We start from the raw sequence: 72,089 nt of genomic DNA, 5'->3' as shown, positions 1-72,089 counted from the left end.
CTCAAGCTTGGAATCTACTATACTAAGAACCCCTCTTAGTTGATCATTCTATAAATCATTAATAATAGCATCATTTTCATCAAAGAAGTCAGAAAGATCTTATAAACTTTGAAGCAATAACCAAATAAACCCATTATTGCACAGACCTATAACATTTTATAAATTAAATTAAAATCCATCAAAGATTCAAAGTGAAAGAAAATTAAAGGTAGTTGAGGTGAAGTTATCAACATGCCTCATGTTGATGGCAGATGTAACTGTATAAGCAATCCCTGTCCCATACAAGCTCACTTGTTGGAACACTCCACACACCCATACACTCTTCTTCCCTGTACTCACCACTCACAAACATTGCACCAATAATTATAAGAGAGAAAAATACCTAGAACTGGAGACCCCAAATATAATAAAATTAGTGATAAGTTTATGGATCATCTACGTTCCTTGGTAAACCATCTCGAGTACTAACAAAAAAAATTATTTGTAGAAATTGGCATTACTTGAAGTTTGCAGGAGAAAAGAATCCATGACATACCTTCTCCCTCCTCCTTTATCCGGGCTTGGGACCAGCTATGTAAAACGTTAATTTTACATTGGCGGAGTTAAAAAGGTTTTACCTAATACATGCAGAGTTAAAAATGTTTTACTTAATACATGCAGAGTTAAAAAAGGTTTTACTTAATATATGCAGAGTTATCTAATATAGTCTAAGCATTGTACGAAGATAATACAAAAAAAGTTAAATGTCATAGGAAAGACAAACAAGCATATAGAAAAAAGTCTCATAATCCCTGGTTAGGAGGATGGCTGTCTGGAAATATGGTGCGGAAATACTGCGCTATTTTCTCTTACACCTGACTCTGGATTTGACTTTGCATTTGATTCTGCATCTCAACAAACCTCTCCTCATGTTCTCTTTTATTTTCCTTTAACGTTTGTTGTAGATTGGTCAACTGAGATTGCATCTCGGCATGACTAGGACAAGATGAATGAGAAGAGGAGCCAAAAACTGATTTCGGTGTCAGGCCTAGACCATAAGTACGTACTCGACCATGCCCATCTGGTCCAAACGCGTTAGTGAATATCTTCTCGCCTATAGGCGTAGAATCTGATCCACCACTTTTTTCAAGATCCATTTTCATTTTAGCCTATACAACAAAAATGAACTAATTAGTATGAACTCATTCAAATTTATTTATTTGGCATTATATTAAAATTTATTTAAGATCGCATACCATAAGCTCAGCCGACTTAGGATCAGATGGTGCCCATTTTTTCTAGTATGGGTTTTCCTAAAGACTTCAGCTCGAGTAGGTAAATTACCCGGTTATCTACCCTCACCCTTTAGTAACACAAACATAATCATATTAAATATATGTCATAAATCACATTGAATATTAGAAGATAGTGATATAATCAAAATGACCGATATTAGATACGCACCAATTCATGATGATATTGAGCACAACTTTTTGTCCCCCAAACATGTTCGATTACTTGATTTTTCCTATTCACATTGTTCCTCTTGGATACAACCTACACAAATTTCATAAAATTATTATAATTTCATTCATTTTAAAGGGTTGTTAATTAACAAATTCTTAATAATTTATACCTGAGCGTCAGGAGTACTCCAATAGTGGATGAGCCAGGTCCAATCGACTTCTGAGACGTCGTTAGGACTATTGAGCAATCTTTCCTCATCCGTATCGAATTGTCAGTAGTTCTGTTTTAATTTGTTCTTCCAAGCTTTATATTTCATTGACATGGATAGTATTACCCAATCTCTTTTATCATCATCAATCTCGACAAATCTCTAAAAAATAAACATTACAAGAAAAATAATAAGCATATATCATATTGTTAAGGCAAATGTGAAACAATACCTAAAATATAAAGTAATCTACATTTACCTGAACCTCTCGCCACAAGGAATCTTTTGCATGCTCTGGAACCTCAGTCCATGACTTGAATTGCAATGGGGCATGACCAGAGTGCCTCACAACATATCCTAGGAAATGTGTAAAATGGCTAAAATTCTTTCCTATTGGTTAACAATAAGCATTCCATTCTACTAACATCTTCTGCCCTACTTTTTGTCCAAAGTTTCCTACGCCTCGCGTAGGCCCTCTCCTCCTAGTGCTGGTAGAAGCTGTTTAAAGAGTTAAAAAAATATAACAAAACAAAAAATATGTCAATGAAAACTTATTTAGACAAACATTACACTAATAACTTAATAAAACATATCATACCTGTATTACTACTCCCATTTCCACCTCTCCTAGATGGTCTAGCTATACTAGATGATGCATCTGAGACTGAATTTGAGGGGTTATTTCTCCCCTCTGTCTATTGGACCACCTGTTTGGATGATTTTCTACGCAACATATCTAACCAACAATTTCTCAAATAATTAAAATCAATATATTCATCAAATGACAGAGTAATTTCATTTTATTAAAACGAACTATTATTATAAAAAAAAAATAACAATTTACACAATCAATCATATACTAGATGTAATCGTCATCATCATCATTAATGAAACCTTGATCATCACCGACATATCCTTCGACAAGTACTCCTTGGATATCGTTCCTATTCCAAGTGATAACATCATCATTTGTATCAATTGCATTTTGATGCAACCCTGGCTCATTATCTTCGAAAGGTTATGCTACTACATCATCTTCCGACTCCATATTGTATAAGTCTCGTGGTTGTGTATATATTACAACACGCCAATCACAATGGATGTTGTCTTTTATATAAAAAACTTATTGTGCTTGATTTGCAAGAATGTATGGTTCATTGGTGGCTAAGGTTCGTGTAACATTCACACACTTGAAATCATATTCATCTTGCTTGAATCCCCTATGGTTTATGACATCCCACCAATGACATTTGAATAGTATGACTTGATTCCCACCTGGATACTTCAACTCTAAAACATCATTTAAGATGACATAGTATCCTACATTACCTGTCACCGAATTAGTATCTTTAGCGCTTGTCAAACTATGTGTTTCTACAAAGACAAATACTCTACTATTTTAAGTTTTTTTTTCGGCTATCTCGTTCTTTGGTGTGAAATCTAAAGCCATTTACAATGAAACCCTTAAAACAAATCACATTATGAGCAGGGCCGAGAGCTAACTGATAGATTTGTTCATTTACGTCTTCACCATTTAATCGCATTTGTGAAACCTATTAAGATCAAAGAATGAAATTAATACATTTAAAACTATATTTAAGTGGGTTAATTTTGATGATATTTATCACATACATGATGTTTAAAACATTCAGCGAACTCCTTCACATGTTTTCGCTCCACATCCCTAACACTCATGTGATTATGAGTATCTTTAATAATCTATTTGTGTTGTCTATATAATAAATTATTTCATTAATTAGGGACTATTATTAATTATGAATATAAATAAAAATGATTTGAAATGATTTATCTTACCGAACAAATGGAGCAATTTCATCACAGTTGTTTAGCACGTATAGACGAGCTTGTTCCCACTCACTCCGTTCCAACATTTGTGAGACTGCATTTCTTATAACACGGCCATTTTCTTTGAAAATTGACAAATTTTTACTTGAATCATCATCAACAACATCGTTATTACGCACTGGTCGATTAAACCTCGTTTCAATCCCATGCAAGTATCTCAAGCAAAATATCAACGATTCTTCACAAAGATACCCTTCAGCAATAGAACCCTCTTGATGATTTTTACTACGCACATATGACTTTAGCCTGTGCAAATACCTTTCTATTGGATACATCCACCTATATTGTACTGGTCCGGCCAACTTGGCCTCATCGGCTAAATGAATAAGCAAATGCACCATAATAGCAAAGAAAGCCAGCGAAAATATCATCTCCATTTTGTAAAGTATTAACGCAAGCTAAGATTCAAGGCGTTCTAACTCCTCTATCCTTAAAACCTTACAACATAATTGTCTGAAGAATGTGGACAACTCAATCAAAACCAAACACACATTCCTAGGCAAGTTTCCTCTTAGCGCAAGTGGAATAAATTGTTACATTAAAACATGACAATCGTGACTCTTGAGCCCTGATATCTTGCATTGTTTGACTTGAACACACCTTGAAAAATTAGACGAATAACTATCTAGTACTTTTATATCCTTCAAGCATTCACAAAACTTCTTTTTCTCAACTAAAGACATTGTGTAACATGCAGTTGGTAGTAACAACTTTCCCCCATTCGATATCAAGTGAAGTTCTTTTCTTATACCCATTAATTGCAAATCAAGACGAGTATTCAAATTGTCTTTTGTTGAACCCTCAATGTTCAATAATGTTTCGATCACATTCTCACACACATTCTTTTCAATGTACATAACATCCAAACTATGACGCAACAAAAGATTTTTCCAATACGGTAAATCGAAAAAAATACTCTTCTTCTTCCAATTCTTCGATAATTTGCAATCATCCCTTTTTCTTTTCCTCCCATCCTTATCTTTATTTGCCTTACTAAATATGATTTGCTCGTAGTCACGTAATTGATCAAACACATTTCGCCTGTCAACGATTTTGGCGCAGTTCCCAACTCATTTCTGCCATTAAAGAACATTTTATTATGTCAAAATTTATGATCAAGTGGTAAGAATCGACGATGTCCTAAGTAACATTCTTTATTTCCTTTTTACAATCATATTGAACAAGTATCCTTGTGGCAGGATGGACAAGCAAGTTTTCCTTTAGTGCTCCATCCTGACGAGTTAGTATATGTAGGAAAATCACTGATAGTCCATAAAACCGCTGCATGCATCCGAAAATTTTATTTTGTTGATGCATCATATGTTTTAACTCCTTCTATCCACAATTCATCCACTAATGGTTATAGGTAAACATCGATGTTATTCACGGGAGCCTTAGGATCAAGAATAAGCAACGACATTATAAAAGAGGTTTGCTTTATACACATCTATGGTGAGAGGTTATATGAAATCAGAATAACGGGCCATGTACTGTGAGGAGTACTCATGTAACTAAAAGGAGTGAAGCCATCAGTGACTAATCCAATTCTAACATTCCGAGGTTTAGAACCAAATGATGGGTATTTATTATCTAAAGCTTCCCATGCCATAGAGTCCACTGGATATCTCATTACCCCATCTTTTATACGACATTTGGCGTGTCATTTCATATGTTCAGCTATTTTTGAAAACATAAACAACCTCTTAAACCTAGGAATCAATGGAAAATGACGCAAAATCTTTGTAGGTATTTGCTTCTCCTTTGAAAACGAATTGGAAGGATTTTCAAATGATTGGCATTTAACAGTTTTCCACCTAGACTCACCATATACTACGCATTCATTTGCATTCTCATGTTCTTTCCAGAATAACATGCAATCATTTGGGCACGCATCTATCTTATTGTAATATAAACCAAGTCCTCGCAAAATCTTCTTCGATTCATAGTAATTCTTTGGCAACTTTTCTCTAACAGGAAATGCATCTTTTAACAACTCAAGTAACATATCGAATGATTTATTACTCCATCAGTTAAGACATTTCAGGTGTAACAACTTTACAATGAAAGATAGTTTTGAAAATTTAGTGCAACCCGGATATAACTCAGTCTCAACATCCTTTAACATTTCATAAAACTTGTTTGCATCATTGTTTGGCTCATCCGAACCATCATCATTTAACTCATTAACTTCTTCATCATCAAAATTAGGGATTCCGAATGCATCTTGTAACATCCCTTGCATATCATCACCCTTTTTAGACTCATCACTATTATCTTCATCTTCAAATTTCTCTCCATAGTAAGTCCAACGAGTATAATGTTTATTCATCCCATACCATAATAAGTCACCATGCATGTTATCTCGATCCTTTAAAATCGCATTGAGACATCTGACACGTGGGCACTTAATCATGTTACCAAACCTTAAACGAGAAAATGCAAAATCTAAGAACTTAATAACTCCTTCATCATACTCAAGGGTACTTCTAGGCAACTGAATCCAACTTTTATCTATTGGCATGTCCATTTTACGACGACGCCACCTTTAAACCAATAACACAAGGTCACACACACAAAAGAACATATCACAAGAATGTTAATTTGAAACGAAACAAAAAATCCTTAGTAGTATATGGGATAAGAAAAATGTTGAAAATCCATATAGTACATCTTCTATATGAAAATGTAAGTATAAGCTAACAACTAGCATTATAACAATTCTCAATTCCAAAGGTGGTATCATCATTATTAGGAAATGATTAATTAATAAATGTAACAGAATATAAATTATACGTTGGTTACTAAAACAATTATTAAATAATAGAATCATTAATCATTAAGTTATAAAATATTAATTATAAAGTGGCTTATAAGTGGAAGTCAATTCTAAAAGATCATTTAATGAAGTCTTGTTAAAGCCAAGACTTCCCATATCATATGGAGACAAGTTAGAGAAGAGGCTAGTACTTGCTTGAAACAACGAAAAAGTTAAGAAAATAGAGGAAACTAAGACTAATAGACTAGAGTTGTCATTGGATCCCATATGGATCGATGGATTTGGAACCAACCCAAATAAGAGTCAGAATAGATCCAGTTTTATTGGATTGAATCTTTACATTTAGATTTAAATTTGATCTGATGCAATTTGATTCAATTAACTATAATTCAATAATGGAAACATACAATCAAAACTACATCCAATCATCCAAATTAAAAAAAAATAAATAAATTATTCCATTTTTACGATTAATAATTAAAATATTTCAGCTACATAAGCTCAAACAGAAAATAATAACAAAAAATACCCAACCTCTTATGTTGTACAGCTTATATTTATTGTCCCACCTAATTTCAAACAGAATTATTCGTTGAACCGAATCAAGTCAAACATAATTAAGTCAATTTTGGTTCAGTTGGATTCTATGAATTGCAAATATCCTATGAACTTGCTTGAAAACAACATATATTATAATAAAAAATAAAGAAATATCCTCAACTTTCTTTCATGATTCAATCCTTAATAAATTTATATTTTATAAGAGTACAATTCTCGGATTGGTTCGATTCTATGCAAGTCTTGAATCGAGGATTGAACTAAATTGATTGACCTACATTTTCTTAATTTAGAATCAAACTGCAACTTATTCTAAACAGAACCACACCAGTCCCAACAATTGGTCTGATTCAATTCTCGATTTGAACCATGGTGTTGTGGATCTACACAGTGTATGAGTGAAACTATTGGACATTATGGTGGCCGACCCTAATTTCTATTCGGACGAAGTCGATGGCTAACATCTCATAGATCTAAGCATGTTGTACAATTTGAAACATCATAAACAAATAATCTAGCAAATGTGGAAGCCATATAGTAATGCTCAAATACGAAAAGGTAGAAAGTTAATCGATTAGGTTTTGCGGAATTAACTTGGAAAATAAAATAAAACACAGATCGATTTACCTTGGTTTGATCGATGAGAAACCCTAGACCTCTAGTCGAAAATCTGAAATTGTTGAACGAATCGATTACAAATTTTGTTGAACGAATCGATCTCTTCATCCCTAATCAGCTCGATCTCTTCGTCCCTAATCATGTCTCTCCTCAGATCTAATCTTCATCCCTGATCAGCTCGATCGCCTCAAGATTCAACTCGATCTCTTCGGATCAAAAACAAAGATTTCATTTGATTTCAGATGTCGAAATCGAGAGATTCAATTTGGTTCAAGGGAAATAGAAACGAAGGAAATCAGAGAGCTCGTTCGATTGGGAAAACAGAGAAAGTAAGTGTTTCATTTACTTAAGGAGAGGGAAAAAAAATCGGGAAAATTAACTCTTTATCGACGAAATCTTTTTTATCCGTCGCTAAAAGTCCTCTACATCGACGGATACAATTTGCCGTCGCTAAATCCCATCGCTATATATCAATTTTCCTGTAGTAAAAGTGAGATTAACAATATTCTAAAAAATGCTTCTCAACTTATTCAAGTGTTCTAAACGTTTTATGACGAGAATCTCTATATCCATCTATCTATGAAAATCCACCCATATCATGTTAATCCCTGATCTACTATCCACAAAAAACAACATAAAACTTTGGCATCCTAAATGCTTGTAAAAATAGAATACGTCAGATAAATGATTAATCAAATAAATAAAACTCAACAAGGAAGAAATTATTGCTTTATTCTCAATATTTTCCCCACCACATGAAATCTAAGGTTTTTGTCAAACAAATATAGTTTTGGGGACAACTGATTTAAACTTAAGAATTGATCAAATCGAATTCATTATAGTATTGAATTAATCATCTAAAAAATCAAATTATAAATTAGATAAAAAATAATAATTCATAATTTTGTAGCACTAAGTTTGAAATATACCTAGAGCTATAGTCATTCAAGTATTATTGGGGAAGGTCATAATTTTTTCGTAAAAGAAAAGAAATTTGTATCGTGTTACCAAGTATAGGGGTGAAGTGGCAAATAGTGTAGTGTACAAACCTGCAAGTCATAAGGACTTGGCTCCGAATCTTATCAAATTTAATAGAATGTTAAACATACATTTATGCAAATTTAATTAGCTTACCTCTGAAAGAAAATTAATACACATTTTCAATAGAGCTCATTGTATCTTACAATCCATTTCACCTTCTGTGAAGTACAATTATTGCATCCCTATACAACTCTATTAAACTATATATATAATCATAGCATCCAATCATGGCTACCAATACAAAATATGTCAACCTCATGAAGATCGAAGCTAATAAACCAAAAAAAAAAAAAAAATCTAAAAAAAATGAAATTGAAAGATTTAGAGTTGAGAGAGAAAGAGTGAGGGTTGGGGTTTACACAGAGAGGGAGAGAGAGTGAGAGAGAGAGAGAGTTACGGTCCACAATTCTTCAACTTGTAAACTAAGCTAGAAGTTTTGAAATGGGCTGATTTTTGGTGAGGATGATCTCCTCATCATAGAGATCATCCTCAGAAAAAATCAGCGAATTCTGAAATTTCTAACCCATACATTGAAAAATGTTTGGCTCACTTTAGGGCCTCCAAACGCCACCCATATGTATATATGGACCATTACCTCTAGTACTCACACTTCATCTACTGCCAAGAGAGTGCCAAATTGAGACAAAATAACACCACAGTCCTCTGGTGTTAAATTGGTAATGGCCTAGAACTGATTTAATAAATAAAATCTTCTTTTACTTGATCGAAGACTTTGAAAGTGCACGATTGTTGAACCTCTAATTTTTTAACGGTGTGTGTCCATTGTCTTGTTAAAGTGGCACCATCCTAACCATCAAAAAATGCTACAATAAAGGATCCACTCCCAAAACGATGGACTTTGAAAATGATAAATTCCCATTTTTTAAATAAAATGTATGTAGGGGAAAAGAATTTACTGTTTTATAAAATAGAACTTTTAATTATTTATTATTATTTTGTAAAACAATAAATTCTTTCCACTTACATTAAATATTTTGCTTCAAGAAATGGTAACTTACCATTTTCAGAATTAAAATGAATTGTTTACTGTTTTGGGAACTTTTCAATTTTCAGTGCATTTTTGGGTAAATCAGCCTAAGGAGGAATGTCAAGTAAAAAGTCGATGGTCAAGAAAGTGATCACTGTTGTTATTTGGTTCTATTATATACATAAGGATAGAGGGAATATTGAATAAAATTTTGCCTATATTTTTCTTAAACAAGGAAAAGATTAAATAAATAATAAAGAGTTGATTACATGGAATCACAGGCATAACCTCCAATTAAAATATATATATATAAGATAATAATATGATCAACTATGCTTTATAGAGGTGAATGTTGGGTGGTTAAGAAGTATCATGTTAACAAATTGGGTGTTGTAGCTAAAAAAAAGATATTAAGACAAATTAGTGGAAAAAATAGAATAGATAAAATTATAAATTAATGCATTTGAAAAAATGTAGGAGGAGCTCAAATGAGTACTTGCATGGGAAAGTGATTTTCCTGTAAAGATGTAATATTTTCAGGTGCATACCAGGCTAATCATTTTCACGAGATTGGCTTTCCATGTGAAAATGACTTTCCCTTCTGGTTGGGAAAATATTACTAGAGTACTCGTGGCACCCCAAGAAAATTGTAACGTTATTCTCTCACAATTACCCCCTCTCCAAAATTTTTAATTTTTTTTCTCTTTTATCTTGATGCAACAAATTGCAGTGGGCCATTTTATTATAAGGGAGTCTCATAAATTTGGGGGTCCAACTCAAAGCCAATTAACAATGAGCGGAGAGGCCCAAGAGCTTAAAAAGAGATAGACAAGACAATGAGTGTCCAATGTGGACTAAACTCAATCCCCCCCCCCCCGAACTAGGTGACACGGGAGGAGAGAAAGGCCCGCTTTGATACCATGATAAATTTGTGTGTCCAACTCAAAATCAATTGGCAACGAGTGGAGAGGCATAAGAACTTATAAGGAGAGAGACAAAGCAGTGAGTGTCTGATGTGGACTAAACTCAATAGAATCAAGCTGGAGTGACCTCAAGATTGGACCTCATATTGCACATCTTGACATGAAAGTGGATAGGAACCATAGATACTTTTTCACTTATATCTCGAAAAAAGCATCTATGGTTCCCATACACTTTCATGTCACAAGGACCCTTAAAGCACAAAATCATGAATTATTTTATATCATATAGAATAATTTGTCAAATCCCACCTACTACAAAATAACAATTCATGAGTTCTCACAATGACCATTTTCTTCCTCTATGCCAAGATAGGGAGAGCAACATATCATAATCTTTGTTCAACTCACTTAAATATAAACTCAAATCTCTTCTTCCCTCTTTTTTCTCTCCTTGGATAATTTTGTAATTAGTTTTTCAACACTAGAAATTCATTTAGTGGTCAGAGTTAAATCCAACCTATCACAAAATCAATCAACTACTAGAAGAATTTATTTATGTTGTTGAAAAGCATTATTGCGAAAAATTAAATTAGGAGTGCACCAATTTTTTTTCAACAACCTTAATTACATAGTTATTAATCACATAATTAAACTTTACAAATAAATATTCATTCTATAAGAATCAGAGTATAGTATAAGACCTCTGAGACTATTATTACTTATTCATTCAAACAACACTTCATACATATTATTTATTTCAAAGCAACATATGTTAATATTCCAATTTCTGGGTCATATCTTAGTTTTCGCCACTATGACCTTTCTTCTGAATAGCATAATTTGCAATAGCTTTGGCCATGCCCCATAATGAGTCAGCAGTAATCAGAGATGCATTTGCCTCGAACTTTTCTTCAACATCATAGGCAACAGTGGATTGAATGATGCACGAATTAGCGTCTTTCTCTATTACTTTAAAAACGTCTTGGTACAATGTAAATCCAATATCCAGAAATCCTCCATTAATCTGTCGAGCCACTTTTGTACGTGTTTTATGGTTGATCTCCACAAACTTTTCTTCCCAAGCACGGGGTCCTCCATTCCCTACTTCAACCAAGAAAGCTAATGATCTCATAATCAATAATTTAAAACTTGGGAATTTTAATCATTTTGATACATTAATTCCCCATTAACTTATATGAATTTCTTCCCAATGTAATATTTTTTTCGTGCATGATTCTGGGTAGATCTAAATACATATTAAAAACATGCATACCTGGAGCAAGAACGATATGTATAACAGTGCCTTCCCCTCCATCGCCTTCTACGATATCTAGCTTCTCAAAAACACCTGGTTCAAGATACGTGATCATCCTGGGAAGATCAGGTGAACCATACACGGCCCACACATCATCAGCCGGCAATGGTACGTCTAATTCGTTAGTCACGTGTCCTCGCATGTTCTTCTTCCTGTATTATAGACACAGCAAAACTTAATTTTCTTTAGTTGGAGGCTTTCAATGCAAAGCAAAAGAGATTCTATAAGAGTGGGATGAAGGTCTTTAGTTGGATCTCTGCCCTTTTTATAGAGCACGAAGGAGCGTTTCGTATAAAATTAAGATTAAGGAACTTCTTATCAAATGCAATTGAAGTCGGGCTAAAATTAATTTGCATCCAATTTTGATTAAATCCAAAAGTATTTAAATAATTGGTTGACCAAAATATATCAATAATTAGAAACCCATGCAATAAGTATTTACATAAGAGTCGTGATAATATGACTCGCTAGGAAGCAATTGAAGTTGTGCTAAAATTAATTTGCATGCAATTTTGACTAAATCCAAAATTATTTAAATAATTATCAATAATTAGAAACCCATGCAATAATAAGCATTTAAATAAGAGTCGTGATAATATGACTCACAAAGAAGCATACTCACATGACTCCATGACGTGACAAGTTCGGGAAACATAAATCTTATAATGCCTCGAGATCATTATTGCATTTTCCCATTTTTTTATAAAAGTGTATCTCAAGGAAACGATGTATCCTGATGCTTACAGATCTACGGTCCCGAAGTTATCCATTGTCATGGAGTTACTTGATTATGCCCCTGGCTAGTCACATTATCAGGACTCTTTAAATAATTGATTGATTGAAAAGATGAGATCATTATCAAATACCCAATTGATTCAAATGTATGAGCATGCACATGTGAAAGCAAACATGACTCGGGTACATTCTGAACTTGGAGGCAATTGGGCAAGATAGTCTGTTCGACTCGTCCACCATGTTGATTCATCTAAGATTAAAGGATGATTAGGTGGATATTTTAAAAATATTGACTGAGTCAACTAGGTTTTAAATTTTTTTCCTAAAAAATAATTATTTTATTTTAATAATTTAGACATTTTTATCAATATCCAACAATATACATCATACCTTCTCGAGACAATTAATTAGTCCCAATCGTTTGTTAGATTAATTCCGTGTTCACACTATCGGAATTCCATGCTTCTTGGGCCACTTTAATGAGTCTACGGATTGCAACTGTATAGAAATACAATTATGTAAGGTAGCATTTTCTAATCACTCTTAAAAAAAATATTATTTTAAACTGAATTAAATATTTTGTCTTGTTCCAAATCAATACCAAATTCAAAATCATGAAAATCAATGTGAAAATTATTGACTTTGATAGAGCAAATCATTGGTTTGAATATAGGATTGAATTAGTTTCGTTTTCGAGTCTAACTAGTTTGTGCGGTAAGGTCAAATAGATTCAAATAAAATTGGATGGTTTTAGAATCAATAGTTTGGTTTGATCGACAACAGATTCACCTCGTTTATATAATGATCTATTTCATGAAAATTTAAAATACCTTGATTTATCAACGAGAGTTTTTATTAACTCACCAACTTTACTTATATCAGACCAAAATATAGGTAAACAATCATTTAATTTCAGAAGGATTGGTGTGTTGTTAGTAAAAATTGGTGTGCCAATAGATTATATTTTTCTATCAATATATGTTCTATTGGCTGTGATTAGAAGTCCTGCATAGAAAAAAGAAAAAAATTAGGTATCTTCCCAAGAACTTGGGAAAAATTGGGGATACTCAACATACCTGGCTTAGTGTGATTGGTCTATCCAGCATTAATTCTATGAATTTCTGCATTTACTATTTTATTATTTCTCAATTACAAAACATAAGAAGATATCGCATGTCTGACGTCCTTTTGGAATACTTTTGGGCTACCAATCCTTAGGTGGATCCTTGTGATAATCGTAATTACACGTGTTCAATGCCTGTTTATTTTCAAATCGTTTTGCGTGTGAAATAGAGTTAGCTTATTCAGGCTTCACGGGCAACATATGCTGTGCACATTAGCGTGTCCAATGCAATTATGGTTTATATCATATATCGAAAAAAAAAAAAAAAACCTAAATAGAAGTTGGAGAGAGCCTGGTGAAATATTAATTAACCATGCCTTCTTAAGTTGAAAGCAGTAATTAAGCGGGCACAATCAGGCTTGCTTGGTATAGTAAGCCCCTTTCCCAATTGATCTTTATGGGCAGACCTGAACGGTTGGGTAAGCCCTCGACTAAAAAGAAGGGAAGCACGGGGAAGGCAAGGCAGATCTCCCTATGGACTGATAGGATGAGAAGGAGTCGGGCATCTCCAGAAATGGGCATTGTTGCAGGTACTGTTTTGCTTATCTAGAAGGTTGTTAGTAATATGTGAGTGGAAAGCTTGCCATAGACAACCAAATTAGATTCAAATAAAATTGGACGGTTTTGGAATCAATAGTTTGGTTTGATTGACAACGATTCACCTCATTTATATAATGATATATTTCATGAAAATTTTAAAAACCTTGATTGATCGAACGAGAGTTTTAATTAAGTCGCCAACTTTACTTATAACAGACCAATGTATAGGTAAACTTTAAAAAGGATTGGTGTGTTGTTAGTAAAAGTTGGTGTGCCAATAGATTATGTCTTTATCAATATATGACCTATTGGTCATGATTTAGAAGTCCTACATAAGAAAATATATATATATATATAAATATATATATATATATATATATATATATATATATATATATATATATATATATTGGAATCTTCCCAAAAGCTTGGGAAAACTTCCATTTTAGTGCACTCAAATGGGAATATTACAATTTTCAATTATCGCTTATAAAGCAAGTGGTGACCTAAAAAAAAATCGTGGGTAAGATGAGATCGGAAAGAATAGATTAACAGTAATTTACAAAAGGGTTCAAAATTTTCGAATTGACAATCGAAGATTTCACGGAATCTCAACCAATCACACTAGACCTAACGGGTAGTTTTGTAAATTGGGGATACTCAATATACCTGGCTTGCTGTGATTGGTCTATCCAATCATTAGTGGATCCTTGTGATAATCCGAATCACACGTGTTCAACGGCTGTTTATTTTCAAATCGTTTGCGTGTGAGATAGAGTTAGCCTATTCAGGCTTCACAGGCAACATATGCTGTGCACATTAGCGTGTCCGACGCAATTATGGTCTATCTCATGTATTGAAAAAAAAAAAAAAAAGAATAACTATATAGGAGTTGGAGACAGCCCGGTGAAATATTAATTAACTAGACTTAAAAGATGGGTAAAAGAGATAAAATTACAGGAGAGAAAAAGTAATAATTAAGTGGGGTCAATATTATTCGATGAGATGTTTATCCCCTACAAGTGAGTCGCATCAATGTATTTTATTATATAGATATAGATATAGATGAATTATGAGAGATTAACGCGCTAAAACATATGTCGTGATGATGTGATTGACATGCACAAAGTCACAGATCTTTTTCTTCAGGATATCTAAGGAAAAAAAATCTAGAATCTTAAATTAAGAATTGCTATCCATGAAAGAGCCACTTAATTTCTCTTATGAAGGTGAGTTGTCCTAGTGATTGTCAAAAGTGATTATCAAAAGGAGTCGAAAATATTGGATTATAAACTGATGCTCTAAAATGTACACTGCGATGACACGGTTGACATGGCATGTGTATAGAACCATGTCCTCACTACCTACGTTTAGCGAGTTAGTTTATCATTAGTCTTAATTAATAGGGACTGTTTAGGCGGCACTTGTATCTTGATTTCAAATGAGCATCCAATTCTACCAACTCACAAAAGTATTACTTTGAGAGGATGATTATTCCATAACACCAATAAAGATGTAAAAAAATGAGTACATTAGTGTTTCATATGGCAGCAATTGGAGACAATTCTCAACTTTTGTAAAAGACCATAAACTTGAGACTACTAATAAGAAATGACTCAGAAAAAAGTATAAGAATAACTCCAATATGGGGTTATGTAGGGTGTTGTCAATGGAGGGGTTAGGATCGGATTGAGGTCGAATTTGTACCAATCCAATAAGGGTCAAATTGAATCTAGAACTGATTCGATAATTATCGGATTGACCTCTTAACGGATCAAGTTTTCATCAGATCTCAATATTAAGATCCAATAACAATCAGATCAGTCCGAATAGGATCAAACACAATTTGACATACAAAATCAAAAAATAAACTTCATATATTAAATATATAATATAAGTTCATCAGATCGAGTCCTTATTAGATTAGGACATGGTCAATCTAGACCTGATCCAATAAAGTATCAGATCGGATCCTTATCAGAATATAAACCTTGATCTAGACCCAAAGTTCACAATGTGAAAAAAAACCTATATTTGACAGCCCAAGGCCATCGAATTTCATAAAATTTGACGGACCAAGGTGTCAAATTATTTATTGTCAAATTTTTTTTTTCAATGGATTGAAGCCGTCAAATTAATGGAGGATGGCAAAAATTTGATGGCTCTAAGCCATCGAATTGGAGAACATCAAAAATTTCAACAGCCATGGGTTGTCAAAATTCAGTTTCTAAAATTTGTGGGCTTTGACCCGTCAAATTCTAGTGTCAAAATTTTCAATTTTCACATAGTGGTTATCAAATCAGGATATACTGGATTTCAGGTAGGATCCGATCCATCGACAGCCCTGTGATTATAATTAAGAGAGTCGATTGAAATAGTTTGGACACGTCCAACAAAGACCAGCTATAATCTCAATGGGAAAAAGTATTCAAGTTGAAGATTTTAAAATAGTACACATCTAACTTGAAATTTGATCCATTTTTATTAGATAACTATAGGTACTCCGAATCAAGGGCCAACATTCAAAAAAGACTGGATTCAATAAAGTGTTTGAAATATATAAATTAATTATTTTTTTATAAATTTAATTTATTTAGATATGTGATGAATGTTATAGTTTGTACATGCTTTGGTTAAATCATTCAAGTTGAATTCGTTTCAGTCAAAAAATTTTGATTTAACCAAAATTGTGTTATATTTTATAATAATAGTGAAAAAAAAAAAAAAAAAACATATTTATACATGCTTAGGTCAAATTAAGTATTTTATATCCATATTGGACCGATAAGTACGATTAAGTCTAGATTAGGTTCAGCTATTGAATCAGTACCAATTTCGTTCCAATAGTATCCAAACTTGATCCATTGACAGTTCTAAGCAGAATAAGATCCAAAATAATGTTGATGGAGATGATAAAAGTAGATAAATAACGATATCATTTCAGTAACAAAATGCATTGCTTAAACTGTGGGATAGATAGCAGTGGGATATTGATTTGAGGATGATGACTCAACTTCTATAAACTCAGCTGTCGGTCCTCCATATATATGTATATGTGGATTTGATGTTGAGCAATCCAACAGTTTACCAAATTGTCCATGGTAGGGATATCAAATCATTACAATTTTGATCTCATATTGCATGATTACTCAAAACAGTTAGGATTATAAGATTTTTCATATAATTAATGACGTCGGAAAATTTTGAATTTTAATGATGATTGTAGACACCCCAAGTTGAAGGCCCCCCACTCGAAAAGGACCAAAAAGGGTGTATTTTATTTAAAAAATCGTCAATGGATCTAAAGGTCTAAATCTTCAAAAACTTAATATTTAGTGCGAATAAAAGTCATAGGACTTCCAATAGTCCAATGGACCCACAAGAAAGTCTATCTAACTTCTTAACCCAATTGCTTAAGGTATGATTCAACTAATTGTGAGCCGATAACTTTGTTTTGTGACAACCAAGCATCTATTTCGGTGTGCAACAATTCTCATAAAGTACGGTTCCTTAGAGTTGTCAGAATTTCAAGGGAGTTTTTGTAATAAAAATGCTACAGTTGGATCTGACTATTGAAATAATAGATAAGACTAGAATAACTCAAATCTATCAAAACAGATAAAAGGTACAATCTTAAATACCTATCCACCCACATTGCCTAATACCTAAGAAAAAAATACAGCCATCATAATTTTGGTGATTTAGACATATCCCTCGATCATAACATATACCTACTTCGTAGAAAGGTACAGTACGTATCTGATTTGTTGATCAATCTTACAATAGACATTGACAAATAACAACTACGCTAAAAACAAAGAAGATTTAAGTACGTCAAATTTGACTATATCAGCAAACATGAGAGAGAGAGAGAGGGGCGGGGGTGAGCGGTTCATGGGACATATGTAAAAATAATGATTTTTCAAAATATGGGTTAGAGGTTTTGGATTGAACTGATTTTTTGTGAGGATGGTCATTATAATGAGAAGATCATCCTCACAAAATATCAGCTCAATTTGAAACTTCTAAGTCCATCAAAAGTGATTTACAAATTATTGGTAAAAAATTGACGGTCCACATTCTAAATCATTTTTTATGAGATTAGAAGTTTCAGATTGGCCTGAATTTTTTTTCGGATAATCTTCTCATCATAGAGATCATCCTCATGAAAAATCAGCTCAATCCAAAACTTCTAACTCAAATTTTAAAATTTTATTATTGTTACATTATTTTTACATATGTCCCAGGATCTGTCCCCATTCGAGAGACCTTGGTGTCGAATTTACCCCTTTTTCAAATAGTGATATATAGTGACAAATCACAACACATAAGTAAGCCTTATCAATCTCATCCATCTGTATATCCAAAATACTATACATTAAGGTAGTTTCAATCCATTTCATTTTGATCCCCTCCTCATTTTCTTACATTAACTTGTGCCCTAGCACTCCTCATAATTCATCTCAATTGGCATTGCTTTATTTGGTCACTATTTTTTGAGTTAAAGTCATCTCAATTGGCATTTCTTTATTTTGTCTTCCATGGTCTTATATGCTATTATTTTCTATGATTGTGTTATTTCTTGATTGCACAATATTAAGCTTTATAAAATCTATGTAGTTGAATATATAATTGACTTTTTGTCCTTTATGATCCCTTACTCAGAATATGGTGAAACTAAACAAAAGAATTAAAGAAAATCAAAAAATAATCTAGCTTAGATTTGAAGCACGGAGTATAAGATATGTATTTTTATTTCTACAGATATCCTTAATGGTCTCACACAATACTACACTTTGCTAAAATTTGTATATTAGATGCAAAAAAAGGTTGTATCGGACACAATAGCTAACTAGCCCCATTCTCTATGTCCGGCGATCTTGGAGGGAGTAAGGGGGCGTTTGTTTAAGATCGTTAAATTCTTATTTTGGATTGAAATGATCAAATTATAGAAACTGATTTTCAGAATTCAAAAACTTGCATGTTAACCCGCATTGTTTCTAGAGTGAAATACTGCTTTCAAAATCTAGAGTTGCACTCCTGTTGACCTCATTTCTGCAGTTGTGATATGGAATAATGTATGCCTAAGTGTGAAAATAATACTTTAATACAAAATTACAAAAAATGGATCCTGAAAGTAAAAGAAATAGGTCTGACATTCACTTTTTTTTTTTTTTTTTATAGCTGATCTCTTATTATGATTATGGTAGAATTGCTTTGTAATGAAAATCAAACGAAAAATAGGATTCCAAAATCAGAAAACGGACACTGATTAGATTCTAGAATCCAATTCAAACACTATCTTAGTATTCATCAAGCTCAAGGCAAAGATCTTTTGCATATAATTTTATTGAAAGATCACTAATATCATCACCATCACCACCACCCCCATGCACCACCACAACTTTGCATGTTTATACAATTATTAAAAAAAAAAAATTTAGATGTGTGGAAAAAGAAACAACGAAGAGGAAAAAAATTGAAGTATGCTTCGGATTTTACATAATTGATTTAAATGGTATTTTGTTATTGATTTGATCAATTTTAATGATTTTTAGACTTAACCATGGACCAACCCATTTGTGTGGTGTATGGGCTAATATTTAATGCAGATCACTTAGATTTGTTGGATCATGGGTTTTATCTGTGAAAATCCAAATCCAAATCATACGAGGCACGTCCTATCACTGAACCCCAATTTAGACTTGTGAGCACAATTTTAATTTAAAGGCTTTCGTTAGTTTAGAAAACGACGGAGACCCATTTAAATTTTGAGATAATATGACGGAATATGTCGACTACATGGTTATGGGCCCAATAGCTATTTGAGAATTTCCATTGGCACCCCAACTTTTACTTATTCACTCCCACTAAATTTAAAAATTCAAAAATTTACAGGATGAGAATATCATTCTCTCAATTTATGAAAGAACATCAGGTGTGAATATTTTGCTCTCTTTGATGGAGAGATACCAAAGAGTGAAATGCACGAGATCAACATCAAAAGGTTAAGAGTTGACAACGTTGAATATCAACTTGTTCTTTTTTCAAGGAAATGTTAATACCTATTTTAAAGTTGTGTGCCAATTTCAAATCAGTAAGTAAAAATTGGATGACAAAAAGTTGGAGTGCATATAATTTCTCCACAAAAAAAAAAACATCATTTCTGTTTATCCAAAGTTTCTCTCCGGTTCTTCAGGTTTAAAAATTGGATAAAATAGAATCAAAAGAAGGAAAATGAGGGTGAAGAATTTTATCCTAGATATTGAAGATGGATTTTGGGGTCGTGGTTGAAGAAGAGTGTAGTTAGAGGTTGAAGCAACACCATTTCCTGAATGAATGATCGTATCACATCATTGTAAAATAGCAAGACGACCTGCGACATTATTGAAAAAATAAAAAATAAAAAATAAATAAATAAAGAGCTTCAATATATTAGTACACATGAAATGCAATAGTTCAATAAGAACAAAAGTTGTTGGAATTTCCAAGCTTTCATGAAATTTGTTTTGGAATTTTTTACCAAGTAACAGTGAAAAATTAGGTTTTTTTGGAATTTTTTTCCAAGGTTCTTAGAATTTTGTCCTCTACAATATGATCATGTTTTTGGATGCCACAAGGCGATGCCATCAAGAGACTTACCTTACTAACTTGTAAGGAAATTATTTTTGTTTTACTAACATTGTATCAATATGTTCGTTTTTGTTACTTTAATTTGTTCTAAATTTACTTAGAATTGATTATATAGTCACAAAAATTTTGAACTTTTTTTAAAATCATAAATTTTTTTAATAAGGTTTAGTCGATTAAATCAACGATTCTTCAATTAATCATGGAATTTTATAACATATTTATCCTTCATCTTTAAAATTTTATTTTCAACATTCAAATATCACGAGAATATAGAATTTTTAGGGAATTGGAATTGGGTTTTGGTAAGAAATCCAAAAATATAATTTATTTACTATTTGAAATGTTCACAGTTGTAACTAACTAGCTGTTGAGTTGAGAAAAAAAATTGGGTTGAATCAATGGTGTTTTATTCATCAATGTAGACATGAGATGTTCGTAATGGAACCTCAATGCTATATTATTTGGAGCTACTACCATTCTTATTTGGAAATAGGTGTAAATGGGCACCTAAATTGATTTTAAAATTGGTTTTATTATTTTAGTGACTCATTCATTGGTTAAGGGCATGATCTACCTAAGATGTAAGTAGGGATGCCTGATTAGAGGATGAGGAAGGTGTTAGGCACCCCATCCTTTCTATCAAAAGTGGTTTATCTTTGAAACTTAGTTTAATCTTTTGAAAAACTTAAGAATATAAAAAATGCATGAAGATACATGTTTAAGGTGATATGTGCAATAAATGAAAATATTCTCTTAAAAGAGGGTTTTGATACCAATGTGAGACATTAAGAACATCTTAAGGAAAAAAATAGTTCATCTAACGTACATTATTTTTATGAGTAGGAATGTTAGTTTGAGCTTTTTAGAGAAATTTTATAATGGAATTCCCTTAATACCACAACCTTAATGCATATATACAAGCCTAAAAACTTAAGTGTTTTCATCCCAACAAGAGGATGACATATTTATTCATTATTGCCAAGGATATGTGAGTAAATGCATGGTGTACAATACAATGCATGAGATATACTAAAAGGGAAAGAAAGCTTCAACCCCCACTTTTTCGACTAAACCAAAGTTCAACTTATTAGAGGTAAGAGAGGGTTGCATTACATCAAATGTTTTCTAGAACATAAAATAAATAGAGGGTTGGGAGTACAAGATGCAAGTGCTTAAAAATAAAAATATAATCTACATCCATCTTGTCCCTTGATGTTCTTGAATAATCTTGAGTCTTGAGATAAGTAACTTGAGGGTTGAAGAGCTTTAATTAAGAGTAGATGGTTAGAGATGATGAGGTTGTTGGTTGAATGCTGGAAGATGAGTAGAAGTTCTTGAGTTTAAGGTAGTGTTAAAAAATATTAAAGAGGTGAGTAGGGATTTTTGTAGAGTTTTAGGTTGAGATATGGGGGTTTGAAAACATGAATTGCTCATAAGAAATGATACTATTTATAAAAATTTTAAAAAACTTTTGAGGATAAAATAGTCTAAATTTAAAAATAAAGAGAATGGACGTAAGGTTTAAGTTATTTAGTTTTCAATTTTTCATTTTTATGAGGGTAAAGGTAAAATTTATGAGAAGAAACTAAAAGTATTTTTGGTCTTCAGTTTTTTGATAAATACAAGTGAGAGAACAAAAGTATTTTTGAGGGTGAAATATGGGGATGACATGCGTAAATGTGGAGTAGTAGGTAAAAGGTAAACCTTGGTTCATTTGTAAATAATTCATAAAGCAAAGGTGGATGTATATTTTTGAAATGGAATATGGAAAGCTTAATATATATGTACTTGAAGATTCCTACTTTTCGGGTATGTTTGTTAGTTTTCCTAACTTTAAATTTTTTTACCAAAGATCAAAGTGCCTTTTTTTGACCACACTTTTTAAGAAATGTATTCTTAGGATTTCTCAAGAGAGTTGACTCTTCAATTAGGTTGGAGCATTGGGCATTGGGGCTTATAGGAGAATCATGTGTCATCTTTTGGAGGGAAGTCTAAGGTCATGGGCTTAGAATGAACTTTGTTTTGGACTTAAGTTATATGCTTAAGATGATTTAGGTTTGGGTATTTGGGTTATAGACTTAGGATGACTTAGGTTTGGGTATTTAGGTTATGAAACTTAGATGGTTTATGTTTAGGTATTTAGACTTGGCTTGGATGTGGGCTTAATATTGGGTTATGGTATGGATAATTGATTGGTTAATAGAAAATGAGTTTGGATTGGGTCAATTTATGGATTTAGAGTGATGGGTTAAAGATATGGGCATGGAATTGGATATAGATTAACGATAAATTTTGGATATGTAAAATGATATGACATGATGCATATATGCATAAAAAAGGTGCTAGGTGGCAACTATTGTGTAATGTGAGTCCGTTGAAGAGTTTTAAACTCTTAATTGAAATCAACTTGAGATTTTGAAAATTTGAACTTTTCTAGTGAATTCGTACAAATTGAATCTACAATCTACATATGTAAAAAAAAAAAAAAAATGATGTGCCATTCATCTAAAATAAAGATCAGCCATACATGGTGGCATAATGAGTACTTGCAATATGAAAATAAGTAGCTTATCATAATATTGGCGAACCCCTAAAACTATATGTCACAAAACTATTAAGATTTTTCATTCAATTTAAATCATAAAAATAATCTCATTTATCCATTATTAATCATTAAAAATCTCAATGGTGTAATGCCACATCCATCTTAAAACAAAAGTAAAAAAGATTGAATTTAACAAAATAATAATAATAATAAAATCTTAAATTACGTCAAATTGGACAAATTAAAACAAATTCGAGGGACCTTGATGTCAAATTTACCGCTTTTTTTCATGTAGTGATATATAGTGACTGATCACACCACATGCGTAAGCCTTATCAATCTCCTCCATATATCCAAAACACTATACATTACGGTGTTTCAATCCATTTCATTTTTTATCCCCTCCTTGTTTTCTTACATTAACTTGTGCCTAGCACTCCTCATAATTCATCTCAATTGACATTGCTTTATTTTGTCACTATTTTTCAATTTAAAGTCATATCAATTGGCATTTCTTTGTTTTGTCTTCCATAGTCTTATATGCTATTATTTTCTATGCTCGTGTTATTTCTTGCTTGCCCAGTATTAAGCTTTATAAAATCTATTAGTCAAATATATAGTTCACTTTTTAAACTTTATGATCCCTTACTCAGAATATGTTGAAACTAAACAAAGGAATTAAAGAAAATAAAAAAAAAATTATCTAGCTAGCTTAGATTTGAAGAACGGAGTGTAAGATATATATTTTTATTTCTACAAATATCATTAATGGTCTCACATAATACTACACTTGCTAAAATTGGTCTAGTAGATGAAAAAAAATGTTATATCGGAGAAAGTAGCTAACTAGCCCCATTCTCTATCTCTGGTGATCTAGGAGGGAGTCACAATGTGAAAAAAGCCCAAATTTGACAGCTCTGGGCCATTGAATTTCATAAAATTCGACGGACAAAAGGGTCGAATTGACATCGAATTTTTCATTGTCAAATTTGTTTTTTTGACAGGCCGAAACTGTCAAATTAATGAAGGATGGGAGAAATTCAACAGCTCCAAGCTGTCAAATTTGAGAATATCTAGAATTTCAACGGTCCTAAACCGTCAAAATTCAGTTTCTAAAATTTGTGGGCCTTGGCCCATCAAATTTTTATGTCAAATTTCCAGTTTTCACATAGTGAGTAAGGGGGCGTTTGTGTAAGACCATTAACTTCTTATTTTGGATTGTAATGATCAAATTATTGTAACTGATTTTCAGAATTCAAAAACTTGTTAGCACGCATTGTTTCTAGAGTGAATATTGCTATCAAAATCTAGAGTTCCACTCTCGTTGACCTCGTTTCTCCATTTGTGATATGAAATACTATATGCCTAAGTGTGAAAATGATTCTTTAATACAAAATTACAAAAACTGGATTCCGAAAGTATAAATGGCTCTGATAACAGAAACCGATTATGATTATGGTAGAAAACCTTTGTAATGAAAATCAAACAAAAAAATAGGATTCCAAAATCAGAAAATGGATGCTGATTAGATTCTAGAAATTAATTCAAACACTCTCTTAGTATTCATCAAGCTCAAGCCAACGATCTTTTGCATATAATATTATTGAAAGATCGCTAATACCATCAGTATCACCACCACCACCATGCATCACCACAACTGTGCATATTTATAGAATTTTTTTAAAAAAAAAAAACTTTAGACGTGTGAAAAAAGAAACAGTGAAGACGAAAAAAGTCACATATGCTTACATCCTCGTGTGGATTAGAGCAAGAACAATTACTATTTTCTTCTTAGTTTTATAGTCCTAGTGATTTCTATGTATAAAATCGGAAGTTGTTAAACAGTGTTTATCTCCCCTAAAATAGAAATCCCCAAAAATAAAAATAAAGATAAAACTAAAAAACCCTTAAGAAAAATATTACACAATTGCCTCTTTTGTAATCCTAGAAATTTTGAGCCAACAGGCTCCGTTGTGCCACTGGAATACAAGACATATACACAACAAGATGGTCATATATTTAGGTTTCCACTCTCAGAGAGCTAGAGAGAGAGAAGCATAATTTACACACACAGAAATAGGAGCATAATCTTATTCGTCAAGCAAGCGTGATCTGATGCTTCAGGGTTGTAGAAGATGAAATTCTATGATAAAGTTCATTTTCAAAATCTTGGATTTAGTTTAAAAGAATTTGTTTTTTTTTTTTTTTATGAGTTTTCGTTGAAACTTAAATGGTTGTGGTGTTGGATTTCTGATGTGATAATTCATTTGAGCAAAACGACCCTTAGTAAAACTGAAAATCTTACTATGTTAGTAAGGAAAGGTTTCACCTAAGGTTTAGTTATGTAAACTTCCTTTGCACGTCCTTTCAGAGTAAGAACTCCTCATTAACATACTTTTATTATTATTATTATGAGAGATTTATCGGGCAGATCTATCTGTTGCAAAGCATTATTGTGAAAAATTAAATTACGAGTGCACCAATTTTTTTTTCCAACAACCTTAATTAAATAGTTATTTATCACATAATTAAACTTTATAAATAAATAATCATTAATTTTAAGAGTCAGAGTATAGTATAAGACCTCTGAAACTATTATTACTTATTCATTCAAACAACACTTGATACGTATTATTTATTTTAAAGCAACATACGTTGATAGTCCAATTTCTGGATTATATCTTAGTTTTACAATGACCTTTCTTCTGAAAAGCATAATTTGCTAATGTCAAAGAGGCTCATCATTTTTCTCATTACAGATAAAAGTCCTTTTATTGTATTTTATAGAATGCTCCCAAAGATAAGATCAGGGTAGAAGATTTATTTATTTATTTATAATAAAAATAATATAATATATCATGAGCTTCGTCTTTTTCTTTGATGAGTTCATCTTTAAATAAATGAAAGGAAAATTATAATTTCAGCTCCCTTCATACACGTATTACATATCTCAATATAAGTGTTTAGTGACGATTGGATTTGTTATATAAGTCATAAATTTGAATCTTTATATGTTCTTTCACGTAAAAGTGATTATATTTAACTGTTGAACACATGAAGAATGATTGGTATACCAAAGTTAAAAAAATAAAAATAAAAATAAAAAGTATTTAACGGATGATCTGATATAATTGTCAAAATATTTGCATATATGTTAAATTTTCATTTATTTTTTGTAAAATGCATGATAGGTTTTTTTTTTTTTAGATTCAATAGTTTTGCTTATTTTTTATTTGGTGGATTCTTCATAAATTGAGCATGTATTATATAAGAAAAAATAGTTTTCAATCAAATATAAAACGGCAATAAATTCATTATTTACAAAAATATTTGAACTTTTATGATTTTGTAATTTTGCTAACTTTTCAAAAGAAAAATTCAAGCTTCTTTGGTTTGTTTTTTTTTTTTTTCTCGATGATATTGTGGTATTGCTGTTTTTTTTTTTTTTTTTACTTCACTTTATTTTCTTTATTTTATGTTGACATGTATCTTAGTATTCCTCATTTCTCCTACTATTTTAAACGTCCTATTATATATTAAAATAGAGTTATGATTGGAACCCCAACTTTTACTTACTACAACCCAGTTCAAGATTAAAACAAAACTCTTCAAACATTACGAAGGTTTGGCTCAAATTATAATCTCAACAATTAAAAAAATTATAACACGTTCAAACAATTTAAATAATTTACAATTATGAGAGAGAGAGAGAGAGAGAGAGAGAGAGAGAGAGAGAGATTCTTTTGGCACCCCGACGTTTACTTATTCTCAATCATTCACTTTTTTTTTTTAATTTTTAATTAGGGTGTAATAATTAAAAGTTGGGGTGCCAATAGAATCTCTCTAAAAATGTCTCAGTTAAGGTCGTGGTTAGTACACTTGCAAGTTGATGTAAACGAAAGTTTAACATAAAACAAAAAAAATTAAATTAAATTAAATAGCATTTGGGAATGTGTTTTAGAAGCCGTGATTAAGAAGGGATTTTTTTTGTGAGGGCAACATCTCTCATAACAATAATAGAGATAAGGTCTATGCATTATAATGATATGCATGAGATATATTATATCATTGCTACGGTGTATCTCATCACATATCTTGAAGATGTTATATTTGCACCAATTACTATCAATTATGTGTATTATAATATTGGATTGATTGATTGTCTTTTCATATTAGTGGATGTTTCAATATATATATAAATCCAATGACCAAATGTAATCAACATATAAGAATTTTTAATAAATTTAATTGAACCTAATGGATGCAAATCTAATATCTTGAGGATATGTGATGAGATTCTCATGCACATTATTATAATGCATACGCCTTATCTCTATTAAATATCTCATGACCTTATTGATTTTGAACATTCTTGTAGGTAAGGGTGCAACTTGGTCCGGTTCAAACTAAGAACCAAACTAAAGCGATGGCTTTGGATTGGTTTGGTTCGATTTGGAACAAGTTGCGATTCGGTTCCAGGTTTAGAAAATGGAGAACCGGTCAATTTGATTCGGTTTCGATTCAAGGTTTTTATAGAACCGAACCCAATCTTATATGATAAATAAATATATTCATTTATTATAAATTATTTTAGAAGTTACCACATAGATTAATGACTTTGGGGGGATAAATTAATGATTTTTTTAATGAATAGATTAATGATATATTATATGAAATTTCGTGTATATTATTTATTAATTAAAAATATGTCGTTTCCAACTAAGTTTATAGGATATGACAACCCATGAAACTAGGGGTGCAACTTACTCCAGTTCAAACTGAGAACCAAACCAAACCGTAAATTTTGGATTGGTTTGGTTCGATTTAAATTGAGTAACAATTCGGTTTTAAGTTTAAAAAATGAAGAATCGATGAGTTCGGTTTGGTTCTTGGTTAAGACTTTGTAAATAACCGAACCAAGATGCTATTTTAAAATTAAATATAAAATTTTTTCAGAATAAAAAGACCCTAAGATGTCTCTTGCAACTTTCCCTCTTCTACTCTCTCTCTCTATCTCTATCATCTCTTGCAGTTGAGGTGCAGTTGCGGCCTACGAGTTGCCTCTCAACTTCGACGGCCGAGGAGTTGTCTCTCTCTTGCAACTTGCAAGGCTGAGGTGCTGTTGCGAGCTGCCTCTCAACTCCAACGGGTTATCCCTCTCTCTCGTCTCTTGCAATGCTGAGGTGCAGCCTCTCAACTCTGGTGAGTTCATCAAGTCCTCTCTCTCTCTCTCTCTCTCTCTCTCTCACTCTCTCTCACACACACACACACACAGAGTCTAGTCAGTTGTAGAGAGGTTCGTGGGGACAATCGTGGTCTTCACAGTCCACACTCCGAAGCGCCTCCCTGCCTCCCTCTAACTCTAAAGCTTGTGTATTTGAAATTAAATCTGACTAAAAGGTCGCATGAACAAATGCATATTTATTTCAAAAATAAGATTTAAGAAATATTAAAAAAATTATAATTATTATTTTATAAATAATTTAAGGGAAAATTTTCAAATAATTACCAAAGATTTAAAATTGTCGAAAGTGTATAACTTGTGTTGACAAAGATTTTATAAAGATTTTTTTTTTGTTATTTTAAATATTAATTTCGATGCCTTTCAATTTGCATTAGGTTCTTATTCATTGTAATATATAAAATCAATGGAGTGCTTTTATAATTTTAATAAGTTAACTTTACATGAGATCCTTGTCTAATTATAATATTGAAGATTAAAAGGTTACATCTATAGTTTCAACTAATTAACTAACATGGTGATGGGAGTCTTGCATTTAAAATTTTATTTGTTTTGATTAAAAAGATTCCACTAATTAGTAAGTCTAACATAGTGATGGGAGTCTAAATATTTTTTATTAAAAATATTTGTTTAAGAAGTTTTTTGGTAACCCATGAAATCGAACCGAGCCATACCGAATTAAAGTCGATTTTGGGTTGGTTCAGTTTTAGACAAATTCGATTTGGTTCTACTTCCCATATAATGGAACCGACCTTGGTCGGTTCAGTTCTAATTTTCCTCTAAACTAAACCAACCCAAACCAAGTTGCACCCCTACATGAAACCAAACCGACCTTAGTTTGGTTTGGGTTGGTTCGATTCAATTTACATTTTGGTTCAGTTTTGTTTCTTATTTAGTGGAATCGAGTTGCACCCCTACTTGTAAGGGCAAGGACCCCCACTATAATTTGTCCTTGACAGGGGTGTTCAAACTTGTAAGCTCGACTACTAGGGGTGAACCCCCCCCCCCTCCTCCTTGGGTACATGCAGTTAGGGATACAACTTGGTTCAGTTTGAGGTCAAATTGGAATCAAACCGATATATGTCAGTTCCACCAAATAAGAACCAAAATCGAACCAAATTCCTTTGGAACCAAACCAACCCAAACCGAATTAAAGTCAGTTTGATTTGTTCAATTCTACGGATTGCCAATATTCTATAAATTATAAGTAATATTTTTTAATGAAAAAATAAACATAAAATTTTATACAATAAATCACAAATCTAACCATAAAAATTCATTAATTTATTCATAAAAGATTACTGATCTATGTCCCAACTCCTAAAATAATTCATAATAATTATTATATACATATATAGTTATTTATTGCCTAGGGGTTCGGTTCTCTGTCTAGTTCTATTTTATACAAGCCTGATCCAAGAACCAAACCAAATGAATCGGTTCTCCATTTTCGTAACTCGGAATCGAACCTCAACTTGTTCCAAACCGAACTAAACCACAACAAAGCTATCAGTTTGGTTCAGTTCTTGGTTTGAACCAGGTCAAATTGCACTCCTACATGCAGTACCCCATAAATCACACATACTAGTTAAGATGTCCATGTGGGTAGTCAACAAAGCGACTTAAACTCAAGACTTCTCCCTTGTTGGTGGAAGACCTGACCACTATGCCCAACACTCATTGGTGAACAATTTGACTCTCATTTCTTGCAAAATTAAGAAATCGAAAACTAATAAAAGTGAGAAGGAGATGAGACCCATTTTGGGCTTCCCTCATTTAATTGGTGATTCATGTATATATTTAAGACGAGACTTTGATTATGATGAATCGTATATCATAATAATGATATATGTTGATGAATTGGTGGATAATTTCATCAAAGGGTTGATGTTGTAACACTATATTGATTTCGCCGACCATTTCATCAGATGGTTTATGCTGTAACATCTAATAATTGTGGGAGGTAGCATGGAAGAACATGTCTCCTTGTCACCTCAATCACCTCGAACAACATGTTCACCAAAGCTTGGCACTGTGAATGAGAGAGAGAGAGAGATTTGGCCATGTAAGAAAGTTAAGATACCCCAAAAAATTCCATGCAAGTATTGTGAGCTTGAGTATGCATAAATTATCCTTAACATTCAATAAATACACTTCCATTGCCTCTATTTCGATAAGATCTTGAATTGGTCATGAGACCTGAGCTTTCCAATTCAATAACTACACTCAGATTCGTATTTGATCCGTTAACACCACTACCCCCTCCTTCCAACCAAACCAATCTATGTTGATTTCAGCCCCCACTATCACGGGGAGAGAGAGAGAGAGAGAGAGAGAGAGCATTGGTGCATTTATAAAGTGGGTGCTAATTTTCTTCGATGGCAATGTTGTTCCATCTCTTTCCTCTTCTTAGGATTATCAATTTTTGATTTCTCTTTTTGTAAATTCTATGATCACACTTTGACAATTAATAAAAGAGAAATTTTGATAAAGTAATACGGTCTATCATTAAAAATCATACATATTGTTTTTAGAATCCTCACTTAATATAAAAATCGTTAAGTCTTGATTCTCATGGGACCAACATATGCCATAACTAATATCAAACGAATGAAAATGATTCCAAGAAAGTTAAAACTTTGAGAATCAAGACTTAACGATTTTTATATTAAGTGAGGATTCTAAAAACAATATGTATGATTTTTAGGATTATTTTTGTTTTAAATAGTTAAATTTAGAAAAAATTTAGCTTCAATCAACGGTTGAGATTCTCCATCAATCAAACAGATGAATGAGATTAAAGGAAAATATATAAATTTTGAGCCAACGGGCTCCGTTGTGCCAATGGAATACAAGACATATACACATCAAGATGTTCATACATTTAGGTTTCCACAATGAGACAGCTAGAGAGAGAGAGAAGCATAATTTACACACGGAAATATGAGCATAATCTTATTCGTCAAGTAAACGTGATCTGTTGCGTCAGGGTTGTAGAGGATGAAATTCTATGCATAACTTACACACACGGAAATAGGAGTATAATCTTATTCGTCAAGTAAATGTGATCTGATGCTTGAGGGTTGTAGAGGATGAAATTCTATGATAAATTTCATTTTCAAAATCTTGGATTTAGTTTAACAGAATTTGTTTTTGTTTTTTTCATATGAATTTTTCGTTGAAACGTAAATGATTGTGCTGTTGGATTTCTGATGTGACAATTCACTGAGCAAAACGACCCTTAATAAAACTCAAAAGCTTATTATGTTCGTAAGGAAAGGTTTCACCCAAGGTTTAGTTATGTACACTTCCTTTGCACATCCTTTCAGAGTAATAACTCCTCATTAAGATATTTTTTTTTATTTTATTATTATTATGAGAGATTTATCGGGCAGATCTATCTGTTGCAAAGCATTATTGCGAAAAATTAAATTATGAGAGCACCAATTTATTTTTCCAACAACCTTAATTAAATAGTTATTAATCACATAATTAAACTTTATAAATAAATAATCATTAATTTTAAGAATCAGAGTATATTATAAGACCTCTGAGACTATTATTACTTATTCATTCAAACAACACTTGATACATATCATTTATTTTAAAGCAACATACGTTAATAGTCCAATTTCTGGATTATATCTTAGTTTTACAATGACCTTTCTTCTGAATAGTATAATTTGCAATAGCTTTGGCCATGCCCCATGATTCCTCGGCAGTAATTAGAGAAGCATTTGCCTCGAACTTTTCTTCAACATTGTAGACAACAGTGGATTGAATGATGCACGAATTAGCGTCTTTCTCTATTACTTTAAAAACGTCTTGGTACAACGTAAATCCAATATCCAGAAATCCTCCATTAATCTGTCGAACCACTTTTGTACGTGTTTCATAGTTAATCTCCACAAACTTTTCTTCCCAACCACGCGGTCCTCCATTCCCTAATTCAACCAAGAAAGCAAATGATCTCATAATCAATATTGATTTAAAACTTGGGAATTTTAACCATTTTTGGTACATTAATTCCCCATTAACTTATATGAATTTGTTACAAATGCAATATTTTTTTCGTTCATGATTCTTCATAGATCTAAATATATAAGTTAAAAACATGCATACCTGGAGCAAGAACGATATGTAATATGGTGCCTACCCCTCCATCGCCTTCTACGATATCTATCTTCTCGAAAACCCCAGGTTGCAGATCAATGATGAGCCTTGGAAGATCAGGTGAAGCATACACAGCCCACACATCATCAGCCGGCAATGGAACGTCTAATTCGTTAGTCACGTGGCCATGCATCTTCTTCTTCTTCCTGTATTATAGACGCAGCAAAGCAATTGAGATTCTATTAAGAGTCGGATGAAGGTCTTTAGTTAGCAATTGAAGTCGTCCAAAAATTAGAAACCATATATGCAATAAGTATTTAAATAAGAGTCGTGACAATATGACTCGCTAGCAAGCAATTGAAGTCGTGCTAAAATTAATTTGCATCCAATTTTGACTAAATCAAAAATATTATTTAAATAATTATCAATAATTAAAAACCCATGCAATAATAAGCATTTAAATAAGAGTCATGATAACATGACTCGCTAGGAAGTATACTCAAATGACTCCATGATGTGATAAGATGGTACCATAGATTTGAAAAGGCCTCGAGATCATGATTGCATTTCCCCATTTTTTTTAAAAGTGTATGTCGAGGAAACCATGTATTGCGATGCTTACAGATCTACAGTTTTGAATTTGTCCACTGTCATGGAGTCATTTGAGTATGCCCCTGGCGAATCATATTATCAAGACTCTTTAAATAATTGATTGATTGAAAAGATGAGATAAATATAAAATACCTAATTGGTCAAAATGTATGGGCATGCACGTGTGAAAGCAAACATGACTCGGGTACATTCTGAACTTGGAGGCAATTGGGCGAGATAGTGTGTTTGACTCGTCCACCTCGTTGATTCATCTTGACTTGGTCAACTGATTTTAAATTTTTTGTTAAAAAATAATTATTTTATTTTAATAATTTAGGCATTTTTATCAATATCCAACAATATATATCATACCTTCTTTAGACAATTAATTAGTCCCGAAGTATAATTTCGGGTATGATCCAATCCATCGACAGCCTTGTAATTATAAATTAAGAAAGTCAACTGAAATAGTTTGGACATGTCCAACAAAGACCAACTATAATCTCAATCGGAAAAAGTATTCAAGTTGAAGATTTTAAAATAGTACATATCTAACTTGAAATTTGATCCATTTTTATTAGATAACTATGGGTACTCCGAACGAAGGGTCAGGATTCAAAAAAGATTGGATTCGATAAAGTGTTTAAAATATATAAATTAATTATTTTTTATAAATTTAATTTATTTAGATACGTGATGCATGTTATAGTTTATACATGCTCTGGTTAAATCATTCAAGTTGAATTCATTTCGGTCAGAAAATATTGATTTAACCAAAATTGTGTTATATTTTATAATAATAATTAAAAAAACATATTTATACATGCTTAGGTCAAATTAAGTATTTTATATCCATATTGGACTGGGTTTAGATTTAAAATGACAAGCACGATTAAGTCTAGATTAGGTTCAGGTATTGAATCGGTACCAATTTCGCTCCAATATCATCCAAACTTGATCTCATATTGCATGATTACTCAAAACAATTAGGATTATAAGATTTTTCATATAATTAATGACATCGGAAACTTTTGATTTTTAATGATGATTGTAGACATCCCAATTTGAACGGTCCCCACTCGAAAAGGACCAAAAAGGATGTATTTAACTCAAAAAATACTCAATAGACTTAAGGGTCTAAATCTTCAAAAGCTTAATCTTTAGATCGAATAAAGGCCATAGGACTTCCAATAGCCCAATGGACCCACAATAAAACCTATCTAACTTCTTAACCCAATTGCTTGAGGTATGATTCAACTAATTGTGGGCCGGTAATTTTGTTTTGTGACAACCAAGCATTTATTTTGGTAGCAAAAGAGCCAAGATTCCGTAAGCGTTCCAAACATTGTCAAGCTGACTACTATTTTGTTTGGAATCTTATTCAAGATGGTGAAATTGCAATATCTTATTTGCCTACAAATTCGATGTTGGTAAACCCTTTGACCGAAGGGGTTAGTGGGAGTCTTTTTCAAAAGCAAGTGCAGCGATGGACATAAGAGTAATAAAGAATGAAGATCATATTATGTAAGGCCATCAAGGCCAACTGGGAGATGTTAGAATTTTGTGGTCATAATTGATGCCTTAATACTCTCCCTTGACTCCTTGTATTATGTAATCCTAGTGACGAATGTTTATTTGAGAGGGAACCATTTATCTAAGGTCCTCATGGACACTTGATATGGCTTGCAAACTAGGCCAATACCACGAGTCCTAAAACGGAAGTTAACCGGGTCCATAAGACCCGAGACCTAAAACACCGTATTTTGGGATTTATGGGTTAGACCTTATTGAAGTTTACTATGACCCAAATGATTTAGGCATGAGGCATGTGGCCTCTTGTGTGAAGGTTCAAAGACTTGGGAGGATAAGAGTCTAAAACCTCAAAGATCAACAGGATAGCCGCAATTAAAGATCAAAAGGATAGATTTTTCCATGTAAGTGCTATGATAGAAATCTCCTTATACTCATATAAAGTGTACATGTGATGAATGCATGTCTAGACTTGTCCTTAGGGGACCCCTGGAACTCATTGGATAAGTGATTGGTTCATTTGATCTTTCTTAAGTTTTGATTGATCAAACATGGACTATTGCAAAAATATATATTCTCCATGGATCAATAGGACTTAGTGAGGATTAGATTATAATCAATTGCAAAAGACTAACATGGGATGCCTTATGTTATTAGTCATAATTTAAGTGCACACATGCTTGCATTTTTACTAAAGTTTTCAAAGTCTAATTTTTGTATATATAGTAAGCCTTTGATGGCTACAAGGATTTATTGTTTTTATCTTGGTAAATATTTTTACTTATATTTCCTTATTAATTTTGCAAGCATAAAAATTTTGGAAAATGAAAGATAAAGGTGTATGGCCAAGATTTAGAGATAATGATGTATCTAGATCTAAGGGCTAAGATTAATTTTCACTTATCTCACCCCAAACCTTTTCTAAATCAAAATTTATTTCTCTAATTCCTACATTGTGGAACTGTTGGTAAAGACTTTCAAATTCTGGAACGGTTTTCAACTGTTCCAAAATCCTGGATGTGAAATGGGGTTATACCATTTCTTTTTATTTGCGACGCCTTAATAAAAAACAGTCCTCAAAACTGTTCCTAATGATTTTTTTTGTATAGTGTTAAAGCTCTCAATAATTTTCATTGTAACCCCAAAACTCTAGAAATAACTTAATTGGTTTCATCCTTGATACTAGAAAATTTCTAGAGAATTTTTCTAAGTGTTGAAGAGTTTGTTTAAGCATTCTGCAATATTGAATCGGGGTGCCATCAATCCAAAGGATAATATGGGGTGTACTAATTCCTGTTGAGGTGACCTTTAGTCATTAACAAATCTATATTATTTCTCATGTTTCTATCTTATTTACTAACATATCTTGATCTTTTAAATTCTTGTTTTTCTTTTGTGGCAACATCTTGTTGATCTTGTTTGTGTGTGTGTGTGTAAGAAGTAGTAGTATCGTCGTAAATGGCACAAGTCAATGAATAGATTTAAAAAAATTTCAAAAAATTTATCTTTATTTTTATTATACCCGTCATATCATCGTCTCAACTCATCATCATTTGAACCCCAAACTTAAAATAGAGCCCTAACCCCATTTTCAAGCCCATCTAAAATTCACTATCTTAAAATCACCTCAAACCCCTTTTTAACCTTACCTTAAATCAAGCTCTAACCTAAATTAGTTCACACTCATCCCCTAACCAAAGCTAATTTCAATTTTTTTTTTTTTTTTTTTTTTAACTTAAACCGCAAGCTAATCCTAGCCCAACCTACAAAAGGCCAATCCTAACCGTCTTAAAACTAAACCAATTTATCCATGGACCACTATTTACTTATTCTTAAGTCTTGCCTATGAAGTTCAATCAATGTTCACTTGAGGTAAATACAACATCAAAAATCTATGTTCATCAAAGTAGACACATGTCACCACCACAATCAACTTTCCAAAATCAATCTACCTAATCCAATAATCACTGTCAAAAGCTTGATGAAAATTTAGAGAAAATGACGATGTTTGGTGATGACATGTGATGTGAGTTACGGTATGAGTTATATAGCTTTTCAGGGTGATGGTTGGATTAGGTAGATTGATTTTGGGAGGTTGATTCCAATGATGACAAGGGTCCACTTTGATGAGCATGGACTTTTGATATTGTGTGGACCTCAAATGGACATTGATTGGGCATCATATGAAGGGCTTAAGGAGAGGTGAATGGTAGTCCATGTATAAATTAGTCTAGTTTTAAGATGATTTGGATTTGACTTTTTTAGGTTGGGCTCAGCATTAACTTGTGGTTTAAGTTTAAAAAAAATTAGATTGGAATTGGCTTAAGTTAGGGGATGAAATGAAATTGGTCTAGGTAAGGGCTTGATTTAAGGTAGGGTTAAAAAGGTGTTTGAGGTGGTTTTATGATAGTGGATTTTAGATGGGCTTGAAAATGGGTTAGGACTCAATTTTAGGTTTGGGGTTAAAATGATGAAGAGTTGAGAAGATGATTGGGTTTATAAGTTAGATACGCTTTATTGTGGGTGCACTAGGCTATTGCAAGTCCTAGGCATTTATTGAAACAAAAGATGGAGGTTTTGAAGATCTAAGCACTTAGGTCTGTTTACGGTTTTTTGGGTAAAATATACCTTTTTAGGTCATTTTTGAGTGGTGCCCATTCAAATTGAGGTGACTCCAATGATTATCATGGTAAGAATGATGCATGCAATTTAAGACGAACATGTTTATATTTTAATAAATTCCACAAGAAAGATTTTATTTACATAAAACTTAAGAACAAGGAGTTAATAAAGCCTAGACTCATTTCAAAATAGCATGTGTAAGGTAGTGGAAGTGAACACCTTGCCCACTGCATGGTGGGTCTAAGAGTAGGTTTCCTTCTATTTTGGATAGGTGACATATACCAAAATAATCAAACACAAGAATATAAAGTAATAACAAGCACTTGAAATAAGAGAGATTTACCGGGTAGACCTATCTGTTGCAATTTTATTACAAAAACTCCCTTCCTTTGTCAAGTTTGTTACCTCAACAAACCTAACTTTATGAATTAGGCCATCATGACTAACTTAGTAAGATTTCTAAACTTACTAAGGGTGGGCCTACATGGATTATCAAATTAAAAATCCAACATCACAGACTTCTAAATTTCATAGAAACAATCAGATCCAAAAGAGTAAAATTCTAAATAAAATCCTTTTTAAGCTTGATCGAATGTTTTGATAAAGGATCACTCCCAAACTCCCAAATTTAAAAACTAAAATTCAATGGTAAAAATTAATGTTTTTTTTCGATTTTTTTGTTCAAAGTTCTTAGAATTTTGTCATTTATAACCTTGTGGCATCAAATTATGTTTTTCGAAAAATTGATAAGGTTGGGATCCACTCCAAGGTATGCTAAGTAATTAATTAAGTCCATCAATTTGAATTTTATGACTTGGATCTTTGTTAAAAGGTTTGCTGGGTAACAAACTTGATAAAGTAAAGTTTTGGTGCGTAACAATTCTCATAAAGTATGGGTCCTTGGAGTTGTCAGAATTTCAAGGGAGTTTTTTTGATAAAAATGCTACAATTGGGTTTGCCTAGTAAATCTCTCTTGAAATAATAGATAAGACTAGAATAACTCAAATCCATCAAAACAAATAAAAGGTACAATCTTAAATCTTATCCACCCACATTACCTAATACCTATGAAAAAATTACAAGACAAACCCCTCAATCATAACATATACCTACTTTGTAGTAAGGTACAATATGTGTCTTATTTGTTGATTGATCTTACAATAGATATTGACAAATAATAACTACGATAAAGACAAAGAAGATCTAAGTACATCGAATTTGACTAAATCCAAGCAAATTCGAGAGGGAGGGGAGAGCAGTTCATGGGACATATGTAAAAACAATAGTTTTTCAAAATATGGGTTAGAGGTTTTGGATTGAGCTGATTTTTTGTGAGGATGGTCATTATGATGAGAAGATCATCCTCACAAAAAATCAACTCAATTTGAAACTTCTAAGTCCATCAAAAGTGGTTTATAAATTATTGGTAAAAAGACGGTCCATATTTTAAATCATTTTTTATGGGATTAGAAGTTTCAGATTGGACAAAATTTTTTTTTTTTTTTTTTTTTTTATTACCTTCTCATCATAGAGATCATCCTTACAAAAAATCAGCTCAATCCAAAAGTTTTAACCCATATTTTAAAATTTTATTATTATTACATTGTTTTTACATATGTTTTTTCATATGTCCCATGATCCGTCCCCATGTAAGGGACCTTGGTATCGAATTTACCCCTTTTTTCACGTAATGATATATAGTGTCTGATCACACCACATAAGTAAGCCTTATCAATCTTATCCATCCATATATCCTAAACACTATACATGACAGTTGTTTCAATCCATTTCACTTTTGATCCCTTCCTCGTTTTCTCAGGTTAACTTGTGCTCTAGCACTCCTCATAATTCTTCTCAATTGACATTGCTTTATTTGGTCACTATTTTTCGTGTTGAAGTCATCTCAATTGGCATTTCTTTATTTTGTCTTCCATAGTCTTATATGCTATTATTTTCTATGATTGTGTTATTTCTTGATTGCACAATATTAAGCTCTATAAAATCTATGTAGTTAAATATATAATTGTTTTTTTATACTTTATGAGCCCTTACTCAGAATATGGTGAAACTAAACCAAAGAATTAAAGAAAATCAAAAAATAATCTAACTTAGATTTGAAGAACGGAGTATAAGATGTATATTTTTTATTTCTACAGATATCCTTAATGGTCTCACACAATACTACACTTTGCTAAAATTTGTATATTAGATGCAAAAAAAGGTTGTATTGGAGACAATAGCTAACTAGCCCCATTCTCTATCTCCAGCGATCTTGGAGGGAATAAGGGGGCGTTTGTTTAAGTTTGTGAAATTCTTATTTTAGATTGTAATGATCAAATTATAGAAACTGATTTTCAGAATTCAAAAACTTGTTAGCCCACATTGTTTCTAGAGGAAATATTGCTTTCAAAATCTGGAGTTGCATTCCTGTTGACCTCATTTTTGCAGTTGTGACATGAAATACTATATGCCTAAATGTGAAAATGATACTTTAATACAAAATTACAAAAAATGAATTCTGAAAGTAAAAGAAATAGGTCTGACATTCATTTTTTTATTTTAGCTGATCTCTTATTATGATTATGGTAGACTTGCTTTGTAATGAAAATCAAACGAAAAATAGGATTCCAAAATCAGAAAAAGAACACTGATTAGATTCTAGAATCCGATTCAAACACTCTCTTAGTATTGGTCAAGCTCAAGACAATGATCTTTTGTGTATAATATTATTGAAAGATAGCTAATACCATCACCACCACCACAACTTTGCATGTTTATAAAATTATTTTAAAAAAAAAACTTTAGATGTGTGAAAAAAGAAACAACGAAGAGGAAAAAATCGCAATATGCTTCAGATTTTACATAATCGATTTAAATGGTATTTGGTTATTGATTCGACCAATTTTAGTGATTTTTATACTTAACCATGGACCAACCCATTTGTTGGGTGTATGAGCCAATACTTAATGCGGATCACTTGGATATGTTTGATCATGAGCTTTATTTGTGATAACCCAAACTCAAACCCAAATCATACGAACCGCATCCAATCAATGAACATGCATTCGTCATTTTTATGATTATGGTAGAAAACCTTTGTAATTAAAATCAAACAAAAAATAGGATTCCAAAATCAAAAAGTGGATGCTGATTAGATTCTAGAATCCGATTCAAACACTCTCTTAGTATTCATCAAGCTCAACATAACGATCTTTTGCATATAATATTATTGAAAGATCGTGAATACTATCAGCATCACCACTACCACCATGCACCACCACAACTTTGCATGTTTATAGAATTATTTTGAAAAAAAAAAAAAAAACTTTAGATGTGTGAAAAAAGAAACAGCGAAGACGAAAAAAATCACAGTATGCTTACATCCTTGCGGGGATTAGAACAAGAACAATTACTATTTTCTTCTTAGTTTTACAGTGTTAGAGATCTCTATTTATAAAATCAAAAGTTGTTAAACAGTGTTTATCTCCCCAAAAATAGAAATTCTCCTAAATAAAAATAAACCCTTAAGAAAAATATTACACAATTGCCTTTTTCGTAATCTTAGAAAATTTGAACCAGCGGGCTCCGCTGTGCCTACGGAATACAAAACATATACACAACAAGATGTTCATATATTTAGGTTTCGACACACAGAGAGTTAGAGAGAGAGAGAGGAGCATAATTTACACACATGGAAATAGGGGCATACCCTTATTCATCAAGTACACGTAATTTTATTCATCAAGTCCACAGTCAATAATAGCTAGCGAAGCGAAGGAACCAGCTTGCTAAGTTGGTTGAAGTCTGTGACTATAGATACACTACATGGGTTCAATACCCTCCCTTACCCACCAATTATATATGAATAGGTCCCGAAAATACCTAATTTACTTCAAACAACAAAAAATGTTCGAGATTAACATGGTAAACCTCATTTGCAACTAGCATTAACTTTCTCAGTCACGGCATAGTTTGCAATTGCTTTGGAAAATAACCATGGGGCAGTAGGACCAATAAGAGAAGCACTGGCCTCAAACTTGTCATCATCTGCTTCTAAAACAATAGTTGATTTGATAATGCATGAATTAGCGTCTTTCTCTATGATCTTGAAGATGAACTCGTACAAATCAAACCCAAGGTCAAGATATCCACCTTCGATCATTTGGACCACCTTCAGACGCTTCTCGTCATCAATCGTCACAAACTTCTCTTTCCATGATCGAGGCCCTGGGGCCCCTAAGACCACCATATAAGCACCGTTATTGAATAAGAGAAAAAGAAACTAAACTTAAGCATATATGCCCCAAATTATAACTTATTATCTAAAAATTAGGATTGATTGAAGGAATAGTATTTCTCTATGTAGTTCTGTCTAAAGTCATGTTTTTTTTTTTCTTAATTTGAATTGTTAATGTTCATTCTACAACATTAAATCTTGTTCTTGTTGGTCTTCCGCTCATTTGTTTAGATCAAATGCTAATAGAAATTTGGTGGTTTAATTTATATTTGAATTTCTAAATAATTTTAACATATCCATGTCTTAGCGTATCAAATGCTAATAGAAATTTGGCCAACGTGTTGTCATATATGGGTAAAATGTTTCGGAATGAGTTGATTTTTGGTGAGGATGATCTTTATGATGAGGAGATCATCCTGACCAAAAATAAGTCGTTCCGAAACTTTTATCCCTAATTTACAAGTTGAAGATTTGTGGACCATCCATTTTTCTTGTAAATCACATTTAATGGGGTTAGAAGTTTCAAAGAGGTCATCCTTACCAAAAATCAGCCCATTCTAAAATTTCTAATCCATATAAGGCAAAACACAGTTGGTCAAATAGTGGGTTGTATAAAGGAATCCATTCTGGGCCAAAATTTATTTTATGTGGGTTAGAAGTTTTGGAATGAGCTGATTTTTTTGTGAGAATGATGTCCTCACCATGGACATTATCCTCACAAAAAATCATCCCATTCTAAAACTTCTAACCTCATCAAAAGTGAAGTACAAATTAACAATAAAATATGATGGTCCGCAATTCTTCAACTTGTATACTAGGGTTAAAAGCTTCCAACTGGGTTAATTTTTTGTGAGGATGATCTCCTTGCTATGGATTGGTCCGAATGATACACATATTTAATTTCCAAAACTTGAACATGAAAATCTCGTAGGTTTCCAGGTGACGATCTCAGGATTAATTTAAAATCACGATCTTGCAGGTTTCCTACTTTTAGTGAGATCATCACTATATATACAAGCGAGATTGTCACTTGAAAAACCTGCGATCTCGCACACTCATGTTTTTTGAATTAAAATGAGCAGTTGGCCGGAATCAAAATTTTATCATATTCGGCTCACACGAAATGGTAATTTACCCTTAGAATTTCAACCCATTACAGGTTCAAATTAGGCATGGATTAAACTCTACTTAGCAAAAAAAATAATAATAATAATAATGGATTAAACTCAAGCCACCTCTCAACTAAATCAACATAAACAGGATAAGAGACTCTAAATACAAACATAAGCATACCTGCTGCGAGACCGATGTCTAAAACTGTACCAGCACTTCCATCACCTTCTATGACATCTATCTTCTCAAATAAAGTGGGTAGTCGGGTGATGAGGAGACTGGCCAGTTTCGGTGAGCGAAAAACAGCCCAAACATCGTTGGCTGGAGCGCTTACCTCGAACTGGGTCGACACTTCTCCATGCATTTTATTGCTCTCTTAGGAGTAATGCAAAGCTCTTTCACAGAGGTTTCTAAGCAAAGCTATTCAAGTCTTGGATGAAAGAGTCCCTTAGAATTTGCTTCTTATTTATAACTCTAAATGAACACATGGTTGCGTCAGAAAATATGCAATTATTGTTCTTGTTAATATAATAAATAAAATTGGTTACTTGATAAGGATTTATGAGAAAAGACAATAACGAGAAATTCATCATGTAATTTTGGAATCTTGAACAATTCAACGATTTGACTAGGGTGAGTCGGAATGAACTCAGAGGAAACTACCTGTTTACCAATGTGACTCAGGATCCACTGGATGGAAAACGAGAAGGGTAAATTACACTTTCACCCCCTGTGATTTGGCATAATTCTATGTCAACCTCCTAACATTTTGATAATAGTATCACTTGCCATCTATCAAACAGTTAAAAGAATGAGTTTTTACTTTTTGTAAAGACAATTTTACCTTTTTTTTCTTAAATGTTATTTTTTTATTAAAAAGAATTCTCCCTATGATCAAATAGGTTCATGTATGAGAGTGTAGATGCTTATACACGGACATTTTTGTAGTGTTTTTAAAATTTTATTTTATTTTTATATAAAAAAGAAAAAGGTAAATAGTAAAATAACATCTAAATTTTCACATTTTATGTGAGAGGGGTGGTAAGTGCAATTGTCAAAATGTTAGGAGGTCAAAGTGTAATTTACCCAAAGAAAAATATGTATTATCAAGATTTCATCATTGGCATAATTCCTTGTGAATAGAAATTTGAATAATTTTCTAAAATTATATTTTAAAAAATCATTTAATATGTTATCTACATAATAACCTTACTTAATATTTAAATTATAAAAAATCCCAAAATGATAAAATATGATAGAAATTTGATTATCTATTTGAAAATTTTGAAATAAGTTTTTAAAAGAATTATTGTTGAGAACAAATTTCATTGAACTACCTTGAGATTAGTGAAAAAAGATCGTAAATGATTTTGGTAAAAAATATAGAATATAGATCTCAGTGTTTTCCTCTAATTAATGGTCAAATACAAAAATGAAGATAGTAATGTGTGTAGCTTCTTTTCTTTCTTTTGGATTGCGACATGATCGACTAAAAATGTTGCTTTGATGATGAATTTATTGTACTTAATCTTCTATAAAGTCTGTGTGAATTTCTTCTTTACATGTATTGCACTTATTTAACTAAGAAGGGTTTCTTGACTTCTAGAGAAGGGCTTTAGATTTGATTGTTCGACATATAGATTATCAATTAAAAATAAATAACAAAATAAAGATCTTGGCAAGCAAGGATTAATCCACAGAGACAACATTAATCCAGTATTCTTTTTTACTTCCAATCCGATTTGGATTCACGTAACCAATTAAAAAATAATTTGCAAAAATAAACTATCTAAAAAAAAAACAAAATTAAATGAGTTAAAATACTGTGAAGAAGCGTCGATCGGTCTAATCCATCATTACAAGTTCTATTAATAATTTTATGATTCTCTATTTATCTCGATCCACTAAATAAATTTAATGTTTATAGATCGAAAAATTAAACGGTTATATTAAAAAAGAAATTCAAATTATGTGATTAACGCATTGAGTCAAGATTATAAGATAAATATTAAGTGTTCTCTATGAAATATGGTTTAGCTTGAATTTATTTAAGAATAAACCATCAAAACTGATAACAAATTATATTAATTCTGATAATATTTACTTAAAATATCATAATAAAACAATAAATCATTATTATGAGAATAGCAAGAGATTAATAGAAACTTGCTCAGACTTCTTCGATCGATCTAATGAAGAATTTAGCCAATAGTTATCGCAAAAACAATAAAAAAAAAGAAATATAAAAGCAAAAGAGAGAGTAAAATTGAGAGAATAGAAGTCTTTTTTTACTGCTCTTGATTTTGAAATTGATATAGTTTCTTCGATTACAACTTCTTCTTCAAACAAAAAGTTGAAAGAAAAATAAGAACTAAAATTACAAAAAAAAAAACTAGATATACATTTACAAATCTCCCTATTTTACATATATCCTTTAAACTCTGATATGGTCTTTTATTTATAGAGACCATATTAGGATTTTTAGGATTCGGGACCTTTCTATAAATACAAAAATTTCAAAACCCTACTTCAATACGAAGTATTTGTAGCTACCAAGCTTCTGTGTAAATCTTGAGGAATTCCATGCACTGTTCACCGTGCTGCTCTATCCAACCTAGGCATTGCTATCCATGTGAGCCCAATTGACATGCATTTTGATCCTTGATTTTGTTTCAAATCCTGGATTGTAATGGTATCTTCGGATTTTACTAAATCTCCTTAAAACTTTGCGACTTTTTCTGTTACACATAAATAACCACAATTAGGTTCAAAGTATAGAATTCTAATGGAAATCAATAATAAATATGAATTAACAATAAATTATATCTAATTAGAGAATTTAATATATAATTTATCCGTAAAGTCTATTTAATTTGGATTTTAGAAATCACTTTCTAGACCTTTATCATTGATCTCCCTTTAATTGGAGTCTGAATCTCTTGAAGAACTTTGTTTTGTTTTTGGAAAAAGGTAGGAGAACTTCTTCTTTTTTAGAGAGAAAACTTCTGTCTTTTGAGAGAAAATGATCTAAATCCACTCCAAATGAGGGGGACTTTGGTATTTATAGGCTTAGGGTCAGAAAATATTTTCAAATATGCCCCCAGCTTAACTAGATTTTACATAATCGATTTATTGAGTCATGTACTTTATCTATGAAAATCCAAACCATATGAGGCCCGTCCCAATCAATGAGTCCTAGTTTAGACTTTGGAGTACAATTTTATTTTAAAGGCTTTCGTTAGCTTAGAAAGCGACGGGGGCCCATTTAAATTTTGTTGCGTACGATAATAAAAAAATGTTAATAACGCATAAATCCTAATTTTGTAATCCATGTGCATTGTACATGACACCGACTACTTATATTTATGAATTTTTCTCAAATCTTATCCGGTAAAGAATTATTTTATAATTTCATATTTTAATTCCTAAGTTTATAATACATATGCATTTGCTGATGCCACCAACTAGTTATATATAAAACTTATAGATTTAAATATTTTTCTTGTAAAAGAAAATATTTTTAATTTTGGAATTTTAAATCCTAATACATGTGCATTGGCACATACGCCAATAAGTACTATTCAAACAATATAGACTTTTCTCTAATCTTATCTTGCGAAAGATTAAAATTTAATATTTTAAATCCTAATTTTGTAATACATGTGCATTTGCACGTGACACTGACTAGTTATATTTAAAAATTATTTATTTTTATCAAAATTCTATCTTTTGTAAGAAATATTTTAAATCCTAATTTTTATTTTATACATGTGCATTTGCTCATGCCACCGGCTAGCTATAGTTATAAATTTTACATTTTTCTCAAAATCTTATATTGTAAGAGAAACATTTTAAAATTTGGTATTTTAAAAGGATTTAGGCTTACCTAATCACACCACCAAAAGTTTAGGGTCTTAATCCCATAGTTTAGTTGATTGACATATTGTAATATGCCATTGAAACCATGGTTTCGATTGTCTTTTATTTGGAATTGATTAGAGTTGGATCTAAAATGGAGCCTATTTAATAGGAGTCAAAACTATAGTTGGCAATTCGGTGGATGGGAAAAAAATAATACGGAAATAAATTGAGCACCATTCGGAATAGCGATGCACCGGTTTGCTAGAAAATTCGACGAAAAAATGTAGGATGGTAAAAATACAATATGGTAAAAATTCGGATATATATAACATCTGATATGACCTAACAATTCTAATCTACTAATCAAATTATCAATACCTAAATTAAAAATATCTTAAGTAAACAATCCACAATCACATTCATCCAATAAAATATATATTCGAAATTAAAGATTTAATTTTAATCCATCAAATTATCAATGTAAATGAAAAGTATAAAACATGATATACTAATTAATGTCAAAATCATCATGTCCCACGGTGATGAACGGGTAAACTCCACAATGGGCAAATGGGGGCAATTTTCAACTTAAGATTTTTGAAGTGAGAACTGAGAATAGGGAAATAAGAAGTATTTTATTAAAATATTTATGGAATTTACGTACAAATCGCAATCTAGTCGTTGGGATTCAAAGATTCGCGAATTAATCCGAATCTTTGAAATTAACGGTAATTTTGATCGAGAAGAGTTTTATTCATCAAATTCGCGAATCAATCGTGAATTTACTTACTATCAGAACAATTACGTTGGGCCTCGAGGGATTTTAAACTGCATGATCCTTAATTGGGCTGGCTTTTGGGCCTCTCTAATTGGATTATCTGAATTATGATGCAATGTTTCAATCAGGAAAGACAGAGAGTTGCTATTAGTACCCCAACTTTTACTTATTACACAACAATCAATTTATTAAATTATTTGACACCCCAAGTAAAGATTTAAACTCACTATTAAAACATTACAAAAGTTTGGCTCAATTTATTATCTCAACATTACAAAACACTATAACACTCATTCAAACAATTTCAGCAGTTGTCCACAATTAGGATTAGCCTCATATAAAATTTTAAACCTAAAAAATTGAATAATAATACAATGTGTGTGTGTGTGTGTGTGTGTGTGTGTGAGAGAGAGAGAGAGACAGGAAGAGAGAGTTTCTATTGGTACTGATACCCCAACTTCAACTTATTCTCAACCATTCACTTAGGTTTTTCACTTTTAATTGGGATGTAATAAGTAAAAGTTGGACTGCCAATAGTACTTCTCTTGAAATATTGCTTGACATTTGGAGATAATTTGAAACATTCTATATTTCATGAGTCAATGTTTTGGGGTGTACCACAGAAACATTCAGAAACGATAAGAGACTCTGAACCATTAATAAAATGAAGCTTGTTTAGGTTAAACACATCCCTTAAGAAGAACCTCCAAGCCATGGAGGTCCAGGAATTTCAAACATCTCTATGGGTTTGGGCTTAAGTTGGGCCACCCGTGTTGGTTTGGTCCTGTTTGGCTGGACTCAAACTGAGGTTCTCCAAGGCCTACTTTCATGGTGATATAATTAAATAAAAAAGAATGGTAATGAATTGACGTGGCAAGAGCACAGAACCACAGATTTTTTTCCTCAGGATACACAAGGAAAAAGATCTGCGGTTTTGTGCCTTTGCCACATCAGCCGCGTACAGATCACGTATGATTTACTGCATGCATTCATCATTAATCTAAATAAAATATGAGTAATGATAACCTGACATGCTGACTAATGATGTTGATGTGGTATTGTCCAGAACCATAGATCTTTTTCCTTGTGTATCCCATGAAAAAGATCTATGGTTCTGTGCACTGCCACATCAACAACATCAGTTGTTTTGTCCGTTTTAGTATGTGAGTTTATCTTTACTCAAAAAATAAAATTATGGTTAATTTGGACATGTCCATGATCCATCCAGGTTCTTCTATGACAGACTAACAAAATGACTGGAATACCCTTGTCTTTAATCTCTTGCCAAAAAAGGATTAAATAATCAAAAGAAATAAACATTTATTCATTTTCTTCTCATTGAATTAGACGATAAAATATTTAATAATGGAGAAAAAGAGTTGTGATAAATGATTAAGGACATTTAGCATAAAAATTTCATAGGTTTACGATAATGGTAAAAAGGGCCACTTTTTTTTAATACTCAAAATAAGACTATTTACTATAGCAACTCATGTTTTTGAAAAGAAATGCCCCCAACTACAATTTCTTTCGTAAATCCTTAAAGAATATTGTTATAAATTGTAATTTTCTCCCTTCCTACCTTTTATACCATTGAAATAGAGGGAAATCTCCCCATTCTCTATATCAAAACCCACCAAATAGCCATAGGAGTTTACTAATGAAGCTCTAGCTTTGAGGAACGATAGTGCATCTTTTAGATTTGTCCATTCTCATGATCTATTAGAACATTTCTCCACATGTTACCACTCTTTCCTCTCTTTCTTTCGGTTAATTTTATGAACTATACCTAAATTTTTTTGTAAAATCATTGAGTTTTTTGCTACCAATTTCCATTTATATAACTATGAAGAAAGCATATACCAAGGTTGCCAAGAATGTATAAGCGATTTTAAAATGAATGAAAAAAAGAGAGAGAGTGATAGCATTTGGTGGAAAGCTCCCATAGACCGTGAATCGAATATAAGAGTGGACATATCTACAAGATTCACTATCGTTCCTCAAAATTAGAACCTCGTTGGTGAGCTCCCATGACTATTTGATGAGTTTTAGTATAGAGCATGAGCATGACCATGTCCCTTTCTATTTCGATGGGAGGGAGGAAGTTACAATTTTTTTAAAAAATATTTTTTGAGGGATCACTAAAGAAATTGCAGGGTTGGGGCATTGCTGTCAAAAAATGTGAGTTATTATAGTAAATGATCCTATTTTGAGTATTAAAAAAAATAACTATTTTATGTCATTGCCATAAACCTATGGAATTAAACACTCCATGTTTGAAGATGGAGGTAGGGTATCAAGGGTTTTTGCTAAGAATAATGATTTTCTCGCGTCTCTCTGGCATACATACGCCCATGTGACATGTGCTAAAAACATATATTCTTTCCTTGGGATATACAACTGCACATATTTATTAAACATATATTCTTCCCTTTTTTCCGTAGTGATATATAGTGTCTGATCACACCACATAAGTAAGCCTTATCAATCTTATCCATCCATATATCCTAAACACTATACATGACAGTTGTTTCAATCCATTTCACTTTTGATCCCCTCGTTTTCTGAAGTAAACTTGTGCCCTAGCACTCCTCATAATTCATCTCAATTGACATTGCTTTATTTGGTCACTATTTTTCAAGTTAAAGTCATCTCAATTGGCACTACAAAATTTTAGGTTTTTAGCGGGGGTCAAAAACCGTCGCAAATACCAAAAAACCGCCACTATTATTAATAGTGATGGCCACGTGTAACGCCATTACAGGTGGCGTCGCTAAAAACCATATTAAGCCCTATGGTGACGGTCAAAAACCGTCGCTAATTATTGTATTACCGTCGCTATAGATGTAAATGAGGCCTATAGTGACGGTTAAAAACCGCCGCTAATTAATTGTATTACCGTCGCTATAGATAATTTCTTTTATTTTAAAATTATTTGTAATTAAATACCTATTAATTAAACACAATTACTTAACAATCTTTGGATACAATGCACTTATAATCAACCAGAACTAATTAACTTTAGAAATTCTCATATATTACAAAGGAGTACATAGTAAGTAACTTTTGATCTCAAGTCTCAACCAAACAAAGCACCAACCTCATTACAACAACTCTATAAAAATAAAAAAAAAATTAAAAAAAATAAAAACCCTCTCCTCTTTGTAGACTCTTAGATTACAACATCAATTTTAACTTACAACATAAAACCTAGTAAAAGCATAAAAGCAAATGTGAATAAGAACACAAGTTCTTTTATCAGGACCTTCAAATGGTTCCCAGGTGCCGTTTAAATCGTTGTGCTTTAAATTCCTACCATCACATTTTCAAACTATCAACTTCCAAACATTTATCTATATATTATGAGGATACATATAGTTCATTTAAGTAGATTTGCAATTTCTTCTTTTTTTTCCTTGTATGGTAATTATAACAACCAAATTCGGATTCGACAGTTATGCAATGGGGTTCGATTCAGTTTAATTTGGACAAATCAAGAAAAAAAATTCGCAAAAATTTTGGGGATTGTACAAAGCCTCATAAGATCTATGGCACATGTTCCAACTTGTACCAAAGATCATGGAAAATCTAGCCCACAACATGTAATAACATATGCATTGCACTTAGATTCATTTGTGAACTATTTCACATTATTTTGAGAGTCGGCAGATACTTACATTGTTTGTAATTGAGGGGAACTGAACAGGTGATGCGGTACTTCTCCTCGAAGTTGAGTGTCTTCCATGGCCCTGCATGACAAGATTTGTAACTTCAAGAAAACAGATTGAAACCTTCTTTTTTGTAAGAGATCTTGTGAGATGTAGAGGGAGAGAGATACATGTGGTCAAGGACTTAAATATAACAAGCACTATCATGGAGATAACACATGACTCGTTGCAGCGGATTCCCACCCAATTATCACCACAAGGATCTGAACCCACCCAATTTGGTGGAGTGTTCTCCCATACATCCTTCAAGGAGTTTAGAGCAGCAACTACACAAGGAGAAGCAAAAGAGTGTACACTATAAGCCTAGTCACATAAAACTGAATTGGATCAATCAAAACCAAGTATGGATCACTGATTAGATCTTAAGATAAATGCCCATGGGATTGTCTTCGGAGTCAAGACTCTGATTCAGCAAAATGTCTGGCATAACAATTACATATACTTAATCAAATTGGCAAGTTTTTCTTTGTATCAAATGCATTCTCAACAGTATACAAAGTATGATCTAATAACACAAACCATACCATATTTGAATTCTCTAATGGATAATTGATGACAAACTAGAGACGATAATAATACTACATACCATCCGACATGTCAGTCACCACCATTACAGCCGAGAGTTGGAGTATAAGAGCAAGCAGTGAGGCATGGATTGTTCAGTCCATTGGTCGAATAAACATCCTGAAAATCATTGTATTTGATTGGTTGGTAAACATTCTTCAAAAAATACATCTATTACAATTGCTTTTGGCATATAACCAATTCTAAAAAACAAAATCATTTCAACCAATAATGATTTCTACAGGCCCATACAAAAGAAATTCTTTTTTCTAAAAAAAAATGAAAGCTGTAGCCCCTCATGTTTAAAAGAATACATATTTGATAGGTTCTTGTTTAACAGAATATTAAACCAATTATAGGTATAATACTTCAAAACAGAATATTAAAATAATATAAAATACTTCAAAATGGGCTTACATGAGTCCGATAATTCAGTTTTATCTGTAAATACCATTTTGATGGCACCTTGACTATGTCTCTGATTACCCAAATAACATGCAAGTTATTATGACACCATGAACAGTCCCCGATTAAGCTATTAGCTCAATCCCATTCAAAAGTCATAGAAGAAAAATTAAGTCAATTTTGTTGACAAGGAGCACTTCATCTAAGAAGTAATCGATACCAACTTAAGCATGCAAGTCTTTCAAAAACCTAGTGGGGAGTCAGTACTTGTGGAAAAGCATGTATTAACATGGAAAAGCAAGCAGAGATAAGTAAATACACCAAGTTGTGCAGTCAGTTGACCAGACAAACCCGCATTTCCAAAATCACTAAAACAAGACATGTGAAGATAATCAGATTCACCATCATGTATGCTATACCAATCATAAGCATTTAATATTGCAAAAGTGGTACAATAAAAAGTTGGTAAAAATACATGGCATAGATAGAAAGAAGTAATATTCTTTAAGGGATGAAGTACTTGCTGAAAAAGGAGTTACACCACTTAGTAAATGGTATAAGGTAATTCCAGCACTCCATACATCAGATTCAGGTCCATAATTCTTTTTCAACACCTCCGGTGCATCATAATAGGAACTTCCAACTGGATTAGAGAAAGTGTCCCCTAAAAGGAGAAAAAAAGAAGAAAGAAAATTAGCTCTAAATTGTGTTGGAAGTTATGAACCTATAGTGTACTAGGTAACCACATTGTAATCCCGAATCACAATTCTTAGTCGCGTGGTACTACAATTATAAATATTAAATCCATTTGATCCAAGTCCAAGAAGATTTTAGAAGAAAAGAAAGAAAGAAAGAAATGGATTCATTTTGAAACAAGATGAGGCACAAGAATTCCATAAACTTTGAAGCACAACGCAACTTGTTTTCTATTGGTTCAAAGATTTTGCTTTCAGATGGCTTGTAAGGTCATAGGGTCTTGATAACTGAAAATTTTATTAAGAGAAAGAATGTTCACAGCAAAACAACAGAAAACCCAGATCTCAAGCATCACCAATCCTATTTTCTCCAAAACAGAACTCAACTAATGTTGACTTATTAGATTTCCACAAAAAACTCAAAAGTATTCAAAGAATTAACAGATGATGGAAGCCAACATAAACAAATCATTCAAATTAATTATGAATTTAGTACTATTTTGGTTCAAAATTCTACCCACTAAACCTCCCAATTCAAAGATTCAAAAGCATCATCAACCCATAATGAACTAAATCGAATTCCTACAAAAAGATTATGCCAACTTAACCACATCAAAACAAAAAAGATGACACAAAAAATTATCCAACAGAACCTAGAATCAAGAACTAAAAACAGAGAAAATTTGGCAATAATGAACCAAATTGATTTTAGCAATACTGATATTGTACAAATTAAAAAGAAAATAAATTTCTGCGAGACACAAAATTTTCAGAAAGAACTAAAATGTGAATATTTATTTAAAAAATTTATACAACATCAAGGGATCTATAAAGTTTCAGATCAAATGATTAGATCCTATGGAAACTAAGAAAGTACCAATACCAGCTAGGAACCAAAATATGAGGAAATGATACAAACCCGCGTTGTAGCTAAAGCAAGGGAAGATGATTCCTGTGCTACAATTGGCTTGGAACTAGTAAAATTGAGTTTTGCTGCACCATTGGTGGATGCACCAGCAGAAGTTGAAAAAGGAACACCTGTAAAACAAGTTGGATGATAAAAAATAAATACTTCAGCAATGAAGCCTCTATATTCCAGTAGGTCTAGGATACCAAGCATTTCAAGAAATATGCAAGTGATTAAGAAGCAAAGGGCATCACCGAGTAGGGAATCAAACAATCAGACACCAAAGAAAAAAATATTTATATCAAGTAACCAACTTTACAGAAACAAGGTTTCTTTACTCTTACCAATCTCATCTTTTCAAGTATTTCCCCAAAACTTAATACCTTAAGCTCTGCTTCATCAGTCTACAAAATGAAACTTAGTGAGAAAAGTTCCCTACCAGATTTTTAATCATATAGCTGGTTTTACACTTATGAAACTTGTGGGAATTTCAGTATCGAAGTTTAATGCCCAAAGTCCACATATGGTGTACCAAGAATTGGAAATCTATGCTTCTACACTGTTTTTATTAAGTGATTGTGTTTACAAATGTTTGTGTTGTTTCTAGGTTTGTTGTAGTAAAAAAAGAGACTCTTAATTGGTTTTAAGAGGATCAGAGTCTAATAGGTTATAGGAGCAATATTAAGGTTTTGTTCTAAACTAGATGCACATGATCTCACAAGTATATGCAGAAATTGAATAACAGAATTGTCGTCATGTACCACCTTCATGTCAACTACTAACCTCACCTTGCTTGCCTAGCAAATTAGTCATTCCATAGTCCAATAGATCTTTTAAAGAATAGACTAATCATATGAGAATAAATATAAGTCCCATTCCACATGTCAGTACTCAATATCGACTATCATTTTAGGGACTAGAATGAGTGGTAGTGGCAACTACAATTGCTTTGCCAAGAGCTGCTGCTAGTATTGCATGACTAGAGGCAAAAGTATATATTGCCATAAGAATGGGAATCCCAAAATGAAATTTTCCTGTAGAATACCTTTGTGGCATGGCAAATCCATCAGATATACATACCATGTGCCAGAACAAGTTTTGACACAAACTTTTGTTATCATAGATATTTCAAGAAGGACATCATACACCAAATCCACAAGACACATACTTATTGGAATATGATTGCATTGTGGTTCTGTAAACCTTAGAAATTTTGCTTGCTTAACATCCAAACACAGATTTTAATGATTTTGATGCCACATATTTTATATAGAGGTTTGTCACCTCAACATCTAATACTGTGAAACAGGCTATTTCACTAAATTATTTAAAAGACCATGCAATTGCAAAGTGTTAAGAGAATAAGATGCATCGCAATAGACACATGAGGTATTATATCTTTGTCAATTCTCGAATATTTATCGGGCTATGTCAAAATCACCAAAAAAAGAGAAAAAAAAAAAGAGAAGGATGGTTGCACCCAACCTAACCACCCAATTAAATTTGATACTTTGGGCATTGTAAGAAAAGTTGATGTGCTTCGAAATTCTCTATTTTTGTTTTAGAAAATAAGACATTATGCTGGAGTAACAAGTATTGAAATTAGAGTCATGCTAGAGTAACATTGAAATTGATATTGTTTCACACAGAACCATAGATGCTTCTCACCTCATATTTCAATGAAAAGTATTTATGGTTCTGTACACATCCATATCAGCAATGTATGAAACGATGTCAATTTCAATGTTACTTCAGCCTTTTCCTTCAAATTAATCCAATTTGTGGCATGCCCCAAGGGTGTCAAAGGGTACTCAAATGTAGTTGGAACCAATTATGTGGTTTTTGGATAGTGGATTGTTGTTTCACTTATAACTTGTTTCTAAGGTTACTAAATGGTCTAATTAAATATTAATCAAGAAGATACTTAGGAATAAATGTACTATTAACTAAAAGTAGAATCCAAGGTTAATGTAAAATCTGTTTTTACTTTCTTCGAGAATATAGAGAGCAACACTGTGTGAATTCTTTATTTTTTCACTTTGGCTTAAAATCATCAATCTTACACTGGTTGGCAATGTGGATGTAATTCACAATAAGAAGACAATCACTAAAAACTAAAAAAATTCTTCATATCCAGTACCCTACTTATCAAGCATTTGGAGGATCACTTGTGGTTCCAACTTCTAAGGATCTCATACCTAGAATCAGGTCGATAAGCACCCAAACCGATGTCATATTTAAGATAATTGAAGTATTTGGCCTTGGATTGACTTGTTATTAGGAAAATGATGAGTCAGACTGGTTTCTATAGAAAGAACATCACCTAATTACATGAGAAACCCCAGAAATTGCATAATTTTCATTCAAAAAACTTTAAATTGGTTAGTTGAACCCATCTCATAATCAAAATCGAATACAATACATGATAACTTACAGAAAAAATAAAGGAAACATTCATTGTTATAGGAATCATACATCGTTCTGCGATTTGGATTCTCAAAACCTCAAAGATCTACGAAATTTGCGATTTCGATTATCAAAACCTCAGAGAATGTGAAGAGGAGATGAGACGAACTAGAGAGAGAGAGAGAGAGAGAGAGAGAGAGAAATACCTGTAAGAGGGAAAGATTTCCTCCATACATCGAAACCCTAGATGTAGAGGAGATGAGACGAAGTTTTACAAAATTTCGATGATACAGGGAGAGAGAGGTTTTTCGCGAAATTTGTTAGTTTTCGCGCGCAGATAGGTTTTAATTTCTATTTGACCGTGTTCTATAGTGGCGCCTATTTTGGCCGTCGCTAAACATCTGCCGCTAAATGTAAGCATTTTTGTTGTGTGGCATTTCTTTATTTTGTCTTCCATAGTCTTATAAGCTATTATTTTCTATGATTGTGTTATTTCTTGATTGCACAATATTAAGCTCTATAAAATCTATGTAGTTTAATATATAATTGATTTTTTATACTTTATGATCCCTTACGCAGAATATGGTGAAACTAAACAAAAGAATTAAAGAAAATCAAAAAATAATCTAGCTTAGCTTAGATTTGAAGAACGGAGTATAAGATAAATATTTTTTTACTTCTACAAATATCCTTAATGATCTCACACAATAATACACTTTGCTAAAATTTGTATGTTAGATGCAAAAAAAAAAAAAGGTTGTATCAGAGACAGTAGCTAACTAGCCCCATTCTCTATCTCCAGCGATCTTAGAGGGAGTAAGGGGGCGTTTGTTTAAGTTCGTGAAATTCTTATTTTGGATTGTAATGATCAAATTATAGAAACTGATTTTCAGAATTCAAAAACTTGTTAGCCCACATTGTTTCTAGAGCGAAATACTACTTTCAAAATCTAAAGTTACATTCCTGTTGACCTCATTTCTGCAGTTATGATATGAAATACTATATGCCTAAATGTGAAAATGATACTTTAATGCAAAATTACAAAAAATGGATTCTGAAAGTAAAAGAAATAGGTCTGCCATTCATTTTTTTATTTTAGCTGATCTCTTATTATGATTATGGTAGAATTGCTTTGTAATGAAAATCTAACGTAAAATAGGATTTCAAAATCAGAAAAAGACACTGATTAGATTCTAGAATCCGATTCAAACACTGTTAGTATTCGACAAGTTCAAGACAATGATCTTTTGCATATAATATTATTGAAAGATCGCTAATACCATCGCCGCCGCCACCACCACCACAACTTTGCAAGTTTATAGAATTATTTAAAAAAAAAAAAAAAATTAAGATATGTGAAAAAAGAAACAGCGAAGAAGAAAAAAATCGCAGTATGCTTCGGATTTTACATAATCAATTTAAATGGTATTTGGTTATTGATTTGACCAATTTTAATGATTTTTAGACTTAACCAAAGGCCAACCCATTTGTTGGGTGTATGGGCCAATACTTATTGCGGATCACTTGGATTTGTTTGATCATGAGCTTTATCTGTAAAAATCCAAATCCAAACCATACGAAGCTCATCCAATCAATGACCATGCATTCGTCATTTTTATGATTATGGTAGAAAACCTTTGTAATTAAAATCAAACAAAAAATAGGATTCCAAAATCAGAAAGTGGATACTGATTTAGATTCTAGAATCCGATTCAAACACTCTCTTAGTATTCATCAAGCTCAAGATAATGATCTTTTGCATATATTATTATTGAAAGATCGCTAATACCATCAACATCACCACTACCACCATGCACCACCACAACTTTGCATGTTTATAGAATTATTTAACAAACAAACTCCAGATGTGTGAAAAAAGAAACAGCGAAGACGAAAAAAATCACAGTATGCTTACATCCTCGTGCGGATTAAAACAAGAACAATTACTATTTTTTTTCTTAGTTTTACAGTCTTAGAGATCTCTATTTATAAAATCAAAAGTTATTAAACAGTGTTTATCTCCCCTAAAATAGAAATTCTCCAAAATAAAAATAAAAATAAAAAACCATTAAAAAAAATATTATACAATTGCCTTTTTCATAATCCTAGAATATTTGAGCCAGCGAGCTCCGTTGTGCCTACGGAATACAAGACATATACACAACAAGATATTCATATATTTAGGTTTCCACACACAGAGAGTTAGAGAGAGAGAGTACCATTATTTACACACATGGAAATAGGAGCATAATCTTATTCATCAAGTACACTTACATAAAGACGTAATTTTATTCATCAAGTCCACTGTCTAGCGAAACGAAGGAACCAGCTTGCTAAGTTGGTCGAAGTCTGTGACTATAGATACACTACATGGGCTCAAAACCCTCCCTCACCCACCAATTATTTATGAATAGATCCCGAAAATACCTAATTTACTTCAAACAACAGAAAATGTTCGAGATTAACAAGGTAAACCTCATTTGCAACTAGCATTAACTTTCTCAGTCACGACATAGTTTGCAATTGCTTTGGAAGATAACCATGGGGCAGTAGGACCAATAAGAGAAGCACTGGCCTCAAACTTGTCATCATCAGCTTCTAAAACAATAGTTGATTTGATAATGCATGAATTAGCGTCTTTCTCTATGATCTTGAAGATGAACTTGTACAAATCAAACCCAAGGTCAAGATATCCACCTTCGATCATTTGGACCACCTTCATACGCTTCTCGTCATCAATCGTCACAAACTTCTCTTTCCATGATCGAAGCTCCGGGGCCCCTAAGACCACCATAGAAGCACCGTTATTGAATGAGAGAAAAAGAAATTAAACTTAAGCATATATGCCCCAAATTATAACTTACTATCTAAAAATTAGGATTGATTTATATAGTTCTGTCTGAAGTCATGTTTTTTTTTTTTTTTTTGTTAATTTGAGTTGTTAATGTTCATTCTACAACATTATTTCTTGTTCTTGTTGGTCTTCCACTCATTTGTTTAGATCAAATGCTAATAGAAATTTGGTGGTTTAATTTATATTTGAATTTCTAAATAATTTTAACATATCCATGTCTTAACATATCAAATGCTAATAGAAATTTGGCCAAACGTGTTGTCATATATGGGTTAGAAGTTTCGGAATGGGTTGAGGAGATCATCCTCACCAAAAATCAGCCCATTCTAAAATTTCTAATCCATATAGGGCAAAACACAGTTGGTCAAAGAGTGGGCTGTATATAGGAATCTATTCAGGAACCAAAATTTATTTTATGTGGGTTAGAAGTTTTGGAATGGACTGGTTTTTTGTGAGAATGATATCCTCGCCATGGAGATTATCCTCACAAAAAATCATCTCATTCTGAAAGTTCTAACCTCATCAAAAGTGAAGTACAAATTAACAATAAAATATGACGGTCCACAATTGTTCAACTTGTATACCAGGGTTAAAAGCTTCCGATTGGGTTAATTTTTTTGTGAGGATGATCTCCTTGCTATGGATTGGTCCGAATGATATACATATTTAATTTCCAAAACTTGATCATGAAAATCTCGCAGGTTTCCAGGTGACGATCTCAGGTTTAATTTAAAATCACGATCTTGAAGGTTTCCTACTTTTAGTGAGATCATCACTATATATACCAGCGAGATTGTCACTTGAAAAACCTGCGATCTCGCACACTAACGTTTTTTGAATTAAAATGAACAGTTAGCCGGAATCAAAATTTTATCATATTCGACTCACACAAAATGGTAATTTACCCTTAGAATTTCAACCCATTACAGGTTCAAATTAGGCATGGATTAAACTCTACTTAGCAAAATAATAATAATAATAATAATAATGGATTAAACTCAAGCCACCTCTCAACGAAATCAACATAAACAGGATAAGAGACTCTAAATACAAACATAAGCATACCTGCTGCGAGACCGATGTCTAAAACTGTACCAGCACTTCCATCACCTTCTATGACATCTAACTTCTCAATTAAAGTCGGTAGTAGAGTGATGAGGAGACTGGCTAGTTTCGGTGAGCGAAAAACAGCCCAAACATCGTTGGCTGGAGCGCTTACCTCGAACTGGGTCGACACTTCTCCATGCATTTTATTGCTCTCTTAGGAGTAATGCAAAGCTCTTTCGCAGTAGTTTCTAAGCAAAGCTATTCAAGTCTTAGATGAAAGATTCCCTTAGAATTTTAATAAACACATGGTTGCGTCAGAAAATATGCAATTATTGTTCTTGTTAATATAATAAATAAAATTGGTTACTTGATAAGGATTTATGAGAAAAGACAATAATGAGAAATTCATCATGTAATTTTGGAATCTTGAACAATTCAACGATTTGACTAGGGTGAGTCGGAATGAACTCAGAGGAAACTACCTGTTTTCCAATGTGACTCAGGATCCACTTGGATGGAAAATGAGAAGGGTAAATTACACTTTCACCCCCTGTGATTTGGCATAATTCTATGTCAACCTCCTAACATTTTGATAATAGTAGTTAGTTACTTACCTCCCTTTCATCCACTTGCCATCTATCAAACAGTTAAAAGAATGAGTTTTTACTTTTTGTAAAGACAATTTTACCGTTTTTTATTTTTAAATGTTATTTTTTTATTAAAAAAAGTTCCCCCTATGATCAAATAGGTTCATGTGTGAGAGTGTAGATGCTTATACACTGACATTTTTGTAGTGTTTTTAAAATTTTATTTTATTTTTATATAAAAAAGAAAAAGGTAAATAGTAAAATAACATCTAAATTTTCACATTTTATGTGAGAGGGGTGGTAAGTGCAATTGTCAAAATGTTAGGAGGTCAAAGTGTAATTTACCCAAAGAAAAATATGTATTATCAAGATTTCATCATTGGCATAATTCCTTGTGAATAGAAATTTGAATAATTTTCTAAAATTATATTTTAAAAAATCATTTAATATGTTATCTACAAAATCACCTTACTTAATATTTAAATTACAAAAAATCCCAAAATGATAAAATATGATAGAAATTTGATTATCTATTTGAAAATTTTGAAATAAGTTTTTAAAAAAATTATTGTTGAGAACAAATTTCATAGAACTACCTTGAGATTAGTGAAAAAAGATCGTAAATGATTTTGTTAAAAAATATAGAATATAGATCTCAGTGTTTTCCTCTAATTAATGGTCAAATACAAAAATGAAGATAGTAATGTGTGTAGCTTCTTTTTTTTCCTCTGGACTGCGTGCGTGATTGACTAAAAAGGTTGCTTTGATGATGAATTTATTGTGCTTGATCGTCTATAAAGTCTTTGTGTGAATTTCTTCTTTACATGTATCGCACTTATTCAACTGAGAAAGATTTCTTGACTTCTAGAGAAGAGCTTTAGACTTGATTGTTCGACATATAGATTATCAATTAAAAATAAATAACAAAATAAAGATCTTGGCAAGCAAGGATTAATCCATATAGACAACATTAATCCAGTATTCTTTTTTACTTCCAATCCGATTTGGATTCACGTAACCAATTAAAAAATAATTTGCAAGAATAAACTATCTAAAAAAATACAAAATTAAATGAGTTAAAATACTATGAAAAAGCATAGATCGGTCTAATCCATCATTACAAGTTCTATTAATAGTTTTATGATTCTCTATTTATCTCGATCCACTAAACAAAGTTATCTTTTATAGATCGAAAAATTAAACGGTTATATTAAAAAGAAATTCAAATTATGTGATTAACGCATTAAGTCAAGATTATAAGATAAATATTAAGTGTTCTCTATGAAGTATGATTTAGCTTGAATTTATTTAAGAATAAACCATCAAAACTGATAACAAATTATATTAATTTTGATAATATTTACTTAAAATATCATAATAAAACAATAAAGCATTATTATGAGAATAGCAAGAGACTAATAGAAACTTGCTCAGATTTCTTCGATCGATCTAACGAAGAATTTAGCCAATAGTTATCACAAAATCATAAAGAAAAGAAATATAAAAGAAAAAGAGAGAGTAAAGTTGAGAGAATAGAAGTCTTCTTTTACTGCTCTTGATTTTGAAATCGATATAATTTCTTCAATTACAACTTCTTCTTCAAACAAAAATCTGAAAGAAAAATATAAACTAAAATTACTAAAAAAATCTAGATATACATTTACAAATCTCCCTATTTTACATATATCCTTTAAACTCTGGTCTGGTCTCTTATTTATAGAGACCATATTAGGATTTCTAGGATTCGGGACCTTTCTATAAATACAAAAATTTCAAAACCTTACTTCAATATAAAGTATTTGTAGCTACCAAGCTTCTATGTAAATCTTGAGGAATTCCATGCACTGTTCACCGTGCTGCTCTATCCAACCTAGGCATTGCTATCCATGTGAGCCCAATTGACATGCATTTTGATCCTTGATTTTGTTTCGAATCCTAGATCGTAGTGGTATCTTCGGATTTTTCTGATTCTACTTGAAACTTTGCGCCTTTCTCCTATTACACATAAATAACCACAATTAGGTTCAAAATACATAATTCTAATGGAAATCAATAATAAATAGAAACTAACAATAAATTATATCTAATTAGAGAATTTAATATATAATTTATCCGTAAAGTCTATGTAATTTGGATTTTAGAAACTACTTTCTAGACTTTTATCATTGATCTCCCTTTAATTGGAGTCTAAATCTCTTGAAGAACTTTGTTTTATTTTTAGAAGAGGGCTGGAGAGCTTCTTCTTCTTTAGAGAGAAAACTTCTGTCTTCTGAGAGAAAATGATCCAAATCCTCTCCAAATGAGGGGGGTTTTGGTGTTTATAAATTTAGGGTCAGAAAATATTTTCAAATATGCCCCCAGCTTAACCACATTTTACATAATCGATTTATTGAGTCATGTACTTTATCTATGAAAATCCAAACCATATGAGGCCCGTCCCAATCAATGAGTCCTAATTTAGACTTTTGAGTACAATTTTATTTTAAAGGCTTTCGTTAGCTTCGAAAGCGACGGGGGCCCATTTAAATTTTGTTGCGTACGATAAAAAAAATGTTAATAATGCATAAATCCTAATTTTGTAATACATGTGCATTGTACATGACACCGACTACTTATATTTATGAATTTTTCTCAAATCTTATCCGGTAAAGAAATATTTTATAATTTCATATTTTAATTCCTAAGTTTATAATACATATGCATTTGCTGATGCCACCAACTAGTTATATATAAAACTTATAGATTTAAATATTTTTCTTGTAAAGGAAAATATTTTTAAGTTTGGTATTCTAAATCCTAATACATGTGCATTGGCACATACGCCAATAAGTACTATTTAAACAATATAGACTTTTCTCTAATCTTATCTTGCAAAAGATTGAAATTTAATATTTTAAATCCTAATTTTGTAATACATGTGCATTTGCACGTGACACTGACTAGTTATATTTAAAAATTATTTGTTTTTCTCAAAATTCTATTTTTTGTAAGAAATATTTTAAATCCTAATTTTTTTTTTAATACATGTGCATTTGCTCATGCCACCTACTAGGTATAGTTAAAAAATTTACATTTTTCTCAAAATCTTATATTGTAAAAGAAACATTCTAAAATTTGGTATTTTAAAAGGATTTAGGCTTACCTTATCACACCACCAAAAGTTTGGGGTCTTAATCCCATAGTTTAGTTGATTGACATATTGTAATATGCCATTGAAACCACGGTTTCGATTGCTTTTTATTTGGAATTGATTAGAGTTGGATCTAAAATGGAGCCTATTTAATAGGAGTCAAAACTATAGTTGGCAATTCGGTGGATGGGAAAAAAATAGTATGAAAATAAATTGGGCACCATTCGGAATAACGATGCACCGGTTTGCTAGAAAATTCGACGAAAAAACATAGGACGGTAAAAATACGATACGGTAAAAATTTGGATATATATAACATATGATATGACCTAACAATTCTAATCTACTAATCAAATTATCAATACCTAAATTAAAAATATCTTAAGTAAACAATCCACAATCATATTCATCCAATAAAATATATATTCGAAATTAAGGATTTAATTTTAATCCATCTAATTATCAATGTAAATGAAAAGAATAAAACATGATGTACTAATTAATATCAAAATCATCATGTCCCACGGTGACGAACGAGTAAACTCCACAATAGGCAAGTGGGGGCGATTTTCAACTTAAGGTTTTTGAAGTGAGAACTGAGAATAGGGAAATTAGAAGTATTTTATTAAAATATTTATGGAATATACGTATAAATCGCAATCTAGTCGTTGGGATTCAAAGATCCGCGAATTAATCCAAATCTTTGAAACCAACGGTAATTTTGATCGAGAAGAGTATTATTCATCAAATTTGCGAATCAATCGTGAATTTACTAACTATCAGAACAATTACATTGGGCGTCGAGGGATTTTAAACTGCATGACCCTTAATTGGGCTGGCTTTTGGGCCTCTCTAATTGGATTATCTGAATTATGATGCAATGTTTATATCAGGAAAGACAGAGAGTTGCTATTAGTACCCCAACTTTTACTTATTACACAACAATCAATTTATTAAATTATTTGACACCCCAATTAAAGATTTAAACACACTATTAAAACATTACAAAAGTTTGGCTCAATTTATTATCTCAACATTACAAAACACTATAACACTCATTCAAACAATTTCAGCAGTTGTCCACAATTAGGATTAGCCTCATATAAAATTTTAAACCTAAAAAATTGAATAATAATACAATGTGTGTGTGCCTGTGTGTGTGTGTGTGTGTGAGTGAGAGAGAGAGAGAGAGAGACAGAAAGAGAGAGTTTCTATTCGTACTATACCCCAACTTCAACTTATTCTCAACCATTCACTTAGGTTTTTCACTTTTAATTGGGATGTAATAAGTAAAAGTTGGAGTGCCAATAGTAGTTCTCTTGAAATATTGCTTGACATTTGGAGATAATTTGAAACATTCTATATTTCATGAGTCAATGTTTTGGGGTGTACCACAGAAGCATTCAGAAACGATAAGAGACTCTGAACCATTAATAAAATGAAGCTTGTTTAGGTTAAACACATCCCTTAAGAAGAACCTCCAAGCCATGGAGGTCCAGGAATTTCAAACATCTCTATGGGTTTGGGCTTAATGTGGGCCACCCGTGTTGGTTTGGTCCAGTTTGGCTGGGCTCAAACTGAGGTTTTCCAAGGCCTACATTCATGGTGATATAATTAAATAAAAAAGAGTGGTAATGAATTGACGTGGCAAGAGCACAGAACCACAGATTTTTTTCCTCAGGATACACAAGGAAAAAAGATCTGCGGTTATGTGCTTTGCCACATCAGCCGCATACAGACCTCGTATGATTTACTGCATGCAATCATCATTAATCTAAATAAAATATGAGTAATGATAAACTGACATGGTGACTGGTGAACATTTCAGATATCCTTTTACTAAGGTCTTCTATGAAAGACTAACAAAATGACTGGAATACCCTCATCTTTAATCTCTTGTCAAAAAAAACTAAATAATCAAAAGAAATAAACATATATTCATTTTCTTCTCATTGATCAATTAGACTATAAAATATTTAATAAAGAGTTGTGATCAAATGATTAAGGACATTTAGCATAAAAATTTCATAGGTTTACGACAATGGTAAAAAGGGCCACTTTTTTTTAATATTCAAAATAAGACTTTTTGAAAAGAAATGCCCCCACCTACAATTTCTTTAGTAAATCCTTAAAGAATATTGTTATAAATTGTAATTTTCTCCCTTCCTACCTTTTATACCATTGAAATAGAGGGAAATCTCCCCATTCTCTATATCAAAACCCACCAAATAGCCATTGGAGTTTACTAATGAATATTGACTTGGTCAACTAGATTTTTAATTTTTTGTTAAAAAATAATTATTTTATTAATAATTTAGATATTTTTATCAATATCCAACAATATACATCATACCTTCTTCAAACAATTAATTACTCCCGATCGTTTGTTAGATTAAGTCCATGTTTACGCTATTAGAATTCCATACTTCTAGGTCCACTTTAATGAGTGTACGGATTACAACTTTATAGAAATATAATTATGTGAGGGAGCTTTTTCTAGTCACCCTTAAAAAAATTTATTATTTTAAACTGAATTAAATATTTTGTCTCGTTCGAGATGAGATGACTCATACTAGTAAAGTTGGTGTAGTGGAGGATGAGACTAGGCGATATGATACTAAATTTAAAATCATGAAAATCAATGTGAAAATTATTGACTTTGATGAGAACAAATCATTAGTTTGAATATAGGATTGAATTAGTTTTGTTTTCGAGTCTAACTAGTTTGTGCCATAAGATCAAATGGATTCAAATAAAATTGGACGGTTTTAGAATCAATAGTTTGGTTTGATCGACAACAACCTTGATTTATCAACAAGAGTTTTTATTAACTCACCAACTTTACTTATGACAAACCAACATATAGGTAAACAATCATTTAATTTCAAAAGGATTGGTGTGTTGTTAGTAAAAGTTGGTGTGCCATTAGATTATTTCTTTATCAATATATGATCTATTGGCCGTGATAAGAAGACCTACGTAGAAAAAAATAATATTAGGAATCTTCCCAAAAACTTGGGAAATTTCCATTTTAGTGCACTGAAATGGGAATATTACAACTTTTAATACATGTTTCGATAAATCAACCTATCGTCATGTCAATTATCACTTATAATGCAATTGTTGAACAAAACAAAACAAAATAATAATAATAATTATAATAATATGAGATTGGAAATAATAGATTAAAAGTAAATTACAAAAGAGTTCAAAATTTTCCAAAATGACATTTTCTTTAGTTCACAGAAAAGACAATCGAAGATTTCACGAAATCTCAACCAATCACACTAAACCTTGTGGGTAGTTTGGTAAATTGGGGATATTCAATATACGTGGCTTATTGTGATTGGATTAATTCTATGAATTTCCGGATTTACTATTTTATTTCTCAATTACAAAACATAAGATATCTGATGTGTGACGTCCTTTTGGAATACTTTTGGACTACCAATCGCTAGGTGATCTTTGGACAATCCTAAGTACACGAGTTCAATGCCTATTAATCGTTTGACTGTTTATCTCATGTATTTAAAAAAAAAATAGCTAGACAGAAGTTGGAGAGACCTAGTGAAATATTAATTAACTAGACTTCAAGGGGGTAAAAGAGAAAAAATAATTAAATTAGAATGATATTATTAAATAATCTTTAGAGATGAGGGGGGGAGGTTAAAAGAAGAAATATTATAAAATTAGAAGGGTATTATTAAAGAAATGAAGGGGTGAGTGTTGAGGGTATTATCAAAGATCAAAAGGACAATTAAAGGTCAAAAAGATAGATTTTTCCATGTAAGTGCTATGATAGAAATCTCCTTATACTCATATAGAATGTACATGTGATGGATGCATGTCTAGACTTGTCCTTAGGGGACGCTTGGAACTCATTGGATAAGTGATTGGTTCATTTGATCTTTCTTAAGTTTTGATTGATCAAACATGGACTATTGCAAAAATATATATTCTCCATGGATCAATAGGACTTAGTGAGGATTCACTACAAAAATGGCATTTTTTTGCGGCGGAAGGTTAACGGCGTTTTCTAAAAATCGCCTCTAATTATTGACCAACAACGGCGTTTGCAATAAAGCGCTGGGCATACAATACAACTAACGGCATTTCTATAAAAACGCCGTTAATTAATTCGATGAATTTATAAATACATAACAAATGAGTTAACGGCGGTTATTAAGTGCCGTTAATACATAGGAAACAACGGCCGTTTCTCGATAACCGCTAGGAATACAATAGAATTAACGGCGTTTCTATAGAAATGCCGCTAATTAATTCGATAAATTTTTAAATACATAACGAATGCTTTTACGGCGGTTATAAAGTGCCGTTAATACATAGGAAACAACGGCCATTTCTCGATAACCGCTAGGAATACAATAGAATTAACGGCGTTTCTATAGAAATGCCGCTAATTAATTCGATAAATTTTTAAATACCTAACGAATGCTTTTACGGCGGTTATTAAGTGCCGTTAATATAGAAGAAACAACGGCAATTTCTGGATAACCGCTAGGAATACAGTAGAATTAACGGCGTTTCTATAGAAATGCCGCTAATTAATTCGATAAATTTTTAAATGCATAACGAATGCTTTTACGGCGGTAATAAAGTGCCGTTAATACATAGGAAACAACGGCCATTTCTCGATAACCGCTAGGAATACAATAGAATTAACGGCGTTTCTATAGAAATGCCGCTAATTAATTCGATAAATTTTTAAATACATAACGAATACTTGTACGGCGGTTACGAAGTGCCGTTAATACAGTGGAAACAACGGCAATTTCTATAGAAACGCCGTTAATTAATTCGATAAATTTTTAACTATGATTTAACGCGTTATTATGTGCTGCTAATATGCATGAAACAACGACATTGTTTATTAAACCGCTGGTAATACCATACGAATAACAATTTGTTTATAAAAACATTGTTAATTAATTCGATTAATTTTTAATGCATGAAAACGATATAACATCGATTATTATATGCCGTTAATACACATGAAACAACATCATTGTTTTATTAAAGCGCTGGTAATACCATACGAATAACGGCGTGTTTATAAAAACGTCGTTAATTAATTCGATTAATTTTTTATGCATAAAAACGATATAACATCGGTTAACTCAGCAGATCAACTGACTCAACTCCTCATCTCGATCGGGTCATCTCAAAAAATGAACCACATTGGGTCAAAAACTCAACCAATTTAATCGACTATATATGATATTTTTTAGGAGATGTATCTTAAAAATACTTATATGTTAAATATATTTATTTATTTTATCTGAGTAGACTTGCAAGTTTTTATCCTTTTGAATTAGTTGGACATTTGATTCGATTCAAGCTCTCGAGTTTAAAAACTGTGTAAAATTTCATGTTGATTAAATACACTTGAAAACCTGACTCGGTTTAGATTTTCATAGTTGAAAATTCGAATTCAAATTCGAAAAATCGAATATTATCAGAAATTTTTTGATATCGAATTCAAATTCGGATATTAACATTTTGAATCTGATAATATCCAATTTGAAGTAATATATAATATATATTATTTTATTTGATTAATTTTTTATATAAATACTATAATATATATTATTTTATTTATTAATTTTTTATATAAATAATATAATATATAATAATTATTTTTAGGGGACGATTCAGCAGCCCTAAAGTTTGCCAAGTTTGGTGCCAAACATTTTTTAAAATATGGGTTAGAAGCTTTGGAATGAGCTGATTTTTTGTGTGGATGATCTCTATGATGGGGAGATCATCCTCACCAAAAATCAGCCTATTCCAAACCTTCTAACCCCATCAAAAGTGATTTACAAAAATTGGACGGTCCACGATTCTTCAACTTGTAAACTAGGGTTAGAAGTTTCAAAATGAGCTGATTTTTTTTAAGGATGATCTCTACAGTGTAGAGATCATCCTCACAAAAAATCAGCCTATTCCAAAACTTCTGACCCCATCAAAAGTGATTTACAAAAAATGTTTGGCACCAAATTTGGTAAACTTTAGGACTGCCAAACCGCTCCCTTATTTTTAATAATGAAAAATTAATTGGATAAGGAAAAGTTATGTTTTTTTTTTTATATACAAATAATTCAAATTTGAATAGGATATTATCTTATATCCGATACGATAATCGGATTTGAATTTGGATAGAGTTTTAGAATATCCGTCAGATTCGAATCTGAATTCGGATTCGGATATTATTGCATCCGATCCGATAACCATCTGTTGACAGCCTTACATAGAGTTGAGTCTCAAACTCATTTAAATGGAGTAAAACAAGAGAATTTCTACCACCACACCAACTTTTGCTAACGTCACCCAATTCATATGTAAATCAGCCAAAGAGTTTGCTAATAGAGAGTTTGTATTAGAGGCGATGTTGTTGCAAAGCGCTGCCAAAAAGATGAAACTATTAGAGGCGATTTGCAAACCGCTGCCAAAAAGATGAAATCAGTGGCGTTTTTTGCGAAATCGACGACGAATCAGCATTTATTTTTGGCGCCAGCTTCGATTTTATTTCTTCTCTCCCTCTTACACTGTACGTCTCCTCTGTTTCATTCCATCTTCCTCTCGCACTCTCTCTCTGTCTATATCGCACTCTCTCTGTTTCACTCTCTCACTCTAACTCCCAATATCTCCTTCTCATACCCTCGTCATCTTTGTTACAGTTTTCATCGCTACAAAAGACGTAGTAGCTCAACTTGTTGCTGTTTTTTTACCAAGGCTCTGCAGATTTGAGGTTTGTGAAGATTTTGTTTTTTAAATCTCATTTATTTTGATAAATCTCATTTAAATCTCATTTATTTCGTCTTGAATGTTATTTTTTTCATGAATGTTGGAGTTTTGGTTCTTTTTCTTTATAGAACTATGAATTTTTTTCTTAATAGAACTATGTCCACAAGTATGTTATACTATTTATGATTTCAATCATCCAAAATATTTTAACAAATTATTAGATAAAAATAAATATTAAATTTATCAAATCCTGTAGGAATGTAGTGACCAATTTGCATGTTTTAATTTTTATTTTAAATGTATGTTTAGTTTATTTGGGAGATAATAAAACCCTTAGTACAGGGACATCATTAATGGAGATGAAATATTTAACGATGTGTTCAAGGAAGAAAAGATTATAGAAATGGAGGTACATAGGGACCATTGGACTCCAATCATGAAGGTCATATTCTTTTAATGGAATTGCATGTCTTGGATACCATTAATGAAGTATTTCGGGGATATTACAATAAAAATAAAAATAAAAATAAATTGATCGTGTTCCATTCGTTTTAAAAAGTAGTCCAATATCACAGACTTCTAGCATATCTTTTGTACATCATTATAACTTCAAATAACTATCTCTAACAACTATAATGATCATTTTAAATATTTTTGATGTATTGTTAACACCACATTCAATTGATCGTAAAATAAGGAGATTTTGATTATTTATGTCAATCAGTAGATAGAATCGTCCTTTTACTCAACAAGTTGAAAATGTGTGTATTCTGATCATTTAAAAATAAATGGTGTTATGGAGCCCATGACAATGTATAAAATGTGACCAATTTTGAAAATGTACAGTTTGAGAGAGTTTGCTCGAATTTAGGAGAGAAATGCAAGATCGACAAAAGACTTATTTAGTTTTCGAGGTACCATTTAGACACTCTAAAATAATAAATAGATTATGAATAGGAAAATGATGGACTGCCTGCATTGGACACTACGCTGAAGTGGCAATGCATAGAGAATCATTGATTTTTAAACTTGTATCTCAAGAAAATAAATCTATGCTTATCAGTATACTTCCAATGTAGGCAATGTATCACGACTCTGATGAATATTCCATTTGATAACATGTTTTAAATGCAATAGAATTCAAGGCGATATTTGATTCGCCTTACTTTGCATCTTTGATCAATAGAGTGTGGGGTAGCAACAATTAAGGGTTAAGTTTTATGGGATTTGTTCTGTTCTTGGTAATTTGATATTTAAAGATACCCAACTTCTAGTGGGTATTATTGAACTAGTTTTTTTCATGAATTTTGAAGTTTTTGTTCCTTTATCTTTATAGAATTATGTATTTCATTGGTAAAATTGTTACTTGGATGCTGGGTTTTGTGTAGAATCTTGAATTAGGTATGTTTATACAGGTTTTAGGAAATTTATGGATGAATTTTTTGATTTTTGATTAATAATTAAGGGTTAAGTTTTATGGGTTTTGTTCTGTTTATGGTAATTTGATATTTAAAGATACCCAACTTGTATTGGGTATTATTGTTTACTAGTTCATGTTATAGCGTAAACTTGGATCTATTTCTTGAGGGTTGGAATTTT

At 31.9% G+C, this 72,089-nt stretch overlaps 6 protein-coding genes across 8 annotated transcripts in view; 1 reads left to right on the top strand and 5 right to left on the bottom strand.

The window, feature by feature from the left end:
- Positions 1 to 11,071: 11,071 nt before the first annotated feature.
- On the bottom strand, positions 11,072 to 11,992 carry LOC147391574 (S-norcoclaurine synthase 2-like). 2 transcript variants are annotated; one of them, XM_086460285.1, is made up of 2 exons: positions 11,698 to 11,992; positions 11,072 to 11,543 (listed from the first exon to the last, which is right to left on the bottom strand). In XM_086460285.1, the coding sequence occupies exons 1-2, from the start codon at positions 11,879 to 11,881 to the stop codon at positions 11,224 to 11,226; spliced, it is 504 nt and encodes a 167-aa protein (XP_086316411.1). In that variant the 5' UTR covers positions 11,882 to 11,992; the 3' UTR covers positions 11,072 to 11,223. The 2 variants fall into 2 exon arrangements, with proteins under 2 accessions (XP_086316411.1, XP_086316412.1); XM_086460286.1 differs by having other exon boundaries at positions 11,072 to 11,525; positions 11,698 to 11,990.
- A 20,092-nt stretch (positions 11,993 to 32,084) lies between these two features.
- On the bottom strand, positions 32,085 to 32,979 carry LOC147391573 (S-norcoclaurine synthase 2-like). Its single transcript, XM_086459341.1, has 2 exons — positions 32,680 to 32,979; positions 32,085 to 32,501 (listed from the first exon to the last, which is right to left on the bottom strand). The coding sequence occupies exons 1-2, from the start codon at positions 32,861 to 32,863 to the stop codon at positions 32,197 to 32,199; spliced, it is 489 nt and encodes a 162-aa protein (XP_086315467.1). The 5' UTR covers positions 32,864 to 32,979; the 3' UTR covers positions 32,085 to 32,196.
- An 8,130-nt stretch (positions 32,980 to 41,109) lies between these two features.
- LOC147391572 (norbelladine synthase-like) lies at positions 41,110 to 43,227 on the bottom strand. Its single transcript, XM_086460102.1, has 2 exons — positions 42,944 to 43,227; positions 41,110 to 41,649 (listed from the first exon to the last, which is right to left on the bottom strand). Exons 1-2 carry the CDS (start codon positions 43,125 to 43,127, stop codon positions 41,345 to 41,347), a joined length of 489 nt encoding a protein of 162 aa, XP_086316228.1. The 5' UTR covers positions 43,128 to 43,227; the 3' UTR covers positions 41,110 to 41,344.
- Positions 43,228 to 50,556: 7,329 nt separating this feature from the next.
- LOC147391571 (uncharacterized) lies at positions 50,557 to 56,532 on the bottom strand. 2 transcript variants are annotated; one of them, XM_086460105.1, is made up of 6 exons: positions 56,314 to 56,532; positions 53,714 to 53,832; positions 52,620 to 52,763; positions 51,717 to 51,814; positions 51,080 to 51,396; positions 50,557 to 50,714 (listed from the first exon to the last, which is right to left on the bottom strand). In XM_086460105.1, the coding sequence occupies exons 4-6, from the start codon at positions 51,739 to 51,741 to the stop codon at positions 50,670 to 50,672; spliced, it is 387 nt and encodes a 128-aa protein (XP_086316231.1). In that variant the 5' UTR covers positions 51,742 to 51,814; positions 52,620 to 52,763; positions 53,714 to 53,832; positions 56,314 to 56,532; the 3' UTR covers positions 50,557 to 50,669. The 2 variants fall into 2 exon arrangements, with proteins under 2 accessions (XP_086316231.1, XP_086316230.1); XM_086460104.1 differs by lacking the exons at positions 52,620 to 52,763; positions 53,714 to 53,832.
- Positions 56,533 to 58,328: 1,796 nt separating this feature from the next.
- LOC147391570 (norbelladine synthase-like) lies at positions 58,329 to 60,261 on the bottom strand. Its single transcript, XM_086460103.1, has 2 exons — positions 60,027 to 60,261; positions 58,329 to 58,888 (listed from the first exon to the last, which is right to left on the bottom strand). Exons 1-2 carry the CDS (start codon positions 60,208 to 60,210, stop codon positions 58,584 to 58,586), a joined length of 489 nt encoding a protein of 162 aa, XP_086316229.1. The 5' UTR covers positions 60,211 to 60,261; the 3' UTR covers positions 58,329 to 58,583.
- Positions 60,262 to 70,893: 10,632 nt separating this feature from the next.
- Positions 70,894 to 72,089, top strand: part of LOC147391569 (uncharacterized) — a 3,938-nt gene continuing 2,742 nt past the window's right edge. Inside the window, exon 1 of the mRNA XM_086459086.1 lies at positions 70,894 to 70,899. Coding sequence (XP_086315212.1) covers positions 70,894 to 70,899 — 6 coding nt within the window. The remainder of the gene's footprint in view (positions 70,900 to 72,089) is intronic.

This window comes from Akebia trifoliata, chromosome 11, assembly GCF_017979445.1.
Source record: "Akebia trifoliata isolate Shusen 1 chromosome 11, ASM1797944v1, whole genome shotgun sequence".
Lineage (NCBI taxonomy): Eukaryota > Viridiplantae > Streptophyta > Magnoliopsida > Ranunculales > Lardizabalaceae > Akebia > Akebia trifoliata.
Note: the sequence above shows the minus strand (reverse complement) of the source record. Positions and strands in the feature narration are given on the sequence as shown.

Coding starts and splice junctions, on each gene's coding strand:
- LOC147391574 (XM_086460285.1), bottom strand. CDS start 11,881: ATGCGAGGACACGTGACTAACGAATTAGACGTACCATTGCCGGCTGAT. Junction 11,544..11,697: donor ACATATCGTTCTTGCTCCAG/GTATGCATGTTT, acceptor TGAGATCATTAG/CTTTCTTGGTTGAAGTAGGG.
- LOC147391573 (XM_086459341.1), bottom strand. CDS start 32,863: ATGCATGGCCACGTGACTAACGAATTAGACGTTCCATTGCCGGCTGAT. Junction 32,502..32,679: donor ACATATCGTTCTTGCTCCAG/GTATGCATGTTT, acceptor TGGTTGAATTAG/GGAATGGAGGACCGCGTGGT.
- LOC147391572 (XM_086460102.1), bottom strand. CDS start 43,127: ATGCATGGAGAAGTGTCGACCCAGTTCGAGGTAAGCGCTCCAGCCAAC. Junction 41,650..42,943: donor AGACATCGGTCTCGCAGCAG/GTATGCTTATGT, acceptor TGGTGGTCTTAG/GGGCCCCAGGGCCTCGATCA.
- LOC147391571 (XM_086460105.1), bottom strand. CDS start 51,741: ATGGTGGTGACTGACATGTCGGATG. Junction 51,397..51,716: donor GGTGACTGACATGTCGGATG/GTATGTAGTATT, acceptor CTCCTTGTGTAG/TTGCTGCTCTAAACTCCTTG. Junction 50,715..51,079: donor TCCCCTCAATTACAAACAAT/GTAAGTATCTGC, acceptor ATGTGATGGTAG/GAATTTAAAGCACAACGATT.
- LOC147391570 (XM_086460103.1), bottom strand. CDS start 60,210: ATGCATGGAGAAGTGTCGACCCAGTTCGAGGTAAGCGCTCCAGCCAAC. Junction 58,889..60,026: donor AGACATCGGTCTCGCAGCAG/GTATGCTTATGT, acceptor TGGTGGTCTTAG/GGGCCCCGGAGCTTCGATCA.